Raw genomic sequence first — 72,089 nt, 5'->3', positions numbered from 1 at the left:
GAAGAAGTAGAACCTCAGAAATAGAAAAGACTAGCCCTTCCATCCCACTAGAAGGAGAAAGTTTATCTTCCATTCCTTGCTAATGAAACACAATGGTCACTTCCTCCTGCAGTCCATGAATAAGGCACAGTGAAGAAAACCAACAGAAAAGACAAATACAGGTTAATTTTCTGGTGTGTCAGTCCACTCCACTTAGTTTGTTAAGTCACAACCCTTTACGATATCTAATTAGAGATACAGCTGATCATCTGAGTCAAGAGGGAACTTAAAAAATACAGATGCTTTTTCAGCATCAATAGAGATGATCATGTGCTTTTTGTCTTTGCTTTTATTAATGTGGTGTATCACATTTATTGATTTGCATATGTCGAACCAACCTTGCATCCCTGGGATGAATCCCACTTGATCATGGTGTATAATTTTCTGTATGTGTTGCTTTATTCTGTTAGCTATTATTTTATTGAGGATTTCTGCATTTATATTCATCAAGGATATTGGCCTGTAGTTTTCTATTTTTGAAAAATCTTTGTCTGGTTTTGGTATCATGGTGATGTTTGCCCCATAGAATGAGTTTGGGAGAATGGCCTCTGTTTCAATCTTTTGGAATATTTTGTAGAGAATTGGTATCAGTTCTTCTTTGAAGATTTGGTAGAACTCTGCTGTGAACCTGTCGGGTCCTGGGCTTTTCTTTGTTGGGAGCCTTCTGATAACAGCTTCAATCTCTTTGATTGTTATTGGTCTGTTCAGATTTTCTACGTCTTCTTGGCTCAGTTTTGGTAGCTTGTGTGAGCCCAGAAATTTATCCATTTCCTCCAGATTTTCAAATTTGTTGGCATATAGATGTTTATAGTGGTCTCTAATGATTCCTTGTGTTTCTGAGGTGTAAGTTGTAATAACACCTTTTTCATTTCTAATTTTTGTTATTTGGGTCTTTTCTTAGTTAGTCTTGCTAAAGTTTTGTCAATTTATTTATCTTTTCAAAAAACCAACTTTTTGTTTCATTGAGCTTTTGTATTGTTTTTCTTGTTTCTATTTCATTTAGTTCTGCTCTGATCTTAATTATGTCCTTCCATCTACTAATTTTAGGTTTGGATTGTTCTTGTTTTTCTAGATCTTTAAGGTGAAGTGTTAGTTTATTTATTTAACATCTTCCCATTCTTCTGAAGTAAGCATTTAATGCAATAAATTTCCCCCTTAATACTGCTTTTACAGTATCCCGCAGGTTTTGGTATGATGTGTCATATTTTCATCAGATTCAAGAAATATTTAGATTTCCTGTTTAATTAGGTCTTGGACCCACATGTCATTAAGTAGAATGTTGTTTAATTTCCATGTGTTTGTATAGTTTTCAGAGTTTTGTTTATTATTGATTTCTAATTTTAATCCATTGTGATCAGAAAAAATACATGGAATAATTCCAATGTTTTTGAATTTGTTAAGACTTGCTTTGTGACCTGACATGTGGAAAGGATAAAGTCAAGCTGTCCCTTTTGCAGATGATATGATCCTATATATTGAACAGCCTAAAGCTTCTATAAAAAAAACTCCTAGAGTTGATAAATGATTTCAGCAAAGGTGCAGGATACAAAATCAACACACAAAAATCAGTAGCATTTCTATATTCCAACAGTGAAAATACAGAAAAAGAAATAAAGAAAGCTAGCCCATTTACAATAGCCACCAAAAAAATAAAATACTTAGAAGTAAAGCTGACCAAGGATGTGAAAAATCTCTATGAAGAGAACTACAAACCACTGTTGAGAGAAATTAAAGAAGACACAAGAAGATGGAAATATATCCCATTCTCTTTGATTGGAAGAATTAACATTGTGAAAATGTCCATATTACACAAAGTGATCTACAGATTCAATGCAATACCCATCCAAATTCCGATGACATTTTTCTCTGAGATGGAAAAAGCTATCCAGACATTTATATGGAACACCAAAAGAACACACATAGCAAAAGGAATCCTGAGCAAAAAGAATAAAACTGGAGGCATAACACTACATGACTTTAAACTATATTACAAAGCTATAATAAACAAAACAGCATGGTACTGGCATAAAAATAGACACACAGATCAATGGAATATAATAGAGAACCCAGAAATCAATCTATATGTGTACAGCTATCTGATCTTTGACAAAGGCAGCAAATCTACATACTGGGGAAGAGACTACCTTTTCAACAAGTGGTGCTGGGAAAACTGGATACTCATATGTAGGAGAATGTAACTAGACCTGTACCTTTCACCATACACCAAAATCAACTCAAAATGGATTAAAGAATTAAATATACATCATGAAACAATAAAACTCCTTAAAGAAAACATAGGTGAAACACTCCAGGAAGTAGGACTGGGTATAGACTTCATGAATAGGACCCAAAAAGCACAGGCAACTAAAGGTAAAATAAACAAATGGGATTATATCAAACTAAAAAGCTTCTGCACAGCAAAAGAAACAACCAACGGGGTGGGAGAAAATATTTGCAAAATATACATTTGACAAAGGATTAATTTCCAGAATATACAAGGAACTCAAACAACTTTACAACAAAAAAACAAATAACCCAACTAAAAAATGGGCCAAGGAGCTGAAAAGGCATTTCTCAAAGGAAGATATACAAATGGCCAACAGACACATGCAAAAATGCTCAAAATCACTCAGCGTCTGGGAAATGCAAATCAAAATCACACTGAGATACCATCTCACTCCAGCTAGGATGGCTCACATCCAAAAGACTGAGAATGATAAGTGCTGGAGAGGTTGTGGAGAAAAAGGAACTCTCATACACTGTTGGTGGGACTGCAAAATGGTGCAGCCTCTATGGAAAATGGTATGGAGGTTCCTCAAACAATTACAGATAGATCTACTATATGACACAGCTATTCCACTGCTGGCAATATACCCAGAGGAATGGAAATCATCATGCCAAAGGGATACCTGTACTCCAATGTTTATTGCAGCTCTACTTACAATAGCCAAGAGCTGGAACCAGCCCAAATGTCCATCATCTGATGAGTGGATAAGGAAACTCTGGTACATCTACACAATGGAATACTACTCTGCTATAAAAAAGAATGAAATACTACCGTTTGCAACAACATGGATGGACTTAGAGAAAATTATGTTAAGTGAAATAAGTCAGGCACAGAAAAAGAAATACCACATGTTCATTTATTTGTGGGAGCTAAAAATTAATAAAAAAATAAACACACAAACAAATAAAAGGTGGGAGAGGGGAAGAAGACAGTATAACCACAAAAATTCCTTGAACTATTTAAATCAAGTGAACAGATATGATTGGTGGGGGAGGAACGGGTAAAGGGGCATGAAAATCAAGTACAATGTATTTTGAGAAGTAAATTAAAAATAAACAAACAAACAATCAAACAAACAAACAAATAAATAAATAAATAAAATACAGGTGGATCTCTGGTGAAGCAAATTTGTGTTTTTTAAAGTTCTCTGTGTGTGTATGTGTGTGTTTGTATTAGTCCATTTCTGTTTCTTATGAATACCTGAAACTGGGTAATTTATAAGAAAACAAAATTCATTTGCTTACAGTTTTGGAGGCTGGGAAGTCCAAAGTCCAGAGAAAACATATCAGGTGAGGGCCTTCTTTGTTAGTGACTTTAGTGATGCAGTATCACATTGCAAAATGGTAGAAGCAGAAAGAGCTCACTTCCTTACTGGCTCTCTTTTTAAAGCCCTCAGAACCATGCCCAGGACCACCACTAAACCATCAATGAATTAATCCATTTACTAGGGTATGGTCCTCATCCTCATAATTTAAGCACCTCTTCAAGGCCCCATCTTTCAACTACCATAATAAGATTTCCCACCCTCTTATCACTGTCAGTGGGGATTAAGCCTCAATGAGTTTGGGAGGAAATCCAATCCGCAGCAATGTGTTTCCATGGATCAGCTGGCTTGGAATCACTGGAGAAGAAAGAAAGCACAAACTTTGGAGCTAAACAGCCTCTTCAGCTCTGCCAGTTGCTTTTCCTATGTAGTTAGGCAAATAACTCAAATTCTCTGTGCTTTCTTTCTGAAAACTGTATAATGTGTTAAAAAATGAATCTTTCTTCTATCAAAATGATAAAAATTATAAAATGATTAATTCTTGAGGTATTTTTAAGCACTGTAATAGAAGTTTGCATTGTTACAAATGAGCTGTTCATAGAGCAATTTGGCAGTTATCTTAAAATATTTTAAATGTATGTATATATCCTTTGACACTGATATGCCAATACTAAGTATTTACTAAACAGAAATATCTTCAAAAGCACGCAAAGATGTACATATAAAGATGACTATTTCTTCATTGTTTGAAAAAATTGTAAACAATTTAAATTCCCATTCGTAGTGGATAGGTTGAGTGATTTGCATTATATGTATACATTAAATCACTATTCATATTCTTATGAAAAATTTGAATTTTATGTACAATGATGCAGCCAACAACACATTGTTAAGTGAAAGCTTTATACACACACACACACACACACATTACATAGAAATGATTTGATATGAATAAAATATGAAAGAATTTACATTAATACAACAGACCATTAAAGATGGCTACCACTGGATAGTGGTTTGTGAAGATGGAATTTTCATTTTTTGTTTTATACATTCCTTTACCCTTTGAATTTTTTGTGATGGCAGGTGCTACTTCTGTAGATTTTTTTTGAATGATGTATGACTTTTTACATTGGACATTTGTTACCTCTGTAAACTGAAATAATAAAGATGAACAATTTCTGATTATATAATCCAATCCTACTACTGTTTTATAATCAACACTTTGATATTGTTTTACTCTCAACCCTTGCTCATTGTGCATACTTTATTATATCAAAGGCCTCTCTTCTCTGCTTCTTCATGAATTATTGTCTCCCTTCCAACTGATTCTCTCTGCCAGATGATCTATTCTACCTAGGCTCCACAGAGCAAAGTGCTATTTACTAATTTCATGAGGCAGTTGGAAAAGAGAAAGATATCGAAATTAGGTATGACCTTTCAGAGAACTATCATTTAAACCCATTTCCTGGGCTCTCTCCAGCACACTAAACTGTGTCCTTTTGGAAGTGCTCCTTCCTCTATTAGTGGCTCTTAACCAAGGGCAATTTTCTCTCAATTCTAGGGGGCATTTGGCAATGTCTGGAAACATTTTTGGTTGTTACGCCTGGAGGTGGGAGGTGACTGCCAGCTATTGGGTAGAAGTCAGGCATGCTGATAAACATTCTATGCACAGGACAGCCCTCTCCACAGGGAGAAATTACCCAAAATGTCAGTAGTGCTGAGGATGAAAAACTCTCTCCACATCAGGGTGAAAGGGATATTCCTTTTAAGTGGTGGGGAAACTACACTCACCTTATAAAGTCAGCTTGCATCATTCATAACTATCTTGATTATTTATATCAAACCTTTTAGAAACAGATGTTTAACAGAAGCAATTAAGGAGAATTGAAGAATCTGGGTCCTCTCATTTATATTTTGGCACCATTATCAAACCAGGGAAAAAAGTCAGACACCATGAATTTTGTTGGTGTGAATTTCAAATTGAACTATAAATGTTAAATGTTCTCCCCAATATGTTATGTCTGCTACCACAAGTTCTAGCAGTCTGGGCTGTGACCAGAATGATCTTTCTTTCTATTTTTCTTTCTCTTTATTTTTCTGTCTTTCTTTCTCCCTTGCTGTCTTTTGTTTTGTCTTTTTTTCCAAATCATTCCAAAAAAAGTGTGTGTGGGGGGGGAGAACTTGAATTTGACTAAAACAAGAATACATAAAATAAAATAGTAATAGCATGAACAGAAAAAAGTGCAAAATAACAGCAGAAAAAATGGAGTAGGAGGTTAACACAAGCTAGTGAGAAGTGAAAACATAACACAATTGTGTAGGCTTTACGGGCACAAATCATTACTCTAGTTGTGCCCTGATTTAGTTCTAAGCTTCCTGGTATTCAAAATATAAAGGGAATCATTTACAGTTTGATGAGGAGAAAACATGCTGTTTTTCTAGTTCTAACACTTTTAGAAAAAGCATATGGATCTTTTCTAAGGGGCTTAAATATGATCTCTTACAGTAAATACAATAACGTGTCCCATAAGATGGCTTTTCCTAGTAACCCTCAATAAAAACTAAGATGAAAAACACCAAAACAAAACTCAGTGAAACTCTTTCTGAAGCTGGCCAAAATAATATGGCTGAATTACAAAGAGTTTTCTGATGGTCAAGTTTGATTGAAACAAAGTTTTAGAATACATTTATAGGTCACATAAAGAAGAGACCATATAGTGAATACTTCAGGTGTGGAAATAACATTAAACTCTTCCACACAGTAAATAGCTAAATTGGGGGATGGGGTAAGGGGACAGGAAATTCTTATAATTCTGTGTGCACAGGCAGAGAAACGGCAGATAAGTTTAACATGAACAGATGCATCATGTGTATTCCAAAGCACACCTATAAAATAAGGACTCTGGACCATAGGGACAATACAAAGAAGACCTGGGGTCTTTTACCAGAGAGGCCCGAGTATTTGCCTTGGAATACTAGCACCATGTGATAAGCTCTGATAATGGTTCTGGTGTCAAATAAGTTTGGAAAATATTGCCTACCAATTCTATCTTTGGGAGATTACAATGTACACTAACACATGAGAGACCTGTAGTAAAGAAATCTGATTAAGTTTTCTTTGCCCAGTGTTCCTCAAACTTATTTCATCATCAAATCCACATGTTAACCTCTTGTGTGACTAATATTCTATAAAACACACTGAAAAACATTTTGTAGATTGTTTCTGAAAACATTGACTCAATGTGCTATTGAGATTAAAATCACGAAGAAAATGTCATTGTGAAGAATGTCATGGGCAACAAACAGTAGACATTAACCCAAAGCTCTTGCACACCCACAGCCAGAATAGAATTCTGGTATATCTACTTCAAACAAGTGTAAAATGGAAATATGGCTTCCTCAAAACTCCAAAAGACCAGTGAAAATTTATGTTGAATGTCTGGCATATGAAAGATACTCAGAAGTGGAAGTTCCTTTCTTTACTAGAAAACCTGTCTGGTAACTTGATTTTTGAAATGAATTTTTAAACGCTGTAGTTTAGGAATTCAACAGGGGAGTCTATTATCCAAGTGTTCTAATACTTTTATTTTAAACTGAGATATTCTCATAATTTTTTTATTTTTTATTTTTTTAAATTTTATTTTATTATTATTTTTTTTGTCTTTTTTTTTGTGACCGGCCGCACCGTGCTCAGCCAGTGAGCGCACCGGCCATCCTTATATAGGATCCGAACCCACTGCGGGAGCGCTGCTGCGCTCCCAGCGCCGCACTCTCCCGAGTGTGCCACGGGGTCGGCCCTCATAATTTTTTAAATGTTCAATTTGTAGTTAAGGACTTTTTCCTTTGATACATAATGCAAATTTAAGAATAAATTTTTTAAGTGGCCTTTGTGCAGAGGCATATATTAATTTTCCAGAAAAAAAGGGAATTCTTAACAGTCATCTTGAATATTACAGATGGTACAAATGTTCAGTGGGAGACATTAAATTTCATATCTCACTTGAATCAAGGAAAGAAACCTCCTGCAAGATTGGTCGGTCCAATGGCCAAACCATTCTTAAATCTGGGTAGATTAATTTACTATAAAAATGAGGGGCACTTTAGTTAGAATGAGCATTAATTATCTCACATTCTAGCACATTTTCTTCAACTGTAGGAAAAATAATTTCTCAATAACAATTCCTCAATAGATTTGACAATAGTAATCCCACCTTATTATCTGGAATTGATCCATAGTTTAACATCTGAATGTCGAGGGAAATTGTAAATGCCTGCTGCATGTTGTTAAACCAATGGCTCAACACCTACTGTATCCTACCACAGCCCACCCTGAAATATTTAAAAAGTTTGACCTTGAGTCCAATCTTTGATGCCACCAGTACAAGCTGTGTGGGGTTGAACAATCTCGGATTCTTCCTTTTCTGTAAAAACTCACCTTATAGTGTAGTAGTCAGAATTAATTCTGATAGTGGATGTGAAACTGCTGCACAAATAAAGTACTGAACAAATGTATGCTGCACTGTGTTCAGGAAGAGTTTTTCAGATAGTTTTGGGTATTTTCTTACACCTTACTGGGTGATAATATCATGATATAGGTAAAAACATTTTTTTTTCATACGCAAGTACCTTAGACGAATAGCTATAAAAAGTATGCCCCAAATAGCTTGGTTAATTTTAAAGACAGAACAAACACTTAAAGATGTATAACTGACACTACTTGTGTAATGTCTAACCCACTGTAGTAAAGCCTTTTTTCTTCTAAGAATGAGGTCAATTGGCAAGGTCATTTTGCAAAGACCAGAGACATTTATCAGGACCCTTCTTCAGAAACACATGCAGGGCAGTAAGCAATGCATTTCCTGGCTTCTGACATGAGCTAAACATCTGGACAAGGCAAGGCTGTGTTTAAACTGTGAGTTGGCTGTGTTCTTCCACATTTCTTTGCAATGTCAAGCAAGGCTGGAGCCCATCAGGCACACTGTCAGCCTCAGAAAGTGGAGGTTCTTTTGCAGGTTCCGAGGCACCTAAGGGTGGAGAAGGGGAATGGGAAGTATTGCCAGACCTTCCTGGTCCTCTCTTGCAATTGGTCATGGCCTGCTTCAACCCAGTCATGCAACGTTAAATTACCTACTAACTGAATAGGGATGAGTTTGTGCAGTTGCTAACACTTCTTGCTGCACATGAATAAGTACATTAGGTAATGTAGAGACTTGGTTACAAAAAATATTAATGAACAGGCTACTTGATAATGAATAGGCTAGCTGGTGATGACCAGGCTACAGACAATCTCCCTTTGGCTCTCATGGTAAGTCATGGTTTCTAATAATAGTGACATTTTTTCCCCTTTTTTGTCTGTTTACACTTTATTCTTATTTCTCAATAGCTTCAAAATTCAAATGAAAAAGAGGAGTGCTGCTTATATTTTTACTGGGCTCTTTCAGTTGTGGACCAAAATTTGTTTCTTCTTGTTCCATAGGTAGAATGGTAGACATATGGTTGCAGCTAGGTGTGACCATGAGACCAAGTTCATGGGTATAGATGTGAGCAGAAGTGCTGTGTGCAACTTTTTTTTTTTTTTTTTTTTTTTTTAAGATGACTGGTAAGGGGATCTCAACCCTTGGCTTGGTGTTGTCAGCACTACGCTCAGCCAGTGAGCTAACTGGCCATCCCTATATAGGATCCGAACCCGTGGTGTTATCAGCACCACACTCTCCCGAGTGAGCCACGGGCCGGCCCTACAATTTCTGACTTACTCTCTCAAAGCTCCTTGGCCTGGACATGTTCCTTCCTTTCCTTCCTCCTGGATAGAAAAGGCAGTGTTTAGAGCATACTGAGGATGAAAAAGTTGCCTCACTAGCTGCGTTGGCTTTGTGGAACAGAGCAGAGCCCACTTACGTGAGGCCAATAAACGTTTAATTCTGATAAAACATATTTTTTGGTCTCTTCATTACACCAGCCTGGACTTACCCTAACACACATTGCCTTTAAGAATAATAACAGCAAGCTCTTTAGCCCTTACTGTCATGTGCCAGTCACTGTGGTGAGCACTTTGCATGCATTATCTCATTTTCTTTTCATAAAGATCCTATAAGGTAAGGTCATTATGTTGTCTTTTTTTTTTTTTGGCAGAGAAGGGAACTAAGACAGAGAAAGGTTAATCACACATCTAGCAAGGGAGCAGAGGTGGAATTCAAACCCAGTGTATGCTGCCCTGGATCTTAAATATGGCGTGTTGCCTTTTGTAAAGACTTGAAGCAGAGTGTTTGATTCAGGGTTTCAGAGGTATGAGGTATTTCCATGGGGAGTCAGAAGAATGTAATTTGGGGATCGAGAATTTTATCACGTCTGCCATGCTATTCTTCTCAAATAACAGTTGCCTCTGCAGTAAATAACTGGCAGGCAGTCAATAACTGGCAGGCAGTCAAGAGAGAAAGGATAGTTGAAAGATCAAGCAAAGCCAGTCGTGATAAGTGTTGGAGACAATTCTCTGTGGATCTCTTGCATTTCTGCACATCTTGCAAACAGAGGCACTGACTGCTTTTGTTCTGAACAATCTTTTCAGAGTGCTTAGTGAACCACCTTAGAAGATATAATGGCTCTCTTCAGAGCAAAGGATCAAGTGTGTGTTCTACCCATTATAAAAGACTTGGGTTCTGTAAGCTCAGGGTTCCTCTCCTGTAATTGCATGTGTGCGCAGATGTCACCTGGCTCTGTGTTGCCTTGTGGGGAACCTACGCAAATATTGATACTCTGGCTACTGCTATTGTTCTAAATAATAAATTGCCCTTTGCCTCTGATCCAGGTGTCATTTTTTTTTTTTTTTTTTTTTTTTTGCCAGCATTCATGGGACTGTGGCTGGCTAATTTATAAGCTTCAAAGTAGAGTAAAATCTCAGACCCATCATAGTTCTTAACAATAAGGTAAAATTTTCTATTCTAAGTTCAATGAATCCTGCTATTCAAAGACTGTCTGGTTTTTCTACATGTTGGCTCATTCCATAAAGAGGATGAAAAATGTCTTCAAAGACAATGAAAATTAATAGACTTGAAAACAGGTATTCATTTAGTCAGAATTTAAGCTAATTTAATTCTAAAATACAAATTTTAGTCACAGTTACAAATCTTTATGCCAAAGTCCCCAAATTATATTTTAATACCATAAACTATCAAGAAATATGTAGTTTTAAAATGTTTAAAAAAAAAAATAACTTCCTCTTAGTAAAAAAAAAAAAGTTAAGTGACCATAAAAAAGAAAAATTTCATTAATCAACGTTAAAAAATAAAGCCGTGTCAGTATTTCGTTTTCTGTAAGTGAAGAATAAAATCAACTTCTTGTGCCGGGAAAGGAATATTAGACCCCAATTAAGGATACATGAGATAATTTTATCACTATGAGGCTTGCATAAAATACTCTAGGTTTTTTTTTTTTTTTTTTTTTCAAATATAAAGTCAGGGGCATGAAATATATCATCTCAAAGATCACATCTAACATGAAAATTAATGGAATTGTAGACTCTCAGAAGTGCAAAGAAATTTAGTAGTGATAAAGTATAAAACATCAGAATTTTGAATTATTTCTTAGCATAAATTCTAAGTGATTATTTCTAGAGAAAATATAGATCATTACATTTCAAAGCAGCCTATTTCACCTCCTGATGTCTCTCAATAAAGGACTTCTTTATATTAGTATAAAACTTAACTTTTATCATTGATCCTGGCCTAATCTGGGGGCCATAAACAAGAATAATCTTTATTTTTCATGCTAGAATACTGGTTATTTGAAGGTAGTAATCGTATCACAGATGATTCTTCCCTTTTCCAATATAATAATCCCTGGTTCTTAAAATTTTTCCCTATATGAGCTTCAGTTCCTTTGCAATTTTGGTTAGTCTTTTTAAAATGTGAGCTTTTTTATGCATGACTGTATACTTCAGACATCACAAATAGTGTTCTGTCTATCCCATTCCCTGAAAATCTTGCTGGAGGTGGAGGAACTAGCATCAGAAACTGATGCTCAGGGGCTGTGGATTCTGTCCAAGATGGTGGTGTTGGTGGAATTGTAGGTGGGGGTGAGGAAGGCAGGACTGGCTGTGCCTAGGGTGAAGTTTTAAGTCTACCCTTAGCACAGGAAAGCTGTTAGGGCCGACCTAAATTCTATCCAAGCAAGTGTTGGTATTTTAAAGGTCACCTACTAGGAGAGAAGGACAATTCACTTTATGGAGGTAATTTTGCTTCTCAGGTGGGAGTCAGAGAATCAGTCAAAGTCACTCAAAGCACAGAATAGCCTGGGACAGATCTCTGTGGTCTAATAGTCACATTTTATAAGATTATGCTAGTGATTTTCAAGGGTGATAGGACTAGGGAGAGGGCCAAGAGTAATCAGAAATCAGAAAAGTAATTAGGAGAGTACAATATTACAGAAACCAAGGTAAAAGTATCAAGGAAAAAGATTTCTTAACAGACGTTTTTTATGTATAGTAACTGACAGCAATTTACAGCAATAAAAAAAAGGAAAGAAAAAAGTATTAGTTTTATTTATTTTTCTTTTAGAAGAGGATTATGCTTGTATGCTGAGGAAACCAATGCATTCCATGGCTGAAGATGCAAGAAAAAGATAAGGTTAAGGAAAATCAGAGAGGATACTTGATAGAAAGAAATGTAAAAAGCAAAAGTAGAAAACTGAAGATTATGTCACACTGTCTATTTTCAGTCAAGTTAATGTTTTTGTAGAGAGTGCGAATATGAGGATATATTGGTAGAGAAGGAGGTAGAGAATCTATTTATCTCTCTTGCTCAAGAAGCTCAGAGATAGGCAGACCAGAGTAGGCAGACCAGGGTTTGTTTGGTGGTTCCAAGTCTTGAGGAATCCTAGCTCATCCTATTTTTGCTTCAACATCCAAGTCGATGGCTTCTACCTTGACATCATGTTTCAAGATAGCTGCCAGATCTCTATCCATCACATCCACATGTGCTGGCTAGAAAGAGGACAGGCAGAAAGGCACAAGTCTTACTGGCCTAGTGGCTATCAGTATTGTTTGGTATTCCTCTACAGGAAAGATTTGCCCCTTCTCTCCCATTTATTTATTAAACCATTTATATTAGGATGGACTCATGAATATTTTACTCTTTAGATTGTAATCTATTGCATCGTTATTTACTTCATGGCTGAAATTATTCCAGGTTTGGTCATGGGGAACTAAGTGCTCTACATAAATTATTGAATTCTCCAACAATCCAGTGACACAGATATTATTTTCCTTATTTTGTGGAAAATAGGCTCAGAAAGAGTAAGAAACCTTCCAAATGATTCCTGTCATATGTGGTGAAGCCAGGATTTATACCTAGTAGTCTGAATCGAGAATCTCTGCACTTAGCTTTTCTATGCTGCTTTTCAAGGGAAAGGATGCTCCACAAATGTCAGTCAGAGGTAAGGCATCTAATCACCTCTTCTTAGAGGTGAAATAAAACAGTTTTGAGGAGATTCATCATAAAGGTAATAGCTGTAAAACAGATGAGCTTCCAGAAGGACACTATGTAAAGAAAGAACCACAAATGGTCAGAACTAAGACTGTTGCCAGGGAGGAGAAGGGAAGAGTGGCTAACAAAGAGGAGGAATGACAGGAGGGTATGGGACAACTGATGTCATGGAAACCCAAGAGACAAGTTTAATGAAGGTATAATAGACTTGGTTGCAGGGCCATAGAATATCAGCCCGTGGTAAGAAGGGAGTTAAGTGAACTGTAACAATGCAGTATAATAGAAGGGTGGAAAACAAAACCACATTTCAGTAGATCAAAACTATTTCAGAGAAGGAGGTAAAGTAATTTAATAAGGAAAAGGAATGCAGGATCAAGTAATTCCCCGCCCCCCCCAGGATGGAGGGAGACCTGTGCCCAGGAAAGCCTATAGAGGAGAGAGTCTCTGGAGCAGGAAGTGTAGAAGGTACATGAATGAATGAGAGAAAAGACAGACGTTAACATCAAAGTCTGGGGAACCTCTCCTCCTCAATACTGGAGGTAAGCCTAAGAGACCAAGGATAGTGGTATTACCGGGGTGAAGGTACAGACACACTTAGGATGATGTTCTGTTTTATTAGTAAAACTGGAAGCAAGGTCATCTGCAGACAGTGAGGGATGAATCAGAAAGGTATCACCAATTCCCAAGAGCAGCCAACATCCCTGGGTTCCTGTTTGGCGGGCTTGGTAAAATAGGGGCAAGCTGGAGCATCTCACCGTGACAGGAGCCATCTGCCTAAGCACAAGCAGAAATCATCAACAGATTATCTGGAGTTTTACTTGATTTTTTTCAGATCGAATAGTTAAAATTGAGTATTTTACATGATTCTTAGACAAAAGACTCAGATTGTTAGCCTTTCTAAAATGTTCAGAGTTAAGTATGATGCTAGTTTATCACCTAGTTGTTCAGAAAAATCCTTAACAACTGTAATGAACAAATATAAATACCAATGTAAAAATAATTGTTACTAGAATAAAAACTTTATTTTTCTCAGGAATTTTTATTCAATCAATTTTAATTGCAGAGTTCTTGGTAAATGCTCAACAGTTATGAATTTAAGGCCAAGGGTTTCTGTGTCATTTATATTTATTAAAGAGAGAGCCTAGGTTTTGGCAATAATTCTTCTAATCAACAAATTATAGCTAATGAAGGTTATTTCAAATTTCTTCATAAATATTCTTAAGACATTATTAAAATAGGGTTTGATCCCTGTACCAGCCAGCTGCCAAAAAAAAAAAAAAGAAAAGAAAAAGAAAAAAAAATACGGTTTTGGATTTTAATGTGAAATACAACAATACTACATTTATAACACTGATAATACAGGTTTAAAAAAACAGTTAATTACAGAAGTATTTTAATTTATGAAGATAATGAAAGCATATTTTTAATATTTAGGTAAAGGCCAAAACATCTAGAGGCAGAAGTGTATAAAAAGTTTATAAATTGTTGACTTAACATATCCTTAACTATTGTATATTGCCTTTATGTAACATAGTATAATAATATATACTACACTACATACTTATAGTATAATAATATTATACTGTAAGTGATTATTTCCTTTATATGGACCAGAAAGAAGAACTTACAAAAACATATTATTCATACTTGGTGATTATTTTATTACCATATATATTATTATTGTATACAATTTTGTTTGATAATAAGTAAGGACATTATAAGTCACACTTTAAACAAAAATGTATATATGGCATATGTAAGTAGTAACATTCTGAAGAAGGAGAAAAGCCATGAAAACATTTACCTAAAATTTAGTAATACTGAAAAACACTAATTTGTTCATAGCAATGATTGAAAGTTTCATAATACACTGGAACACTGGTAAATCTTCAGGTACTGTAAAAACCAAGTGGTATAGGAAAAGTTCAAATTAGACACATCATCTAATAATAAATCCTTCAGTATAGCAGTACACTAAGCATTCTTTGTTTGGCACTTAACAATACAGACAGAAGTGTATTTGTTTAATGTGATTTTATTATTCTTAGATAAATTTTAGTTATATAGATAAAAATATACAATATTGCTTTAAAAACTTTTAATTTTATAAGTGTATAATTGATTGTCATCATATTCACAATTTAAAAAGCATATTTTCTCCATTAAACAATTCATCCAATAACATGTGGAAGAGAATAACAAAAACGGTTTATATAAAGACTTTTAATAAAAGGTTTAAATGTAAAAATAGAATATCAATTTAGACCAATGGCCTAGATCCTCAGTGATACCTCATGCTGGAAACAAATTATGAAATGTTTGAGACAAATTTTTTCAACACTTAAATTGATTCTACAGATTCAAAATTTTGACTGCTGCATAGAACTAAGAGATATTTTGTCTGAAGCGACTTTTATATACATTAATTTACCAAAAAAAAGAAAAAAGAAACGAAGTGTTGTATTTTAATACTACATCTCAGTTTGAGATTCCATTAGATTTTAAAAATAATATATGCAAAACATATGCCCTTTAGATGTCATATTTAAATAAAAGAATGGCAGATAATGGCATTTTTTTCTTTTAAATCATCTGAGGACAGTAAAGTTGGTAAGGTGATTAATTTGCCTCATTGGTAATAAGTCATTATATCATAAAAACAAGCTAATGTTTGAAGGTAAACTGTGTAGCTGTCTTTTTCTTGATACCAACTTAAATGCAGTTCAATTCATTATATGATTTCCTAAAACGACACACTGATCAAATATGTAAAACCCAAGCAAATTATTGATGTGCATATACAAAAGTATAAGGTAGGGACTATTTTTAAATGAAAGATTGAAAATATTTTACAAATAATTTTGTTCATTTATATCTATACAATCCACCATTCATTTCACTCTACAATGCTTTTCACGAAACATTGCTATCTTCAATCTTAACACTCCCAAATATGAGAAAAACAAATAATTTCCACTGTTCTAAGAAGTGAAATTTATAAAGTCCACATAACATATCATAAAGGATTATAGATCTAAAAGTTTTCAAAGACAATTTATACACATTGAAATGGGTGCTTTGCTTAATTTAATTAAAAAGCTAGAAAAGTTGCTTCTTTTCAATGCAGTTTAATGAACATAGTTGCATTTAACAGCAGATTTTCCACACTGCGACATTAAACAATCATGGTGGAGATTGCAATAAACGTAAACAGTGGTGTAACTTTTTCTTCTGAAAACACTGTTAAATGTAAGTGCTACTGTCTTAATATTTACATAAGAATTAAGGAGTAATTTGGAAAGACATTTTGCTTTTAAGTTTTTCAACATAAGGCACACAGCAACATTTAAAGTCTAGAAGCAAAAAGATTATGTAATAAATAATTATCTTTTCAATCATTATTTGCCCTTTACCTGAAAAAAGTAAGTGAGTAGTGCAGTTAAAACATGCCTGAATAAAAATGATTGAATTTAGGAAATATTTGTGCGCAGAATGTCATTAATTTAAAAAAGAAAAAGAATATTTTATACAAAATATACATCCTACAGTGTTATAGAGGAAAATGTGAGGCACTTAGATTAACAGTGAAGGAGGAAAGCACTGAGATAATTTTTTTAGAAAAGCACCAAACCGTTTATTTTAACATCCAAGATAAAAGCAGAGTCTAAACTATATAGAAATAGTCTAGTTTCATAACTTTGTATTTGATGGATTAATAAGAATCCAGAAGTTCAAAACTCAAGTATTTCATAATTCCAACAGAGAACATTTTCTAATTTAAAAGACTCTTATTAAAGTTCTTCTAAATAAGTTTTGCATATTTTGTGTGCTCAAAATAATGTGAAATGTAGCTGTTATCTCGCTACTCTGTGGCAGTACACTTTCTATTTTAATGACTTTAGTATAAGCAATTTATGTAATTTTGATATTTTTGAAATTCCTTTTAAAAAAACAGAAGTTAAAATTTGGTTTGGAATAACAGTGCAAAAAACATGCATCACTGCCTCCGTGTGAATTTGCTGAGATCCAACACTGACAGTTTTATTTTCTGTAATCCTTCACAAACTAATCTAATCCAAAAACCAAGGTGAAAATTGGATTTGGAATTACAGGAATCTACTGGATGTGAAATCAGGGAAAGTTCTGGTTTCTGACGGATGATGAAGTGGCTGAAGATGTGTGGTAGTCTGAGTTTTATTTATGTTATTTAATTCAGCTGGATATGTTTCATTTAAAACTCCTCCATCCTGGAACTGAAAACAAAAATAGCAATGCAACTATTAGGAAAGATCTTTCAAATATCTTAAACCATTAAATATTAATATGTATTTTAAAATTTTAGTCCTGCCTGTTGTTAAACTTCAAATTCCTTTACTGTTGCTTAATTTTAAATCTTCCATTCAGTGAAGATATACACTGAGTACATATTATTTATTAATTACATTTATAACCTTTTGGTTTTTCCATTAATTTGACAAGAAATTTTGAAGATGGTATATGAGTGATACAACTGCCTCGCTTTGGATTGCCTTTGGATCCGACAGAAATTGATAGGGCAAAGAGTACCACTTATGAATCACAGTTAAGTGTTCTCTGCTGTAAGCAGATTTGCTTTGACAAGACTTCATCTCAGTCAAGTTCTGGATGTCAATGAATTGTTTATATTCAGAATTACTACACTGGACTACAGATGACCAAGGACTTTTACAAAAAAGGCCAGTTCTGATTTTCTAAAGATTTCTTGATATTCCTAAAATACTACATCATGGGTTTGATTTCCTTAACAAATTTCTTATTCAATATACTTTTAATTAATGAATACCACTAAAAGCACTGTCTTAATTACAGAACTCAGTCACCAAAAGAAAAATGTTCTTTCTTGCCTTCTATGGAGATACATAGTTCTGTAGAGTTCTATAGATTACAGAGCCTTTATATTTTAGTATATTGTTAATAAAAGTTGTGGAAACTTTTAAACAAATTAAAATCATACCTTTGTGTCAAATAAAATCTAACTTTCTAAAGTCTGTGTAACATTAGATTTCAGTAATGAAAACACTGATTACTTCGAAGGTCCTCCATAACAAATACTACATATATAGTAAAAATTATATAGTCTATATCTTCAATAAATGGCAACTTAGTCAAGTCTTCAAATAAAAGGTAGTATTTTTATACTACCTTTATTATACTATTATATTATATTATTTTTTATACTACCAGATAATGGTGGGTTTTAAATGAATTCTTCTCAATACTCATAACACAATGGCATATCTGTTCTTCTCTGTAAATATATTGTATAGAGGAGTGTTGCCCCATAGAAATATAATGTGAGCCATGTATGTAACTTTAATTTTTCTAGTAGTTACATTAAAAAGTAAAAAAAAAAAAAAAAAGTGAAATTAAGTTTAATAAGATATTATATTGAACCTAATATAGCCAAAAATTTAACATTTCAACATGAAATCAGCAAAAAAAAAAAAAAAAAAAAAAAAAAAAAAGAGAAATTTTACATTTTTCCAAGCAAAGTCTTCAAAATCTGGTATGTATTTCACACTTACGTCACATCTCATTTAGGACCACCTACATTTCAAGTGCTTAATAGCCACATGTAATTAGAGGCTACCTTGGGGGAATATGGGAGAACTATTATTTTATTTTTCACGAGAAACCATACAAAGTAGTGGGGGGAAAACACTGTAAAAAAACTCGTGGTACTTATGTGACCTCTCTATTCAAAATGTAATTTTACAGAATTAATTTCTGTAAAATTTACTTTACTTCAGAGTAAAATATGCTTACATCACAGCAATGTTGTGAGACAGCGAGTGAATATTAAATTTTAATATAATTGAAGGGTGTCAGGAATGAGAATAAGAAAAACCTTCACCATCATTTTCTTAAAAAGCTCATATACAATCAGATAAACCAGATTTATGAAAAAAGCCAGAAACAACAATTAGGGATAAAGATTCGAGTTACATTTTTAAATTACCATACTCTAATACATAGTACACAGAGGTTAATGAACTTAATTTTAGTCAAGATATTCTTCAAAACTAAATTTAGATGTATTTTAAAATAAAGTAGCTATTTTCTAATGAAAAAGCATGAGTGCAAACAATATATTGCTGGGTGGCCACAGACAACAGCTACTACCATCATGTTAACGTTAAAAAAAAATCATTTTCAGATTTAAAGTGTGCTTGCTGCTAGAAGGATTCTGATGACACATTTAAATAATAAAAATACAATATCAACCTTGATTCCTGTGACAGAAAGCCAGCTGAGTACCCTTTCTTAAAAATGCAAGAAAACAAAACATTCCACACATCAAAAGATAATATGAGTATAGGGCACATGACATGGCGGGATAGACAGAGAACACTGAGAAGCTCAGGACTGAATTCCAAGGATAATCTAGGAGAAAGACATTCTAAGAAAGCACACTTATATTTGATTTTAACCAAATTTCAAACATATATAAAAAATTGAGCTTTGAAGAAATTTTAAAAATTAAAATATATATCAAAGTTTGAATTTTTAAATAGCCGTATGATTTTTAAAGAATCAAGAAAGATAAATCAAATTCTCTATTCTAAACATGATAACTTTGAACTAACTTGACCTGGTAATTTAGGTCATCTTACAGTAGAGGACATATTCATATTGCTTTAGCCCTTGACTTTTTTCTCTTTCATGATTTGGGTAAGTATGACATACTTTTGATAGCAACATATCGGAAAAAGTACAGGCTTACTAAAGAAAAATATATAGTCACAAATACAATTAGAAATGCTGCCTCCATGAATACTACAGATAATAAATTAAAATCAGTCACTGACATAAAAAATTCATAACTCATGTCTATTTATTTATAAGGTAAGAAGAATCATTGAAAGGGTGTACTCATTTCAATAAAACCCTTACCTTGTTTAAAAATGCCTGTGGGCCTGGAATGGCTGGATCATACTGCATCTGATCCACATGCGTGTGCTGAGGTTCTGGCTGGCAATGATACATTGACACGGCCCCAGCATAACATGTCTGAGGAGTTACCATGGCTGACTGTGGATTTATTCCATGCTTTTGGTTTTCAGGAACTTGTAAACAAGTGACAAAATCTTCTAAATTAGAAGTAGTAGTAGGGTATGGGGATGGTTCAAAATTCCCTATAGGAAAGTCCAACTGAGTACACTTGGAATGCTGTGATAACACAGACTGATTACAGGGAATAAAGTTCTGTGTGTAAGGCATAGTATCAATCTCAGATCTGTATGGAATCTCTTGGCTGGTCCCATGTAAGTCTGAAAAGATATTATACTGTTGTAGATCTTGCTGAGGACAGCCAAAAGGAATGGATTGGTTAGAGTTCCAGTTGGCAAACATGCCATTGACTTGCATAAGCTTCATTTTCTGACACAGTTGTTGCTGTGGCTCCACTAAAACTTGGTTTCGGTGGTGCTGCAGCTGCTGCTGCTGGTCCAACTGTAGGTGTTCCTGTACCATACAGCTTGAGTTCAGAGCCATGGGCTGTTGCTGCTGGTAACCTGAACACATGAAGGCAGACTTATTTAAAGAATCTTGGACATATGTCAGGATTTCGTCTGCTATATCAATGTCTCTAAAGTCGACCTCACCAGAAAACTCATTTCTGAAAAATTTCTCATTCTGCATGTATTTAATATCTTCAAAATCAAGGCCTAGATTTTTCATAATGCTGTATAAGTCACTATTTTTATTATCTGGAAAGAACCCTGTGTGACCTCCAGAGAGTGTTGGGTTCATTTCCTGAGACTGATCAATTTGCTCATGTTTCAAGATATTATCACTTCCCATTGGTGCAATATTGTCTTGCCAATTACTGCATTCATTCATAGATTCCTTAAAAAAATTCCTTCCCAAAGGGACAGTACTTGAAGCAGGATAGAGATATATAGACTCATCTTGTTGCATTAGGGCACCTAGAAGGGAACTGGGATTGAGAGAGTCCTTATTTAGAGTTGATTTGGTATCAGGGTCTTTTCCACTAGTGCTATTTTTAGTCCTTATTGGTAAGGGATCCATTATGGAAGGAAAAGGGCTGGTTATCTCATACAACACAGCTTCTCCAGTGGTAAACATAAAAGGCAACTTCGTATTTCGTTTTCGTAAATGCTCTGCTCCTTCTTCATCTCTAAAATAGCAAACAAGAAAGTCTGCATGTATTAGAAAGAGTTCTAACATAAACACTTAAAATATATGTCTTGATTTATCAAAAACAATTTAAAATAAAATAATTAAAAAAGAGAACAACAGCAAGGAAAAATATACTTTAATTGAGTTTGACAGCAGGAAACATGGACTTATTTTATTTTGACTTAGATTATTCTCATGACTGGTGCTATAAAATTGTGTTTTAAACAAACATATTTAAATGATTTAGTTCCTTCCCCAAAACTTAAGATAATAGTTACTTCCACACTCAGGTTACATGCCCACTTGACATCCTGTAGGAAAAAAAAAATGTCTGTGTGGAATAAACATTTGAATATAAGAACAAAATCTGAGATTTTAGAGATCTGAGTAGAAGAAGCATATCTAAATAAAACATAAAACTCAGAAGATATAAAGGAAAAGACTGGTATAATAAGCAACATAAAAATGAAAACTTTCAGTATTTTTACAAAAGAATTCATAAGTCAAGTTAAGGCACGGAGAAGGTATTTGTTAATATATATAATATATTTATAATTTAATATGAATATAAAATTTTATATCCATAATAGATAAAGAATTCCAATGAGTCTGAGAGAGAGGCAAACAACTCAATAAAAAAACAGGCAAATGATATGGAGTGGCAATTCATAGAAGAAAAATGTCCTAGAAAGATATAAAGAGATGCTCTGCCTCATTAGTAATAAGACAATAAAAACTAACCTCTCTTAGAACAAGCATATAAAATATCAACAAATGTATACAAATATGAACAACACAATTAACAAACAGGATCACTGATATATAAAGAACACCATACTCCTAAACAGAACATGTATTCCTTACAAGAATACAGGGAATATTTTACCAACATTGACCATACATTACATCACAAAGTAAGCAACCAAAAATTTCAAAGGACTGATATCCTTTCAGAGGCTATCCATTCAGAAACTGCTATCTGACTACAATGGAAATAAGCTAAAAGTCAATTACAAAAAGACAACTTGAAAAATCCCCTAACATGGAAAATTACAGGAACACTACCTTTCTAAACAATTCATAAATAAAAATGAAAATTAGCAAGTATTTTCAATTGAATGATAAAAAGAAGACATATCGAAACATAAGGGTTGTAGTTAAAATTTTGCTTAAAAGGAAGTTGATACATATGTTTAAATATATATTAAAAAAGAAAAACTTTATAAGAAAAAAATTAAGTAGAAGGAAGGAAATAATAATGAACAGACATAAATGAAATGGAAAATAAATGTGCAATAGAACAAAATCAACAAACCAAAAGTTAGATCTGGAAGAGACTAATAAAATCTATGGCCTTCTAGCAATATTGATCAAGGGAGACGGTACAAATTTGGGTGAGTACATACATACCCATGTACTTATATGGGTACATACATACAAGAGTATTTCGAAAAGTTCATGAAGGATTCACATTATTCTTTAATTCCATTTTTCCACGAACCTTTTGAAATAACTACATATATACATACATTCACCATTTTTATGGGTTGGAATACTCAGTAGTATGAAGATGATAATTCTTCCCAAATGACCTACAGTTTTCATGCAATCCCACTCAAAATCCCAACAGATTTTCTGGTGGAAATTCACATCTGATTTCTAAAACGTATAAGGAAATACAAAGGGTAGAAAACAGCCAAAGCAATCTTGAAGGGAAACAACAAAAAAAGCTAACCAAACAAACTGAAGACGTATATTCAGATATCACAATTTATAATAAAGATAGAGTTCTAAGACAATTCAATGTTGGTGCAAAATAGACAGCTAGACCAATGGAACTTGAAGAGCTAGGTCCAGAAACAGAACCACAGACAAAATCCCCTAATCGAAATGCAGTGCAGTGAGGAAAAGACGACCGTTTCAATAAATATTATTTGTTAATTGGATATACATAATAAGCGGAAAAAATCAATCTTGATCCTTACCTAAAGCCACATACAAAAATCAATTATTCAGAGTGTGAAAAAGCATTTGCAATACGAACATTTGAGAAAGGACTAATTTCTAAAGTATATGAGGTTACTTCAAAAAGTTACTGAAAAATGAAATTAAAAGATAATACAAATCTTTCCAGGAACTTTTTGAAGACCCCCTCATATAAGATACTCTTACAAATCACTGCTGTGCTTAGAGAACATATTCTAAACAAAGCATTGTTATATTTTTCTTCTATTTTACAGATGACACTAGCTTTTCATCTTTCCTTCATATGCCCAGGATAAAACCCTGGAGTTTTATTTGATTATTGATTATTCTTTCTCTGGGTCTACATCTTCTCAGCACCACGCTCACCCAGTGAGCTAACTGGCCATCCCTATATGGGATCCGAACCCTTGGCCTTAGGTGTTATCAGCACCACACTCTCCCAAGTGAGCCACGGGCCGGCCCTGGGTCTACATCTTCTCAATGTCTCTCATCTGTTTTCTCTTCTTTCTATACATATTATCTTAACTTTTCAATTTTTATTCCCAGACTAAATTCTCTTAGAATTATTTTTATGTTTTCATGTAAGAGGACTTATAAACCAAATTGTTATTTTAAAAAAAAATGAAAACAAAACATTTTAAGTGTTTGTGCTTACGTTAGAGGTCTCTGCGTTGCAATGATATAATCTGGTCTTCCATTTTTATAAACTAAGCGTGCATTAGACTGGATCCATGCCCATCGATTGTTTTTTGTCAGAAGCCTGAAAACTATCATGCCACTTTCTCCAGTCTTCATCACTAAAATAAAAAAAATTAAATTATCAAACTCCTGAAACAAAGCCTTTTTGACGTATTTCTGGATGTATTTATCACCAAAGATAATATCTAGACAACTTTTAAACACAGAATATTAAAAGGCATGGAAATAGTTCTTCAGAGTTGTTTTTATCCTTTTGGACTAAATTTATTATTTAAAATGTTAAAGGAAAGATTAAGTACCAGTCAGACAATTTTAGTGAAAAGTACAGAGAGTATAGATTGGAAAAAAAAAAAAAAAGAGTGAAAATTGTTTTCATTTTAAAGAATTTTCATTTAAGCATTTTTCCTACTAAAAATTGTTTTCATTTAAACGTTTTCCTACTGTTTACTAGTTTAAAATTTTAAAGTTTAAATCTCTATTTATATTGATTCATGAATTTAAAACAATGCCCATAAAAAAGTCCTGAGCGACCAAGATGTGGAATAGACAGTCCCCAGAGCCACTTTCTCCCACAATCGACCAATTTACAACTATTGAAAAAGCAAAAACAGCCAAGCTGGGTCTGCTAGAGCTCAGGGGAAAAGGAGAAGAGACTATGGAGTTCCTGAAGGTGGGAGAAGCTGCGATGAGAGAAAGAAGGGGCTGCAATGAGAGAAAGAAGGGACCGCTCTGATCGTGTTGAGTTCCAGCCACATCAAGGCTGGCCTTGGTGAGCACACAGAGCAAGAGATGACAAAAGCTGCAGCTGTGCCCTTTGTGTGAAGTTGCCTGGAGATTGCAGGGTAGAGGAGGGCCTTGGTGGCCCCCAGCCAGCAAAATCACTCACAGTGTTCCTGTGGACCCACATAGGAGCGAGGAGCTACAGACAACTGAAAAAAGGAGCCACTTAAAGGCTGGTGAGTCATCACAAGGGACTGGCACATGGGAAGTGTTTGGAGCACGGACAGTGGTGGAGACAGGCCCACTGGGAGAACACTGGGGCACAGCATGGACAGCTGATCTGCCCCCCAATCAGCACAGGCCACTCGAGTGTAGATTGGTCGGGAGTACAGATCAGCAGGTGGTGCAGTTTGCTAAGACTCAGGCCCAGACCAGAGTTTCCACACAACCCAGGTGTACTGGACCTCACAAGACCTGGAAGTGATTAAAAGGTCAAAAATTAAAAACTGAGCTGCACAAAAAGCCTTCCCCAGAGAATCAGCAGCAAAGCAGCAATTTAGCTCAACCACAGGGCTCAAGTGCTGGTACCCATAGGAAGTTTCCCCATTTTAGAAGTAACCAAATGACAACAAATTAGTTCCAGTGCAGAGTTTAAGAGGTGAGGGTAGCTAATAATCCAACACAGAAGTGAAAGAAAACACAAAACACCCATAGATCAGAGACAAAGGTCTGATATTAACCAGTAAAGGTCTAACGCCAACAAAGAATATCTATAAAACCTAAAAAAGCCACAAGCCCCCTGGGCTCCCAAGGTGGGGTGAGGAGGACCCGAGGGCTGCAGCCACGCCCCCCCAATGGATGTCCACATCCAGCCCAGTGACGACCTAGCTGCCACCAGAAACCTTCTGGGCTCTCGATCCAGGTTTTAGGGGCCCAGGGCCTCAGACATGACCCCCCTGATGTCCACATCCAGCTCAGTGATGACCAAGCCTCCACAGAAACCCTCTGGGCTTTTGAGCCAGGGTGGATGGGTCTGAGGGCCTCATCCACGCCCCCTGATGTCTGCATCCAGCCCAGTGATGACTGAGCCACCACCAGAAATCCCCCAGGATCCCAAACCGGGAAGCAGGCTGAGGACTTCAGCCATGCTCCCTTGCCCTCCGCAACCAGGCCAGCGAAGGAGCTGGCCATGAGCTAGCCCTGCCCCCCATCTCCACCTCCATTTCCCTACCCCCTCCTCTCTGCCTCTCCCTCTACTCTGAAACACCTTTGAATGTAAAAAATAATAATAACAAATTTTTTAAAAAAGCCCTGAGCAAAACTTAATGGGCTCAAATGGTCATTTTTTGTAGAAAGTAAACTGCTATTTTCCTGTGTGGCAGCTGTAGAGGAGTTAATGGATAAAGAGTGTAATTCTGGTTAATCACAATGGTATGATACTAAATTGAAGTTTATCCAAATAGTTTCCTTAAACAGATTATCTTATGTAATAATTTGAAACATGTACTAGAGTATATGCTGTTCTTTCTGACATATTCATAAGGAACTACCACTTACTCCGGATATGGTACTCAGCACAATAAAACATATCAGCAGCATGAAGAAACTGATATCCTGATCCCCTTGTGCACAGCTCTGCTTCAGTATATCCTAAAACAATTCTTCCTCTGTTTTAAAAAAATGTAAAAAAAGAATGAATTAAAATTTAACATAAGTGAAGTAACCAAGATAAGTGCATTGGCTATATACTATTTTCTGCAATATGTTTTACTTGACATTCAGAATTTCACATCAGTAAGTAGAAAAATTTACCACATCTATGTAAATTGCTCTCTTTTGCTTATGGCTGCAAATTTTCTTCTCTTGAATAAAACCATGAAAATTAGTATAACTAAAAATATAGCAGATCATACAGGTAAAACAAAATCTTTAATAAAAATCTAGAAGGCTTATACTCCAGTTTTGGGCAACAGGGTTTTTCAAATTACCTCTGTGCATTCCCACATTAGAAAGGAAAAAGCATTGATACGTTTTGATATGATATAAATGCTTAATATCTGACAATACTTCATAATTTTCTAAAAGTTACTAAACTTCTATTTCTAAAAGACAAATAACATTTTTATAATTTAAAAATGTAAAACAAACCAACAATAAATGTCATCAGAAGAATAAACCTTACTAATATAAGTACATCATCTTTTGTGGCAAGTATTGTAAAGAATTACAAAACAATAAGATGATGTGTGAGCCTAATAAAATTATTTTACTTTAAAAGGGTACATTGAAAAAATATGAAATAATAGTAGCTAATACAGTAATAAGTATTACGATCTACATATATGTTTTACATGCTAACAGAGACAAACAAAATATACATTTGATGAAATCAAAGTAAAAAAGTTTCACTTACTTGGCATCACAATTAGTAGGTGTAAAATCTAGTTTGTGTTTGGTTCTAAAGATGAAATTTTTGGTTCGGATTTCAAGTATGGATGGTGGTTGAAGTGGGGTAGCTATTACAAACAAAGCCAACTGAGGCATAAGTATTGATCCATCTTTCCCTTTCTTGTTCTGTCCATGAAGATACTTTAACTTCCCTTGGAAATTCATTGCCTTAAAAAAAAAAAAGTTCATTAAAATTAATAGTTTAAAATAGTTCCTTTTTAAAAGGCTCCATCATGGCTGTTTTCAGGGTTCTTCATAATTCCATAAAAATTTCTGAGGCTGAAAACTGCTACCTTCTTTCACTCCTCTTTCTACATGAAGCCCATTAACACTATCCCAAAAGGTAGTATGAGGAATATCCTAAAGGGATTGAGCTTCTTGCTTCTCATGGTCATAACAGGAATACCTGTATCATTTTCTGAGCTTCTCCAGGCACTCAGTATGTATTTCCTGAATGAATAAATAGTGATAAATCATCAAGTAAACCTTAAGTTTCAAACATACATCAGCTATATTCCATAGCTCACGGTAATCTTTCCTACAGAGATAGGACAAAATAAAATTTTATTAAAACACTAAAATGAATCATTGTGAAATCATATAAATGCACAGCTCTATTAAAGATAAAGAGTAATTTTAGAAGACAGAGGAAACAAAGACAATTTAACCATGAACATGATCAATTTAGTTGTTTAAAACAATATCATCCAGGCTAAGGAATGATTCCGACAACAGTCTGATAGCACAAGGAAGTAAAGACCCTATTACACATACAAATTCCACCTCAGAAATACATACTAATTTGATCTTGAGCATCAGTACCAGGAAAACTCTCTCAAAGCACAATTCTAACTCTGGGTCAGCAAAATTATCTTCAGAAATAAACCCACAAACAAAAATCATTGCTTGGGAATGTTTAAGATATGATTATGTTTCAAATTCCTGATAATTCACAAAAAGAATATGTAATATGCTTTGTATTCTCTTCTCTTGTACTTGGTGGAGTGAGATGTGTTAAAAATACAATTGAGAGAACAGACCATCTCCACTCTGAGTATGCTGCTTAAGCTGCTTCCTACAGTTATCCCACATAGATGGTCAGACTACGCAACCTGAAACAGCATCTCATATCAGATGATGATACTACAATCATGAACATACAATCATTTTTCTATATAGTAGTTATTCCAGACTGTTGGAAAAAGCCATAATTTTCCTGTCAAGCAGGCATTAAATCTCAGTATGGTAAGCAACCTCCCATAAAAGAAGGGCTAGATAATTCTCTTATACCTAGAAAAGTACTAAAAATAGTCAAAATACAAGGTTTCATGTTATTTCACTAAATCTTTGTTACTATGTCCCAAAGGATAGGGTTTTCTGAGTTATGGAAGATATTCAGAATCTGAAATGGTGATTTTAAAAAGTTACTTTCTTTTATCAAATTATCTGGTGGTAGATTTTTAAAACCAGATTCAAATATAACCATATGAAATTGGCTTAATTTTTCTTTTTATTTTCTACAACTTAATAGTGTAAAGTATACTAAATTTGGCCTGAGGATGGCTCCGTACCTTGAATCCTTACTGAACAAACTTCAACCTGATTTAGTACATAACTAACTGAAGGCCTAATTTAGGAGTACACTTCCATAACAAATAGCTGAGTCTCAGCCAATTACAGCAGCTGAACTTTAGTCAATCACAGGAAACCAACCAATCAGACCATGTCCAAATAAGGTAAATGCCAAGCTATAACTAATCAAGCTGTTTCTGTATCTCACTTCTGATTTCTGTCTGTAAATGCTGCCTGCCTCTGTTGCAAAGTGGAGTTCTCTAAATCTCTTCTGGTTCTGAGGGCTGCCTGTTTTGGGAATCTTTCTTTCCCCAATTAAACTCTACTAAATTTAATTTGTCTAAAGTTTTTATTTTAACAAGAGTAAAAGCCAGTATCATAAGATTTTGCATCTTACTAGAAAACCAGATGAATTATCCAGTAGACATCTTAGTCTGCATGTGAAGCATCTCTCCATAATAGAAGTGTTTTCTGGAGGAAGCTGGTCTGGGTTATAATAGACTCCTGGCTGTGAGAGGCCATGAGGATCTGTAGAAATAAAAGCAACACAAATCTTACTTTCCATTTTTCTGTTAAATTAAGTGTCTGAATTGCTAAAATTTCTGTTAATTTCTAAACCAGAGCCTGTATTCTGAATACAGAAGAAAAATCATTTTGAGAAGAATTAGTGAAAAGAAACTAAAACTTGTTGAATATCACTTTTACCATATATAACTTTACTTAGATTTTGTCTTTATTTTTATTGAGCTATCACTGTCAACAATTCCCATATTTTCTAATACTTTTTTTGTTTTCCTAATACTTTCACAGATTTCTGAAGACACTATTTGCATTGAGAAAAGCTTTCTTATACTTGCATATGCTAGTTTACTTTTTTATTTGGTTCATTTTAAACAAAACAACTTAGAAGCACTCTGGTATTAAGCTTGTACTTCATTTCACCTTTCACCATGGTACCAGAGTTATTTTTATAAAATATATTACTGAGTATGGCAACATTCTCTTGCTTGAAATTCATCAATGGCTCTCCTCTGCCAAAATATTCCTTAGGTTGTCAGCTCTTTGTGACCTAGCTCTGGCTTACAGCTACAGACTTACATCTCACCACTCCCTCCATACCTTCGCCATGGAGTTCCATGCCCCTGCAGGTTCCCAGCCTCCTTTCACAGAATCATATTCAAAAACCAGCAACACTATCTTCTAGTAAACATTCTTACCATCGATTCTTTGTCCAGAGTCTGTACACTGTGGAGGGTTTAATGTCCAGTGTAGCTGACGCTGAAATTCAGCTCGATCTTCAGTATGAATAAGTTCATACACACTCTGATGTATGACATCAGACTTAAGACAAAAGATATAAGGAAGTAAAACAAAAGTACTGATTAAAAAAAAATACGGTTACTAAAGTAATTTCAAACCTATCTAGATTGGTGGGTGCTTGTTAGTGGTGAAGGATGCAAAGGGAATGATTGCCAATGCTCCTCAGTCATCTCAGATAGGAAAAGCCAGAAAGAGAAACTAGCACTATAACTGATAAGCCAAAGTTTACTTGCCATCATTTCCAACATGAATGCTCTTGCTCAGTCAAATAAGTCACCTCTCCATTCCTTAAATGCAAAAATATTAAGATCTGCTTTTGTTCCTTATCCATTTATAGATGTTTTAAATCCTACCTTTCCCATAAATCTCTCCCTGAACAGCCAGTCCTCTCTGAGTTTTCTAAGCTTACTAGTATTCATTATGTATTTCCTTCACTATTCTCTAATTTTCTTTGTATTACATTTTCACTTCAAAAGTTGACTCCATGAGAGTAAGGGATTATCCCTTTACCATATCAGAATCCTGCCCCTCCTCTTGTCTCTCAGCATTTACTACAATGCTAAGTCCTTAGTGTTAAACCAGTTCTTCTAACCTTTCTTTAGTGCAACTCATGGTAAGAAACACATTTTCCATTCATCATGTTTGTGTGCACATGCACACATGTACATATGCACACAGAAAAAAGTTTCACAAAACACTTGCCTTTATTATTTGTTATATTGTATATTATTTTATTTTATTCCATTCTAAGCAACTAAAAAGAAAGTTTGATGGTGTTCCACTATATCAACGGCATACCCACTAATAAGTCACAACTTGCAATTTTAAAAACAGTACCTTAATCTACCATCCATGTTAGATATAAATGTTCTCTTAAAGAATAGCCAGGCTATGTGTATATTCGAGAAAAAAAAATAGATTGGAAAATGGCTAATCTCTTTGATTTTCTTAACTGATAAAAATCACAATATCAAATCGTGATTAAGATATTTATGAAATTCATTGTTTCTAACAGGCTTTTCAATGGACCTTAATATATTTTGTTTAAAATGCAAGAAAAGTGGAACTTAGGCTTTGTGGCAGTGACCAAATTCCATTACTTTAGTCATACACACTTACGTCTTTTAGCATTAAATCACCTCTATGCCACCCATTACACAACTGCCAGAATTATCATCTGACATACAAGTTGATGCATACACACTCCCGTTAATAAAAATCTTCAGTGGCTTCCATTGTGTTTATATATAAAACAGTGTTATACAGACAGTGTTATTCCGACCAATAACCTTGTGAGCTTGTTAGAAATGTAAATTCACGGGCCCCACTATTACCTACTGATCAGAATACCTGGGAATGGGGCCCAGAGATTTTATAAGTTTTTATCAAGCTCTCCAGGTGATTCTTACGCACATTACAGTTTGAGAACCAGATATATAAGAACACCAAGCATTCAAGTGTACTTCCAATCTGCTCTCAAATCACATTGAATATTCTTGTCCCTCAAATATGCCAAATACTTTACAACTCCATTTATTCACCATTCATTCATTCAATAACATTAAACAATCCAGACATGTTTGCTTCCTTCAACGACTTCCAGTCCACTGCTTATAGTACTTCTACCGTCCTCTGATATTCCATTGTCCACCCATCTGAATCCTACGTATTCTTTATTTCAGCTTAAGCACCATTTTATTTAGGATATCTTCCATAATCCACATAAATCAGAATTAAAGGTACAAACCATAATAGTATTGTACTTATACCTTTACATAGCCCCTCATTCATTTCATGGTTGTCACATGTCCTCTGCTATCTGTAAGTTATTTAACAGCAAATATTTTATCTGTTCCTCTTAACCCTATCTGCCTTAAAGTTTCTTATGAAACTCTTAATAAGTGAAGGAAGAAACACAATAATCATGAATCACATAAACACTTAAAGAAATTACAGTGCGGCAAATTATTAATATTAGAAAAAATGTTAGCAGCAAACATATAATTTCTCCTTTACAGTATATACATTTGGATACTTTACATATAAAAATGGTCAACTGTGTGCCAAAAGTGTAAAATAGATAGTTCATTTTCTAAGAAAAATTTATTTTAGATGATATAAGAAAAATATATGTACCTGCTGAAACCCTAGGTAATCTTGAATAGTAGGAGAAGCATAAAAGACCAAAGCATCTGTAGTGACAACCAATACAAAGCCATTCAGAGCCTACAAGGAAAAAATGTTATAAAATTAGTAATGTGACTTAATATTGTTACTCATAAATAATGACTATCAGATAAAGGCTATTACTTTCACCTCTGTAAAATCTTCTTTTCAAAATAGCCAAATATGCTTCGCAAACATAGACACACTACACACACACACAGAATAAGATGAATCTATTCATACCTTTTTATTTTTTTAAGGAAAAAACAGCAAATTTGATGCCCAACCACAATAACTTTACTAGAATATTGTTTTCAATATTTAGTAGAATAGTCTTCTTCATGTTTCAGATTTTCTTTTAAACGTGGTGTACCTGTTTTCCTTTTTTTTTTTTTAAACGTAAACTATATAGACATCATTCACTATAATCTGTCACACTGCTTTAAGAGGAAAATAGTGGGCAAAGATGTTGATTAGATCCTTAAAGAGAGAAATGTAGATAAGAGAAAATTTTTTGTGTGTAAAGACATTTCAAGCACAATTTGAAATTTGGATACTCAAAGTATTATAAAACATTTAAAAACTTTTATAGGAAAACATAATGTACATAAAATACATACAATTTATATATAATTCAAATATAATACACATGTATAATATACAGCAAATTTAGTTAATTAAAATTTAATATAAATACTACTATATTTATGTTTAAATCTATCATTATATATGTGTTATTTCTATTTGCTCATAGTACATCTGTACTGTTTCTTTTTCTCTCTGCTTTGCCTGCTTTTGGCCAATTATTTTTTATTATCCCATACTCTTTTCTTCTTTAGGTTGGAAATTATACTCTAGTTTTCTACTCTTTTAGTGGTTATAAAAGTCCAATATTAATAAATACCTTTATTCTCCTCCTGGATAACAAAAGCATCTTAGATCACTTTAAGTGTTTATTGCCATCATGTATTTTAATTCTATAAGCCCTCACTACTTCCTGCTTGAGTTCAATTTAGTACTTGATCTATTCTTTGCTATGTCACGGCTAAATCCTTCTGACACCCTCTTTCTCCATCTAAAGGGAAACATGTTACGATTTAGTATAAGAACCATACAGTACGGAGTCAGACAGATTTGGACTGAACTCCTGTCTCTTACTCCTGTGTGGCTTTGGTTATTTATCCCTTCAAGCTTTAGTGCTATCATTTTAAAAGCTGACACTTTCTTGGGTGGATATGATAACTATATCTCTTCTTAGTGCCTAGCACAGAGCTGGTGCTCAATGAATGTAAGGTGCAATACTATAAGGTGTGGAAATGAGCAAATAAAGATTTACATGAACATGCTTTGAGAACTATAAACAGCTATAAAAATAAGAGTAACTAGTTTATTCAACACTTAATAGACTATTATATACCAAAGAGGATATAGGCTAAGTACTAAGACTCAAGAGTTAACAACATTTTGCCTCTGTGCTTATGATGCTCACACAAGCTAGTGGACACCCGCATTATCAGATGAGGTAAATGAAAAACTGTGACTCTCTCTTTTTACTCCAATTACTTCGAACTTCAAGATCCTTGGTTCATATATTTCTGAGAACTCAATTACAAAGATACCAACACCTATTACATCCATTCCTTTTTTTAAATGCTCTTTTGTATTCAAATGGTTTAATTCTCTCAACAACCCAATGAAGTGGGTGCTGTACTACAGTTTCACAACTGAAGAAACTGAGGTAAAGAACTATATGGTAACTTGACCAAAGTCATACAGCCCTACCCACTTAACTGTCATGATATGCTGCCTTTACCTGTATTGATCGCAAATTGCTGCATGGATCTAATTCTTTAACCACATTGGGCTCTCAGGTCCTTGACTGCAGAAACGATATATAATACCTAACAATTTTCCCAGGATAAAGAATGGTGATTCCACCCATGGGAACTTGAATATTTAATGATTAATATATCCAAACTGAATATTCTTTTTTGGGGTTTTTTTTTGTGTGTGACTGGTAAGGGGATCGTAACCCTTGGGTGTCGCCTGCACCGCGCTCAGCCAGTGAGCACACCGGCCATCCCTACATAGGATGGATCTGAACCTGTGGCTGCGGCGCTCCCAGTGCTGCACTCTCCTGAGTGAGCCACGGGGTCGGCCCCAAACTGAATATTCTTAAATTTTGTTGATAGTAACAGTATATATCCATCATGGTATTGTTTCATCCTGAAAATATCTTCTTTCTAGAGAAGACTATCCATTGATCACATCCATATTATTTTAGGGAGCATCATACTTATTCAAACAGTGAAACAAATTTAGTACATCCCAAAAAATTCATTGGTGCATGCAGTAAGACATGAGGGTAATTTAAGGTACAATTTCAAATCCCTTTGGACAAATATTAATTGTCAGAAATAAAAATAAAAACCTAAAAAGAATAGATGCATACCAATTTTTCATATATCTTGAATTATCTTAAATACCATGGGAACAAGGTTATTACGTAGGTTGAATTATTTTAATAAATTAACAGATGGAATTAATATGCTAATTACATATTAATACAAGAGATTATCATTCTTTTAATCTTAGTCACAAAGATTTGCCCTACCTATCTAAAAATCATGCTGAAGTTCACGTACTATTTAAAATAATAGAAATAAAGTGCAATTGATACTGTTATAATTTCAACTGCTGTTACTGAAAAATAAAGGTGCATTATTCTAATAAGCACAGCGTTAAACAGCACCATATAGAACTTGTTTTAAATGTATGAAATGAACATGTGAAGTAAATAATAGATAATGAAAATATATAAAAAGTTATTTGTATTGTTTCATTTTTATTCCTTACAAAATAGTAATAAACTTAAACTAACCTAGAAAGTAAAATATTTTAAATTTTTTTAATAAAACATTTTGTAACATTTTCTTTAAGAGCCTTTGATAAATAAAGAAAAAGATTTCTCATCAAAAGTTTCAGGCCACCAAAAAAAAAAAAAAAAAAAAAAAAAAACGTTTCAGGCCACATAGTATACTGCAGCTTTGGTAACATCCTGTACATTTTAGTAGAAATTGGCTGATTACTGCAGTTTGAAAATGCAAAGTCAGATGCCATTATGATAACTGTATATAATGAAATATGCCATTTTCACATTTTATAATATTTTCAGTCACCTTCATAAAAAGATAACAGATAAGCACAATACTAAGAAACGCATCATACAAGGGCACGTCAAAAAGTTCATGGAATTATATTGTCTTTCAATATCATTTCCCCATGAACTTTTTGAGTACTGTCATATTGTATGTGATGCTTCCTATTAGAATAATCTACATACAGCATCCAACATAATTTATAAGTGGTGAGAGTTTATTTTTAACTATGTAAAGATGTCCAATTTCCAGAAAACTTTATATATCTAACTCTAGCTTTGCACTAGTGTTATTCTTATTCTGTGTCCTTGACATAGGATATGTATACAGTTTGTCTAAATATTTTAGAAAAATAATATTGGCCCACAATTTAAACCAATTTGCTAAGTGTCATGTAAATCAGTCCATATTTGTCTATTCTCACTTGAAATAAAGTGAGAATAGACTTATTACATAACCCAACTGATTACATAACTCAAGATGTGTGTTTAATCACCTAAAGCAGCAATTATTAGAACATTTTCCTATGACCAGAATAGGAGTTTTATGTTTCAGCTAACATATACATAAAGATCCTCAGCTGGGGTTGGAGAGGACACATGCCTGAATATATTTGTTTAACATAATGGAGGCACAGTTAATTTTTGCTATCAGAAATTTGAACATTATTACAGAATTGTAATAAAAAATGTTATAAATTATTTGGCTACACTCCAGCATTCAATGAATGAACTAATGGAGTTACTAAAACTTATGATTATTTTCTGTCACAGTGGCGAACTAAGTTCTTCCACTCAGTTCACTGGATGAACCTAAAAATGATCACATAGTGTTGACAGCACATATTATAGCATATATTTTTATTTTATCTTTTTCCGACAAAATAAATATCTGAGAATTTTAAGTGAGAATCAAGCATATCATCAAGTCTAAGAAAAAGAAAGCTCTCCAAGTTCTAAAGCATAAAAATAGGGCTTATGGTCATTGAAAAAATCTATAGCATATTAATAAGTCACAAACAGCTGCTAAAATAAAATGTAAGTCATGAGATAACATATTTAAAAATATTAAAATTCAAGGTAAAAACAATCTCAAGCTATTAAATAAATATAGTTAACCATTTTAATAGAGCTACATTCTTGAAAAACTGTATATAAATCCAGTATCTTAAATAAAAACGTTTAAAATGATCTAGGATTTCTGGCTATTTGAAGAAATACAACAGGGAGGGTGATGACTAGACCTCTAATTAATTAACCCATTTCACGTATTTCCATTTTTTCATGTACTAGCATTACACCACCACTGCAGTTCAGATGAAAGTGGCATGAAACACTGTGTGAATCTTAAAAAAAACTACAAATAATTAATTAAGTAAACTACAAATGATTAAGTAATTTTCCATTTACAATTGTAATAGTCCCTTATTATAAGGAACTATATTTACTAAAATTTACCTGTAATAAGAATTCTCCTTCTTGCAAGTTCAGGCTTTCAGCGAATTTTGTTCTACAATTATCCTGGCTTCCATTTCTGTCAGCAGGGGAGGATTTTAATGCAACTAAGGAAAAAAGGGAAAAAACAATGACATAGTAGGTAGATTTTAAAATAAGCAATATTAAAGGGCTATGACAGAAAACCTCTGAACACTAAAGAAAGAGACAATTTGAAATATTGGCCTCTACTGGTACTATAATGACTAGGTAAATAATCCTCTTGCCAATGAGTGGTTTCTTATTCTATGCTAATAACAAAATTGAAAGATCTAATCAAGTTGTTAGCTGATAAATTGTTAAAAATACTTTTTGATAAGTTCACTATCTAATTTTTGCCACCTTAGAAATTTCAAAGAATTGCATGTTGCTGCTATAAACACTCCCCTCCATTCTTATCTACTTATGAGACTAAGGTTCCTTAGAATGTAACCTGTAAAAATGACTTTAACATCTATATACATCTATCTAAACATCTAGAAACTAGTGGCAGTGAAAAGAAAAAAAAAAATCAACAGGTATGTTTTATTGAGAAATGTATTTCCAAAAGTTTAGAATCCTCTTGTAAAGCTTTTGGGTAAAAACTGTTAATTTTTTTATTAGGTTCATGTTAAATTTAGAAATCAACTGATGAAGAATTAACATCACTATGATGCTGAATCATTCTCTCCGAGAACATATGTTTTTTCATTTGTTCAAGTCTATCTTTCTGTCCTGCTAGAATGTTTTAAGGTTGTCCACCAAAAGATCTGCAACCTATTTTTATGTTTATTCCTAGGTAATACACCTTGTAAAGTGGCTTCTTCTTCATTAGTTCCTAAATGCTTGTGGATTATATATATAAAGTCTGATGGCATGATGGGATGCTTACTATTGGAGGTATAATGCTCTCTCTTCTCTGTTTTTATCTTACCGTTTGTATGTGTGTGTGTGTGTGTGTGTGTGTCTGTGTGTGGGTGTGTAATAGCAGCTACCATTTAATTATTTAAGCACTTTGCCAAGCACTTTCAAATACTGTCTCATTTAAAAGCATGTGGATATTGGTGTCTGAGAGAACTGGGTTCAAATCTTAGTTCTGCCATTTACTAAATGTGAGCTCTCTGACAGTTCTCCTAATACGCGAGGTGGTAAGCAAAAAAATAAATAAATAAAAGCCCATATGGCAGGGTTGTTGTGAAGAGTAAGAAGAATATATGTTGAAGTTCCTGACACATAGCAGATCAATAGTTCAATAAATGGCACCTTTAATTATTAGCATTATTTCCCAGAACTTATAGATTACTTTGTTATAAAGTATAATCTTTTAGATACTTTCCATTTTTATTTTTGCACTTTTTTTTATCTCTTTTTATTCTGTAATATTTAAATAGGAGAAATCATTAAATAAAACTGACTCTGAAAATTCTTTTAAGATTTCATTAGATTTTTATGTGCCCAAATTATTGGTTCAGTAAAAACTGGAGGTCTACAAATAACCTGATATTCTGTGTTTCAGCAAAGCATCACATAGAAAACATTTTTGTGTTTGCAGTATATTTTCTGGTAAATTATCAGTGCACGTACCACAGATAAGATTCTGACCTTATGCCAAGTTCTTGCCATTGCAGAAGTTAAAACATATCTTTGAAAGAACAGGCAAAAGTGTGGCTTCTGAATATAACAATTATAAAATGCCAAAAAACAGATTTCCTTAGAACGAAAACAAATTTGAGGTAAACTGGTGTAAAATTTTGTCAAGACCAAAGGAAATGCTTAATCTTTTCTCAATGAAAGGTAGAAGAGAGAATGGCCCTTTCTCCCTTTCTGTAAGTTATGTTGTTGCTGCTTTCTTCCTAATTTGCTTGAATGCACCATAACCTCACAATGTCAGAGTTAACCATACTGTTTCTTTTGCAAAAGCTCCAATATGAGGCACAATTTAAGAGTTATACCAAATATCAATAAGACTTGCTGTTAAAAGAAAAGAACAAAAACAAACCCCTTACATTATGAAATAAGCAAAATAAGCCTAAAAATGGACATATAATAAGTCAAATTTAAAATGTCTAAATTATCATTAGGAATCTCTTAAAATTAATATTTAATTAATACAATTGATATTAATTCCAATTGGAGTCAACGGTAGGAGAAAAACACAGATAAACATCAAGAAATAACTATGATCACTGAGAAGCTGAGTAAGAAATGAAAGAGACATTTATTTATCTCAGAGTAATTTATGATTTGTTCCTCATCTTGTATTGGAGGTATTAGGCAATGCAATTAGAAATTAGACAGACCCTGCCTTCAAATAGGGCATAAAAGCTATGGAAACAGAGAACTAGAAAAAAAATGTCAAAAATATTAAATGCCAGAATGAGATTTAATTAAAGTATACAGGAACTTGAAGGAGAGGAAAAAAATAAAAAGAACAATTCTTTCTAAACAACAACGTTTGTAACTCAATGTTTATAATGTTGTAAGGACAATATTTAAAATGAATACTTAAGTAGGAAAAGTGACAAGTGCATTTTGGGGAATGATCACTGCAGGGTTCTACCAAAAACAAACATATATTTCTACTGCTCTCGTATTTAATCATCTGTAAAAAATTTAAGTAAATAGTGTAGAAAGATAAGTCCAGGCAGGATACACTCCCTTTCCAGTGTGATCTAAAAAACACTACTGTGCCTTTTTAGAAAACTTAAAACTTATTTTATGTCATGGTCTCTCAATGAAATTTTTCCTCTGTTTCTTGATCTCATACCTATTACCTCTCCCTTCTTAAAATGACTAGAGGCTATATTGATTAATACTACTCACTTTCATGTATACATTTCTTGCCTTGATTAGAAAGCAATAGAAGAGTAAGAAAATGACATAGGATCTGGTCACAGAGCTACTTCCTACCATCTGAGTGACCTTAAATAAATTACGTAGTGGGCTGGCCCCGTGGCTCACTCGGGAGAGTGCAGCGCTGGTAGCACCAAGGCTGAGGCCATGGGTTTGGATCCTTTATAGGGATGGCCGGTGCGCTCACTGGCTGAGCGTGGTGCAGACCACACCATGCCGAGGGTTGTGATCCCCTTACTAGTCAAAAAAATAAAAAAATATAAAAAAATATAAATTACATAGTAATCATGTGTGATATTCAGCACAGACTGTATGCCCAGAACTTTCCAAGCATTACATCTTAATTTTCATAATAGTCTTAAGAGATTGGCATTGTTCTTTCAATACGTTAGGAACTGAGACTTAGGGAGGTTAAGAAACCTTCCCAGGGTCACACAGCTTTAAGTGGTAGAGCCTAAATAAAAACCCAGATAGCTTGACCCCAGTGGATGTGAGCTATTATTAACCACCTTCCAGACTTCACCCACTATGCTAACCACCTTTGACCTTTAGTTTCCTCATCTTTAAATAAGGACAATGCTACCTATTGAGACAAATTCTTCTGAGGATTAAAATAACATGTGCAGTACCTAGGTAATCCCTGGAATCAATCACTAACAGTCAAGGACAGAGATGACGAACTCTATACTGAGTTTACATACCCTCAAACCATTATGGAAAGCTTACAGTCAAAGTGCACACCAGGGGTTAACTGAGTGTATTCTCATCTTTAAACGGGGAGCATTAATGTGTATCTAACAGAACTGCTATGATGACCATAAAACTAGGTTTGAAAGTAACTGTACTCAAGAACTGTAAATTTTCATATAAATTGCATGAATAGTCAGATTCATAGGACACTTTAAATATTACATCACTGTAATACAGGATAGTTCACAGAAACAAAATATAATATCTGTAAATAAGTCACCAGATGGTTCTGTTACTTGGGAAGCATCTGCTACATTGTAACAGACATTTCTTAACATCCTACCCATCAGTGAGATATGCACCACCTTCCAAAAATGTAAGGATCTGACTTTGAACATTCAGTGGGATATTAAGATAGATAAATATTTCAAATGTTTTCTCACTGAGAGATCTAAGCAATCACACAATACAAATAAGAATTCAATCTAATCAATTATGAAATTTAGAATATAAATATATCACAGCATTATCAAATAGTCATGTTTCAGATGATTCAAGTCTTATTCCCACACGCATTTAACCACATCCACGTTCCCTAATATGGTACTTTCCTTCCTTATATATTTAAACTCAGATTTCCATTTCTCCCCATAAGCCAAATATTTTCTCTTCACAAAGCACGCTCTGAATTGTTCAGGAGAAAATTCATGAGAAAGAAATATTGCACTGTGGAAAACTATATTTTGTATTTTGTTACTATAGTTTGTATTTAAGCAGAAATGTCTTATAAATGTCTTTCCAGGGAAAAGCCTATGCCCTTTTAATTCCTAATCATTGCTATACATTCAGTTTATTTTATAATAGTATTAACCATATTCTTTATTATTTTGGCAGGGAAAGTTAAATTCCATTCTCACATTGAATAAGCATAAAAGAGGGCAAAGCTACGATTTATAAAATTCAACCAATCACATAAACTTTTATGTATTAGAAAGGGTTAAATAATGCAATATTTCTTAAATATAAGGAAAACATCCCCAGTTTAGTTTATTATGATATGAGTGAGAATTTACAAGTGACTTTCAAATAATATATTAAGTACACCTAAAGAGAGTTTCTTCTACATACTTTGGGGTAAAAGATATACCTTTTACTTTAATATATTACATTTTCCTTTGTAAATGAAGTGTTCACCTTTTTAGGGAAGGAAGGAAAGAAGGAAGGAACTGAAATTAAAGAAAACTATGTTATATTCTAAATTCCTAGGAAACAAAGATCAGGTCTACATAGTTCAGTACCTTCTGAAACTGACAGATTATTTTTTTTTCCACCTGAAAATTTCTAATCACTAAGCAGAATAAAATTAATTTTGGTTTTTAAAAAATGCAAATGATAGTTTATACATTATGATTATAGGTTGAGAAACTGGTGGCTACTGTCGTTTTACCAAATCAAGAAAACATCATTTGCAAGATGAAAAGTCCTTAAAAGTTATTTCTTTCTTTTTTTTTTTTGTCTTTTTCGTGACCGGCACTCAGCCAGTGAGCACACCAGCCATTCCTATATAGGATCCGAACCTGAGGCGGGAGCATCGCTGTGCTCCCAGCGCCGCACTCTCCTGAGTGCGCCACGGGCTCGGCCCCTTAAAAGTTATTTCTATTTCAACTCTCAAGTGAAAACAGACTCCCAAAGGCGTTATTTAACATTATTCCAGTTACTCCTTTAGTTATATGCAATTCCTCTAAAACTATATGTTAAATCTCCACATTAATGGAACCAACAACAGCAGTTAATTTACCTTTTCAGTGGGGAATGAATTACACTTAGCTGTTCACATATACAAGCATGGAATTCGAATGGCATTTTGAGTAGCAGAATGTAACTAATTAGAGCAGAGATTCTTAAACCTTCACAGACATTAGAATCACCTGGAAGGCTTATTAAAACACATCACTGGGCCCCATGCTCTAGAATTTCTGACTCAGTAGGTCTAAGATGGGGCCTCACAGTTTGCATGGTTAACAAGTTCCCAGGTAATGCTGAGGACCAGGTGCCACTCTGAGAACCAGTGACTTAGAATATCAGAATTTAGGAAATAACTTACAAATGTTCTGGATCTAACTCCCTCATATTTTCTAAAGTTATCATTTCTATGATTAAAGAGCATACTTATTAAAATCAATGTCTTTATGAAATAATAACTCGAATAACAATTTTACAAAGACAAAAACTGAAGCATATAATTTAAGAGTGAAACACAGGGCAATAACACAAAATTCTATACAAGGGCACTTCGAAAAGTTCACAGAAAGATTTGCATTATGTTTTAATTCTATTCTTCCACAAACTTTTTAAAGTACCCTTGTATCTGAATCCATCAAGTAGCACACTATGTCCACAGTTTACATCCTCACTAAAGCAAGCTATGTCACTTTTTCCTGAACAAATTGTCAAAATTTGAGTATATGCTGACAATACGGGGAAGTAAATTATTACATATTATACCAAAAGACTGAAAAAAAATTAGCAAATTTTCATTTCTAAATCAAAATATGAAATTCATTCAACAAAGAGATTCTCAGGTGATAATTAATACCAGGTCCCTTTAAAGGCCCCTATGGCATATTCAAAAACAACAACAAAAACGTTCTCCATTAAAACAAGTAAAATATCAGTATTCTGCAAGAAATAATTATACATATAACAATAACAATTTTAATTATAAAATTTACTTCACAGATCTCTTATTTTCAGGGTTAATCCACTACAAATCTAAAACATCAGGGCAGGCAAGCATTATTACTGTCCATGCTGAGAAGATGAAGACTCTGTGGAACTGTGAGGTTAAAGGTCTTATCTAAAGCCATAAGATTAGTTAACTGAACTAGCAATCAGTCTCCTGCCTGCCAGTGCTTTCATTACGAGACACAATCTGCCTTGCCCAGGCTGAGATAAAGAGATGAAGCGCTGTTTCTATAACGCAGAAACTAGACACTTGTACTACACATGATCAAGAATTCAACAGACAACAAAATATTCTGCAAAACTGACAATAAAAGGTAACCCCACATGATGTGGGAAAGTTTCCAGCTGGAAAAAACAGTAAGAATTCAGTACAGACAATTTCAGGTTCATTAAGTTGATGGATCCAATTTGACCGCTTGTCTCCCTCTTAACCTCCCAATGCTGACACCTGAATGGCTTTATGGCTTCTATGGACAATCAAGGACTAGGAATTAGCTTCTCTAGTATTACTATTTTTCAGTATGGGCTTTAATTTCACTTATTTTACATTTTTGTGCACAATTTTCTCTTTGGCCCTCTAATTTAAGACCTTAATACCTGATGACGGCATCTTAAGTGAACTTATTATTACCTTACTGTAGTTTTGTACTTCACAGATGTGCTTTCCTCCACTTCTGCCTGTCCTTAAAACATCTTATCTTTGCTATTTTTCCTCTTACTCTACAACCTCTCCCCCAGAATATTTTATTTACTTTCATGGCTTAAAATGTTATTCCAACTATATTATAATGACTCCCAAATGTAAACCTCCAGCTATGAGTAAATAAATGACTTTGAGCTACTGATTAAAATTCATTGATCAAAAAGTCAAAAGGGTGTAAGAGCAGGATTTAAAAATAAAACATAAAGATTATTACTAAATAAAAATGATTAGTGGCAATGTAACTGTGTTTCTTTGCTGACTTTAAAGTACTTACTTAATATTACATGTGAATATAGTTTCTACAACATTGTAACATGAAGGTGTATGTTCATTAACCTAATCGCAAAGCCTCGCAAAATATCAAAAGAATTAACTTTAGACATTTAAACGTCTATATTTGAAAATTAAGAAAAAAAGTAAAAATTGCTGAAAGTTGGCCGACTTTAATATTACCCCAATACCCTAACGGTAGTCTTCCTTTAGAAGAAAAAAAAAACAAAAAAAACCACTAAAGGCATAAGTTTATGACTAGATCTGTTCATGGCCAAGAAACCAAAGATTCTAGAGCCATGTAACACTAGGTAACAATTAAAGAGAAACACATTAAATCAGTAAATTTAAAAGAGACAGAAAAGAAGCAAAATATACAATAAATGATGCAATGAGTTTAGGTTCAGTTTGAATCTGTGGGAGATATTTGTCACTGTGTTTTTTTAAAATACTTGTCAAAGCAAAGAAAAAGTGAGAGATAAAAGAGCCCTATATAAAATTATATCACAAAAGATTTCATTTATATATATAACCTAATGAATCTTATACAGTCAACTGGATATCTGAGAAAAAGAGAAATTAATGATCCAAAGAGGTCAAATTGCTAAATGCAGAGCTAGGATTTGAACACTCACTAAGAATGCCCCACTATTCTTTTTATGCATTCATGTTTAAATCTGTAGGCATTTTATTATATAGAGTCCATAAACTAAAATGTAAAAGAATCTCTAGATTTATATAGTTTTAGCTATAAAAATTATCACGAATGTTATGAGTTTCATGTTTTAGAATGTGAATTTCAGAAAAAAAATATACATAGTGAAATCACAATCTAAGATGGATAATGCCACGGGTAGATAAAACTCTGCAAATACTTCACTGTTAGGCAAACAAACCTACTTTGTATATTCCTAGAATTAAGAAATCACATTTGCTGTGGTACTGTGATAATTAAAACACCAACTCCTAAAACATTTTATTGTTTAATTCATTTTTACTGCTTGTTTGACCTTGTTCTTGGCATATATATGCATATATACTTGTTTTTCAAGAATAATTTTCTCCTTTAAGAGATACCAAAACCGGACTGAAATTCAGAGAAATGTACAAGCTGAAGAATAAACATAATAGCTCTCTTTTGAAAACCTAATGAACTGGGAATGAACTGTTAAAGCATCTGCAAAAATAAGACTGAGAAAAGAGCAGTTGTAATTTTTAATTTAAAATAAAGTCAACAAAGATCCATGATAAACAACGAGGTCAAATAAATGTTAGATCATCAAACAATGTAAGTTAACTGTCATCCTCTCTTTCCACAGCATTTTCAGAATTAGTGAATTTAAAACATTCTAACATGTATATAATTCTACTTTACAAAATGGTGATTATTTTAAGCATGTATAATGATTCAAGAATCAGATTATCCTTTATACTATCTAGTACTTAAAATAACCAGAAAACTATTTCCTATGACAGTTGCAAATGGAGAACTTTAGAATTAGAAACTCAGATCTCCAGACTCAGTTCTGTCAGATTTAACCGTAACCAAGACATTTTCTTGTTTCTAAGTCTTCTTTACATCTCAATTATAAAGATGTCATAAGAAATAGCTCATGACTCAGATATAATGGAGGAAATAAAAGATTTCATAATTAATGATTATATTTTAAATGGTGTAATATATACTATGAATATTTTATTAAGTTAATATATACTACATGACATATAACCCCTACTATTGTCTCACAGAAAGGAAACATTTTTTTCTGCCTTTTTTGCCTCATTAGATATTTGTGTCTAAACAGAAAACACGAATTAGTCATTCCCAAATTTTTAATTTTGGGGGTTACTTACTGGCAAAAAGCAGAATATTGAACATGATACTTACAGGATCATGAGCATTTCAAAAGGTAAAAAGGAAATCTAATTCAAAATCTAATTCTATTAAAATATATGCTGAAATCACTCTTACAAGAATAAAACATTACCACACTGATTGGTCAATAAGCCCAATGTCCACTGTTTGACAATTTTAATAGATACAATGTATGAGGAAACAATCCTTTCTCTTAATATCAACCAATTTCAAAAGTTAGGTTGTAACCATCCAAATCCTTGTTTGTGTTAATTTACTACTATCGATCATATATAATCATTAAGTTATTTAAACTTTTTAAATACATCTTGGAGATAATGTGATATTCAAGAAACTGCTTCGAACTTTACCATCACTGTAACATGACTACCAAGTCCTGTTCAAGTACTTTAAATATATTTCAAAATATTTTGATTAATTAGAAATGGATAAATTAATTAATGTTGTACTTAAAACTTAAGTATTGCTTTTCAGACAGTAATAGCAGTATAGTCATGGCTCCAATGTTTAAGAAGATCCCTCCAAGTTGGATTATTTAAACTTGCAATAAATAGATATATTTTCTTGGAAAAATATCTATTGTTACAGTTAAACTTGAGCTTCCTTTCTAACATGATTGTATGATTATTCGTTTATATTGTTCTTTCCGCAGGAATTTACACACCCCCTGTTTGCATCCTGTTATTCACTTTGAGCTTCCCTTCACTTCACTATACTGTTTCCCTAATAGTGGGAGAGTGGATCTAACTACACACAAAAATCGTAATCACTGTCAGCATGCTCCAAGTGTCCTCATTTACATTTATCCAGTTCATAAAGATTACCCTCAAAAGTTTATTCTGTGTGCTGTGAAATGTTGCATTGCCTTCTTGAACGACTAGTGACCTGGAGAAGACTCTGGGATCTTTTTTTTTTTTAACCAATTATTTCCCCCACCTTCCACATAACTCTATGTTCCTGTGATGAACAACCTAAGAAATTGCTTAGTGTTTATGCACCACTAACCCCTCCCCCATATATATATCTGCCTAGAGGGTGGTATTTATATTAGTACTTCAATGGCACACTGGTTACTCTAAGCAGTTTCAGTTTGTTTTGTTTCACTACTTCTACATGGGGGGACAACCTATACATTTTTTTTTCTCTTTTTCAAACATTTTAACATGTACAGTTTGATTCCCCATAATAGAGGAGCAGGAAATGGAAAGGTCAAATGACTGAAGTCAATAAATCTTTACCAGAGTCAAGGAATAATGCCTCACTTGGCTTCTAGACTCTCTAAGGGCACAGACCATATCTTAAATGTCATGGAATCCCCTATGACGTGGTCAAACAGTAAACATAGCATGTGAATCAATGCTAAGGATCAGAAAACCATTTTACAGAGCTGAGAGTGGGCTCAAGGTTACAATCTAAGGCAGTGGCTCCCAAACTTCAACATGCACTTAGCCCTGCCACCAATGTTTGATTCCACAGGTCTATCATGGGGCTCTAGAAATAGCATTTTTAACAAGTCTCCAGATGAAGCTGATCGGGGACTATAGTTTTGAGAAACACAGATTTAGGGAAAAGTCCTCAGGGCTTTGCTATACAACAGTTCCCAGAAAAGAGAAGTAATTGATACATGGTCAGGAAAAACAATATAAGGAATCCGGAAGCCTGGGTTCTAGTTTCAGCTCTACCACAAGATGACTATACAGCTGATGAATAAACACACTCACAGACACACAGCAGAATACTTCATAACTCATCTCCAAGATGAAGGGTTTGATATAGACAAAACTGAAAACTCAGACATTTTATATAGATCAGAGAACATTTAAGTGTCTACTACGAAACTTTTAAAGATATAATCTTTCCTAAAATCACTATCCTCAATATCATTGTACATTGCCCAGGCCATAATTGTTAAACTAGACAACTTTTGTCCAAAAGAAAAAACACAAAAGCAAGCAAAGAAAAAGATACTCAGACTAAACACATCAAACTATGTAAACATAAACCTAAAGGGAAATTAACAGTTTTGCAACATCCTAAACACAAATTACAAATACAAGTATCTGTGAATGTGTTATCTAGGTACTTCCCTAGTGATCCAGACCAGCAGGATTAGAATCTCAGCATTGTCTGAGAGCTTGTTAGAAACGCAAAATCTCTGGTCACACCTAAACCTACTGAATAAGAATCTGCTACTTAACAAGATCCCTATGTAATTTGTAAGCACATTAGAGTTTGAGAAGCATTGATATAGGCCACTGAGATTTTATCATTAATTCCTTTACTACAGTTTGTAAAATAACATGACATTTTTAAAAGACCATTTTCTTGAAAAATCTATTTCTGACAGATAAACAGATAAAAGAGAAAGTAAGGAATTATTTTACATAAGAAAACACATTGAAACATTATTTTCAAACAAAAATTTCCATTTAAAACAGATGATGAAATATTGTATGATTAAAAGGTAACAAATATCACTTAACCACCTAGCTCAAAACCCAACTTTAACAGCTGAGTAAACTAAGATACAGGAATGTTACTTGGCTTGGTTAGAGTCAAATAGTTTGTCAGTGGTACAATGGAGAATAAAATCCAATCTATTAACTCCTATACTGAAGTGCTCATTCCAGTGAAAAAAACATTTTTAATTATATTTTCCTGCAGTAAACATATATAGGTAATTTAAAGGATTAGAAGTACACATAATTTTGAAAGGATAAAATAACATGTCCATAAAAACAGAAAATCCAGCAATAACATATCACAGTGTTAATATGTATTTTATTCTTTATCTTAAAAAGAAAAAAAAAGAGAGAGAGACTTTAAAAAATTGAATTGGAAGGAGAAGCATAACTGGATTGAACATACTTTATTTAAGTATAACTTTTAAATACCTGATTTTCAAAGAATGATACCATGCATCACGTAAGTGGTTGCATCTGTTTGATGAATGAACTGGAAAATTGATCTTAGGTCTTATTATAAATTTGGCTTTGCCAGTTAAATTTTACCATACAACAATAAACAAAACTTTTTTCACATATGGCTATTTTTTTATAGTTATTAACACAGAACCAGCCATAATTAATCTAAGTATTTTATGTTATTGTAGAAAAATTAAATCCTCTATCTTACCATCAAAGAAGCTCTTGGCTCTGAGGTAACTGACACTGAGCCTAAGAACTGAAAGTTTGTCCAGTTTATTAATAACATCTTGTGGAAAAGGCAGCAGGCTAGCCAGACGGTCCAATTCTGTATTAAGTCGGTCTCTATGTCGTTTAGAAGGATTTGACTTGATTCCTTCAGCTGGGACTGGCTTTACGCTGAAAAACAAACAAAATACCATAAAAATCCTTTAAAAAATATAAAGCAGAATTTCTATTGCATTGTATCTCCTCAAATATTTCTCCAATATAACAAAATTTTAAAATCTACTTCAAGCTTACATAAATCTTTCCAAAATCTTCCTTTCATATCTTAATTAAGAAAAACAAGGGAGGGGGTAAAATTCTCCATAATATTTTATTACAAAGCTTATGAGTTCATCATAGGAAAATTCTAAATACATCTTATGAAAATGCTTACTTATACTTCATACATTTGTACTATAATGATTCCCAATTAACAAATTTACTAGTATATATTTTTTTTTCCTTCAAACACAGCCATTTTAAGGGCAAGAAAAATAAAATAAATCTATAATAAATTATGTAAAAATCATGCTTTCTTTGCTATCTTCCACAAAAAGTATCTCAGAACCATTTATGTTGTAGATAAACAGGAACAAAGCTAAATAAAAAGTTTATCTTCATCATCCCCAGCATCCTATATTTACACACTTTGATCCCATTACTGATGACTTCCCAAAGCCCTTCTGGCACCTGAGGATGGTCTTCCAGCCATCTATTTTTGTGGTCCTCAAATTTTAAAAGAATAAATTTGACTTTAGTTATTTATGTTTGTTGACTGACAAATATTAGATGCTAATTGTGATCATTTGCAACTTTTGCTTTTATGACTAGGCAGTACTTCTACTTAATTAACAGCTTTCATAGTTTGTGTCTCAATTAGAAAGTATGATGAAACCCCAACAATTTAGCATGACTTTCATCTGAGAGAAAAAATACTTATGGGTAAGAGAGGATCATGAGTTCAGAAATGAGAAACTGGACAACTGTGCACATGAATTTCTTAGCAAGGATTTCATAGCAGAAATTAATAACTTAAAGAGTATTTACATCATCTGATGACCATGCTGAACTATAAATAAAGAAGATAGCGGAACACAAAACAAAGTAATTTTTAGACTATGCCTCTACGCCTTTTCATTAGCCAGAAAAATAATTAGCCAGAGTATTCGTACAGCAAAGACATTCTTGACAATTCAAATGGAATTATATTGTCTTACGATGTAGAGGCATGGGTATAGTGTATTAATTTGATTTAATCAAAACATTTCTATATAATTTATGTCTTCAAAATATATGTGAAGAAATAATACTTTATACAGAAAGATGATGAAAAGTAAATGTGGAATTTTAACATGCTTTTTACACTGTCCCTAGAAAGTAATTTTTTCAGTTCTTGTCTATTTCTATTTTTGTTATAGTTTATTTCTACAAAAAAAGGTAATTAAGTTGGCAAATGATATATTTATGTATATATACATAAAAAAGTTGATACTTTCTCCAGACTGTTTGTATAATTGCATATATAAAATAAATTCATGACTATTTCTCTAGCTATTTCTCCTTAATTATATTTCATTTATAATCAAATTTGTGTCACACCTAATTACCACATTTCTCCAATTAACTAACTGAATTTCAACTTTTACCCGTAATGCTTGTCTACCTCGTTGTATACTTCTCTACTGGCTAATTAATGACTTTTTAACAAGTATTTATTCATACCTATCACATCCTGGACAGCCCAGGAAAACACTCTTCTATGAAATATTCAAAAAGTGATACGGGAGCCAAGCAGAAGGAGTGACTGCTCGAAAAAACATTTTACACAGAGGGTGGTATCTACGATGAACCTTGAAAGATGAACTGATTTCACAAGGAGGCGTACCTGGGAAATGGTGAACTGTGAGAAGTTCCCTGTCTGAAGTGAAAAGAGCAAAGCAAAAGAGAGAAGGAGGAAGGTTGTTGGAGTCACATTCTTTCAAGAAACATTGAAAACCTACCAATGTACCAAGTGCAGAACACTTAGCACTGAACAAAACATACAAAAACTCCTGCTCTCATCCAGCTTGTATTCCATTTGGAGGATAAATAAATAAATGAATAAACATAACTTTTGGGTCTGATGAGTGTTAAAAAAAATAAAGCAAGGTGAGGAACTAAGGAGTGATGGAATGCTGGTTTTGATAGCCACAGAAGGAGTCGCTGACGTGATGTTTCTGCAAAGACATGAATAGAACAAAGAAGTGAGCCATGTGGGTGTCTGATGAAAAATGTTCAAGATAGAGGAAACATGAAGTTTCCTCAAGGTAATGGTAGAAAATTGGACTTTGTTATTTGGGAGTCATCTTAAGCATTGAGCAGGGATTTACACGATCAGTTCTGTGTTCTACCAAGCTCACTTTGTTGACAGAGAATATGGAAAGCAGGGCAGGGCTCATGGAAGTTAGGATTCTGCCACCAGAAACTTCTTTCTAAAATGTAAACTTTGTCACTCCTCTGATTAACACCTTTTGGTAGCTTTGGACTGTCCTTATTCCTTAGCCTAACACACAAAACCCTTTATGATCTTTCTAGCCTCTATTTGCTCCTCTGGCCTCATTTCCTCCGGCCAAAGTCTTCCTATGTCCCTTATACTCCAGAGCTAAGAAATTATGTACAGTTACCAAGAGGTATTTTGGTGTATTCATAAAAGCTCCTTGTTCTGTCCTACCCCCTGTTCTAGCAGATCACTTTTATAAAGTCTTCCCTGACCCACCTCACAATGGATTAGCTACTCTGTCCTTACAACATCTGTATCTTATATATACATCTTATACAACCAATCCATTAAGTAATATTCTATACAAATAACTTCACATAAATTGAAAATATGTATTTAATCCAGTACTGCAATTTTGGTAGCTTTCCAGTAATGATTATAAAATGCTGGAGAGAAGAGAGTAACCCAAACATTGAAGCAAAACAAGCTGATACGATGCAGGTGAAAATAACAGTAACTTGAAGGAATTCCTTCTTGTGGTATCGCTGCCTACTTATGCGGGCTCTTCACAGTACTTGACCCTGGACTAGATTCTGAGACTGTTTCTTTACACAATGCAAAACAGTCCCATCTTTAATTTATTATATGTACCTTACGAAATAGCGTGAGATCGAGTTTCCATAAGTCAAATGTTAAGCAACCTAATTGCATATACTTGTCTGTTACTGTGATTGCTACATAATCTTAATCATTTTGAGATCCTCAGTGCCCAGCACAGTATCTGACACAAACTGAGCTCTCAGTCAATATTTGCTGACCAGAAGTGTCCAGAAAAGAAGTGCTCAGAGTGTGACCAAAGACAGTGACAGTAAGGATGGAAATAAAGAACTGGTCTGAAGAGAGATTTAAGCCAGACTCAAATATTCGCTGAACGACACTGACTTGGTATAGGAAGTAAGACAGAGGAAAACATTGAAAGAGGAGAGGTTGCAAATGACTCTGGGATTTGTAGCTTAGAAGAACAGATACATTTCCTAAGGGGAGGTACACCAAACAAGGAGAAAAGTGGCTTGAGGACAGACTTCAGTGATACCAACATTTAGGCATAAGGCTGAGGAAGAGGCACCGGCAAAGATGAGGAAAGAAGAATGACAACAGACAGGTAAAGAACCATGGTAGAATATTTTGGAGATTACAGAAGAAAGTAAAACGCACAGAGAAATTAAGTTAGGTCAGGGCTCAGAAGTACGCACTGGACTCAGCTATTCAAAGCTACTGTGTGTTTTCACTGGATTTGAATCTTTTAACGTGTCAGATTGTTAAAGCTAAAGTAATACATTCGACACTCTTTTTCACTGATTTTGTGAGAAAAGTTCAGAATTATTTTGTGAAAATATTTCATACATATTTGTACATATTGAGGATGCACAGAATAATTAAAAATAGAGAATAATCCTATATCAATCACATTTGACTTGGGTTATGCTAGTGCTTTTACTTTTGTATTGTATTTAAATCTAAAATCTATACCAAAATACACCACCAACCATTATTTAAGTAAAAGCTATGTCTGAAATATAAACATCCCTGTAAGACTGGATTTGGGAGTTCTGGAGTTCAGACATCTCCTGAAATAGAAAGACTATACATGTCGATCAGGCAAAGGAGCAACTTATTGCTTTTTTAAACCTTAACCTCAAAAATCCTGTCCCAACCTGTAAACCAAAATTGTTGTGAAATCAAAGTTCTATCTAACTGCATGCCACATTTCTGTTTTGGAAGCCCTGTATGCTACAGCTACTGGTGGTAACAGGCCCAATAGCCTGTCCAATGCAAGTTTGAATGCTATCTTTAAAGCTTTTTTAACATCCCCATCTAAATTGTGTGTTATGCTCATCATTTGGGCCGAGTTTAATACAAAATTGAAAAAATTAACAACCCAGTTTACTCATAGATTATTGTAACTGTAAATTTTTTATATAATACTTATCATAAAACCTCAAAATAAAATGCAAATATATAGTTTCAGTAATCCTATGAGACTAAAGTGACATTTTCTAACAAGAGATTACCACTCACAGTACTGAGTTTGCTTTGTCAGCTTTTTCCTCTGGGTGATTTAATCTACTCCCACTGCTTCAGTCTACTTACCAATAACATATCCATCTTTATTTCCAGTTCCTGTACTTGAATGTCCTCTCATTCATATTTTCTGAAACTTGGGCACTCCCTTCTAGGCATCTACTATGCTACTCTCCATCCAACAGCTAGGAAATCTGAAGTATTCCTTAATAAAATCCCTCCATGCAATTAACTACACCCAACAATGCCCAACTCCTAACCTCATTCATTCTTCATTTCCTTCCCCCAGCTTCAGTGCATACTTATCTCTGAATACAAATTAATATGAATTTCAAATGTTTACAGTCATAAACTATGTGCTTAATGTAATATTACAGAGGTGATGTTCAGGACAAAGTCAAATTTCATTGTTAGGCTGAATACAGCTGAATACTTTACTTCCCTATATAAGGCAAAAAACATCTATGAAAATTCTGAGAATTCTTGCTGGAAGCCACGTTTAATGAGTCAGAATTCTGCCACTCTCCTGCTGCTGTTCTATAATTGTGATAAGTTCTTCACTTTCCCTGTGTTTGCTACACCTAAGAAGAGACAATAGGTTTAAGTAGCATCGTTTCTAGCACAAGACATTAACAACGAAAACCAGGAAAATAACGTATGTCCTAGGAATCACTCTTATTTCCATAGTCCTAAAAAAAATTAATAATATTCTCTTTTCCCTCTTCTATGCATGTACACTTTTTTTTTTTTATTTCTCCTTGAACCCACATAAAATATATATGCTACACCATAATCACTAAAACACTACCAGAAAAATGTTAAGTGGTGGTCAATTGTCAAATTAGTAAATCTCAAATACTATGTGCATGGCACTAGGAAGCTCTGGCAGCTACAAAGACAAATAAAAGATAATCCTGTCTTTAAAGAGCTTACTTTTCCTACCAGGAGGAAATATATTCTACAACAAGGCAAAATCAAGCATAATGCACTGCTCAATAACATAGATGCTGTAAAAGTGATGCTCAAGAGTTCATGGAGATGTAGCACATCTATATTGGATCTTAAATAAAAGCAACACTTCTGGTTTCATGACTGTAGAATATACAGCTTTCTACAACTACTCTTCTCTTCTAGAAAATCACACCAAAATAAAGGAAACAAGAGAGAGAAACACAAACTCTGCCTCCAATAAACCTACAAGACAGATTTAACCCAGATGCAAATAAACATGAAGATGAAAAATTGGGAGAAATCAATAAATCACAAAACAGAAAGAAAAATGTAATCATAGTATATATTACTTATCTTGGCAGTAAACAATATTTACGTAGTCAAAAATAATGAAAGTGGATTAAATCCAAAATTGTAATGAAATTACATTAGGAAGATAGAGAAAGGTGACAAAGGTTAAGGAGAGACAAGAATGCTAAAATTCTTAACTACCATAATGAGATGACAAAAGATAATGCCTAACATGCTAAACTTAAGATAGTACAACATGCAGATTATTGACTTTTTAAATGTGCATGTACTCTTTACTAGAAATACATTTCACACAATATTTCAACCAAAAAATTGCAAAAAACTGAAAAATATAGTACAAAGTAAATCAATCTGTAAAGGACAGCTCAAGTAGATAATCTGTAAATAAACACATACACTCGTACCACTACACACAACTACAATTCCAACATATAAGTTCAGTTTACCTACCCCACCTTTTTCGCCTATGAAATTGACAATAATATCTTTAAGCAAAAAGGAAGGATACAGGTACATCCACAGACTGTCAATGGGAATGTATCAGCAAATTTTTTTGGAGAGTAATTTGACACTATCTCTCCGAGTGTAATATTTGGCTTAAACTTTAAAGTATACATAATTTTCTACTCCAAAATTCCATGTATAGGAATTTTTCCTAAGGAAATAACTAATAATTTACATGTCTCAAGGGTGCTCTATGAAGTACTAGTTAAAATAGTACTATTTATAATAATAGTACTTAGAGGTTGGAAATAACAGAAATCCCCCCCCCCAAAAAAAGAAAGTAGTTAAATAAATGAATGCGGCCATTAAAAACAGTGTTTTGAAGTGGAGGAAGTAGGTAGCAAATCAATAAGAGAAGAAAAAGACTTGAAGAGGAAAGGACAGGAATACAATAAGCAAGTGCAAATCTTGTATGGGAAATGGCAAATAATTTATTTCAGCCACAACACTATTTGAGGAGAAACCGTGGACAATAGGAAATCCCTAGGATATGGGTGTTCCAGATGCCTCACTGAACTTGTTCACCTGCACAGTATTGTAAAATCGGTAAGAACATAAGCTTTGGAGCCAAAAGATCTAGGATCCAATACCCAAACTCAGTCCCTACCTAAAAAACCTAAACAATATTACCTTTCCTTAATATTATAAAAATGGAATAAAATGATGTATGTAAAGCACTGTGCACAATGCTTCTATCAGAGTGCTAATAAACAGCAGTTTTTGTTATATTAAACTACCATGCAAAAAAAATCAATTTTGAACGAACTGTGCAAGTAGAAAGACACTGTTTTTAAAGATTTGCATGGTATTTATTTCTAAGTAAATGTCTTAATTAAGTACATGAATAAGCGTGTACTATGTGGGTTTCTTCACCAGTGAAGTAGGACAGTTCAGCAGTATCCGTAATTGTGAACATAATCATATACTGCCTCTTACTGTTTCACAGAAGAATTGATTGTTCTGTGAAGATGTAACCTAAAATTATTTATTTTATTTTTTTTATACTTTATTTTATTTTATTTTGTCAATATACAATGTGGTTGATTATTGTGGCCAATTACCTAAAATTATTTAAAGAATAGAATTTATGTTTCCATTTCATGCATATCTTTAGCAGTCTTCATAGTTTAAAAAAAATGCTTTTGTTCTGCTAATTTTAGCTGTGAGAGTGGCAGTGTAGGTGTTGACTGTCCTGCTTTATTGGTCAAGAAACATGCCCAGATCTATGAACAATGAGGAAACTAGACCTCATCTTTTAGTTTAGATCCAGTGCTCTCAATTTATACCTCACTATTTCCTCTTTTTGCCATTAATGTTACGTATAACTAAACATTTTCACTTAGTTCATTTTCTAGTTCCAACGAACAAGAGTGGCAATAGAACCACTACATATAAACTATCTAAATAAAGCTATTTGAGAGAAAAATGATGATGGAGAAATAATTACATAAATGAAAAGACCTATACTTTTATTTTTGATGCTATTTTAAAAAATGTATCACACTACATTTATATGAAACATTTAATGAGTATTATATAATGTAAGTAATAAAATTAAGTAAGTCAGTATTATATAAATGAGGTTCATAATATTTAAGTAGAATAAACAGCGAGTTAGCAAGAATAGCAAGGAAGACAATACTTTTATATTAACATTATTAGTATGTTAATAAAAGAAAAACTTCCATCAGTATGAATTTTAACAAAGAATCAGCTAAGGCTCAGAAGTTACTTCCAGTTTTTACACTTCAGAATGCCTGGTTACATCACCACTACTGCTGGTATCATTTTTAAATGTCATTTACTCAACACTTGTTATTTGCCAACATTCAGTATTAACTTTCTAGAAATATGGTAAATTGAAATACCATTAAAACTTTTTCTGTATTAATTAAACTTCAGAAATACAAGAATGTATCTGAAGCTGATATCACTAGAGAAAAACAGATTCAATTTGATTCTATAAAGGGGTTATCAGCTATCTTCACTAAACAAAATAACTAAACAAACAGAAATGCTTTCATCTCCAGAGAGATTAAAACAAGAACAGGATTCAAATAAAAATATTTGTTCTTTTTTTGAGCAGGGTTACTAAATATGAGACAACATTCTAAGTAAAGTAGTAGTAGATTTTATTCCTAAGGTTATCTTTGAAATTTTCTTCTTGAAGGTGGGAACATGAATTGGATACAAGGTTGCTTCAGATCCTTTAATTTCCTAACTTTCATTACTCCAAAGAAAAAGGAAACTCTACTATGTACAAGATACTTTAGTGGGATTAAATTGAACACATTTAAAGTGTATGAGTATTATCTAATAAAAATAATTTTCAGTGTGAGACCTGCCACTAGGGGGCGTCTATTTTGATTAATACACTCAATTGAAGATTGACCAAAAGAGCTTCAGGTTAAAATGTCACCTACTTTATTCCAAAATTTTATGAAATTGTATATTTAAATCGCTGTCTTTTAAAAACAATTCTATAAAATGCTACAGAATATTATCTCTATAAGTGAAATAAAATGACCATCACTTAGGGGGTCAAGGTTAAATAGATCTGAAAAGCATTTTCAGCTCAAACAAAATATATTTTTCCCAATGTTGGCATGTTTCTAGGCCCCAATAGGCATAAAATGGTAGCTTTAATTAAAAAACTCATATTAAATTTAATATTAGGTTTAATGGCCTCCTTTCTAAAATGAACTTTGACTAACTGCATTATTAAGTTAACCGTTTTTCATTCAGGTAAAAATACCTTATATAAACACTTTTACTTGATAATGTAAATGCTAGCACTTTTGCCTTATAGAGTAAGATGGTTACATTTAAGTCATTTGTATGATTAGAAGCAAAGCATGGTGCTCAATAAAGATCTGATAGACATCTATGACAACTAAGATAAAATGTGGATGAATGAGGAAAATACTTTATATTACAAGAAATCATTAAAAACAAGTATATTAAAGTCTAAGGAAGTGTATTAAAATATTTCAAAAATATAACAGGCACATCTTACAAAAACAAATGGAAAATGTAATATGTTAAAAGGGAAGACCTTTCATAAAATAGTAAGTAGAAACCAAAATGTTAAACTTTACAATGAATACAAAAGGCATTTAATTTTGTTTACAAAGCCTTCTAGGTCCTTTCATAACAAACTAACAACTCATTATCTTAAAAACCCATCAGTGAGATCTTTAAGTTTTCTGACCACACATATAAAACCGATGATACCCTGTTAAGCTAAGTGTATTACAATACTGTATTAATAAACACATAGAACAGGCATTTGGAATACCTTCTCATTTTAACCAGCAAGAAAATCAAATTTAGACAAAGGGTTTTAATATAAGATACCATCCTATAAAATGAAAAGTATTGTAAATCAATGTCTCAGAACTACCGAGACAGAAAATTGCTGACTCGACAATATTCCTGTCAAACACGCTGTACCATAAAACTTCCAAATTTTAATCAGATACTATTTATAGATGAATATCCTCTGTTAATGCCAATTCAGAAGTCTAGATCTGAAAAACAACGATAATTGAAATTCTTAAAGAAAATTAAAACTCCAGAATAATGAAACTTTCAAACCAACAACTAATTTTAAACATAAATCGCAAGCTGTTATTTTTCTGGTTCGCATTAATCACGGTTAAGTTTTAAGCAAAATGCACATGTGATATGCTCTGAGTAGACGTCTAGGCGTTCTTAAAATTGTTTATGAAAATTTGAAAAATATAGATAGATGATATAATTAAGAGATAATAATTAGAAATAAACACATGAATACACCCAATTTACAAAAGGAAATCTGTCTCAAGCACAGATTTCTTTTTCTTAAAAAAATTACTTTAAAGTATTTGCCATCTCACACAAATATCCCACCAAAACAAACAACACCCCTCCCAAATCTAAGTTTGTAATCTATTAGAATTAACAAAACTTTGAAGTAGGGGGAAAAAGGGAATTAGAGGTAGATGCTAAGAATGAAAACTTCTCTCTCAATAAATCCAGTTGTAACCACCCCAAAAGTGATAAGGTTCCCCCAAAAGGTGGCTAAGAATACAGAGCCTCTACCGCATCCTGTCCACTGCACCCACTCCTACCTGCTAACATCTCTACCCACTTTACCAATAGGGTCACGTCGAGAGTTACGAAATTACTGCCCAATAAGTAAATAAGGCGCAACAAAAAGTCAGTTGCTAAGGACCAAAAAATACCTTTAGAGACACTTAGCCCCTTCCTTCCAGACGGCACGTGTTTCCCTCTTTAAAAATCTCGCCCTACCAAGCTCTCTACCAAGAATGACAATTAAGACTGTCCTCTAACCTAACCCATGCGGATAATAAAAGTGGAAGGGGATTTCAAGACAGGCTTATGCTAACTAATCCACTAGCACCACAAAGCACTTCAGAGCTGTCAACAAATTAGGACCAAAGAGTGAACAGAGTTGCAAAACGTGAGAGGGTGCGGGTGCGCTGGTGACGGCGGACAATTTTTAAAATGCAATAACTGAAAATGGGAAAATCCAAGTCCTCGGTCTCTCGACCGGCCTCCAAATCTCGATTCCATAGGCTGTGTCGGGAACTGACCTAATACCCTGGATCGCGGGGATTTGGGGGGCGGGGTGGGGACGCCTCCCGCACCCGCGCGCCCAGGACGCGCTCCGGACACTCACGTTTTCTGCACCGGCTTCCGCCGCTTGCGACTGGCGTAGGTGATGCTGGCGCTGCTGCTATTCATGGTGCCCAGCCGGCGGCGGCGGCTCCTCCCCGGTCGCGGGCGGCCCGGTCCCCGGGACCCAGTGGCGACCGGGACGACGGCGGCAACGGGCGCCGGGTTCCACGAAGCCGCGCCCACTCCACCTGCGTCGTCCTCTGGCGATGGCTAGGGCGCCGCGCCCCCCGCGCCTCGGGTCCCGCAGCCCGCGCCGGTCCAGGTGAGCCGCCTGGGCCTGGCGCCGGGAGGACGAGGGGCGGAGACCCGCGAGCGAGGCGGTGCAGGTGCCGTCTACACCGGAGGAGGCGGCGCGGCGCTGCCCGCAGGTGAGGCGGCCCGGGCAGAGGAGGAGCCTGGTCCGTCTGTTTAGAATCCTGGCCTGGGTCGTTCACGGTGGCGCCGTGCCCCGTGACCGTCGCAGCGGCCCCTGGGGTGAGGGAGGCGCCGCCGCGCTGCTCCCGGGGTTTCCCTGATCCCGGGTGCTTCCCGCCCGCGGAGTTCAGGCGCCAGCAGCCAGTCCCGGCTGCCACCGGCTTCCGTTCGGCTATACGGCTGCCCTGGTCTGAGCCGGCTGTCCCGGGGAAGATCTCTGGACCGAGCGTCGAGTGGACTCCCCCAACGCTGACTCCCGCGGCACCGGCTGAATAGCAGAAGCGCCCCCGACCCCTCACTGGCTCCGCCCAGGCCCGCCCTGATCCCGCGTAGTCCCGCCCCCTCTTACTTGGCCCCGCCTCCATCTCGTCTCTCTTGAGGACCCCACCCTCATCTGGCACGTGATGACGCAGGACGTGACGACGCCCTCCGGGAGCCATCTTCGTGAGGTCCCCGGGAAGGTTCTTACGTATATCTATTTCCCGACGAGGAAGCGATGTGGCAACAGGTTACGCGTGGGCATAGTCTTTGTAGCTGGACTGTATCAGCCTATGATAAATAGTGAGCCTAACTTCTCTTATTGAGAAATAGTGAGTCAGCTAACTTTTGGGTAAGAATTACTGTGAGCTGGGAGACACCCAATGGGACTGTAAATTTTACCGGAGGGGAAGGCTTCAGAGGGCCACGTTTGAGTTGAAACTTGAAGGCAGGAGGTTTACCTTGGCCGTTTTCTGTTTGTTTATTTTTAAATTTGTCTCTACACAAGACAATACAATGTCTTTTCCCAGGTCAAATTTCAGTAAGATTAGAAGAAAGGAAGTAAGGAAGGAGAGAGTTTAGGGTATAAGGTATTTGGGGATAATAAATAGTTTAGTATAATCGGAAAGAGGAGCTGGAATAAGTAGTTTGGTAGGGTTAGAGAGAAAAAACGGAGGTGAAATTCAGGAATTCTAGAAACAAATCATAAAACCTTGATGAAGAGTCTACATTTTATTCCATAGGCGATGGAAGTCCTTTAAAGATATTTAGCAGGAAAGTGACATTCTGGTGTCTTGGGAAAGTTACTCTGGGAGGAAAGTGCAAACTGGATTACAGGAGAGCAAGACTGGATGCAACGAGAGTAGGTAGGAAGTTGAAGAAATAGTCCAGATGAAAGTCCGGGGAAATGGCACTGGGGATGAGAGAAGAGAGGAAATATAGATGATGATAGAAAAGGATAAGGAAATAGTGGGTGAGAGAGAGCAATCAAGAATGGCTCCAAGATTTCTGACTCTTTCTGTACTGTTATCCTAGATGGTGAATACAGACAGGAGTATGATTTGCTTGTGGGGGGCAGAGGGCACCCAGATTAAGATGAAGATGCTTAAATGACGTCCCACACTATATCTGTTCCTGCATTTTAACTGCCTTCAGACCATTTCAATCAGGTGAGGTTGTCACCTAAAATGTACTGCATCAAAAAAATTGAACTCATCATTTCCTTTAGCTGAAACCTTTCCCTGTCATTGGCTATACCATTCTCCAGATTCATTCTGAGGATCACTCTAGGAATTATCTTAAACTCCTTGATCACTATGTATAAATCTGGCAGCAAATAATATTGAACTTTATTCTTTGCAATATCCCTGATTCATCTTCCTCTACCTATTCTCCAATAATGAGAGAGATAGTGCCCAGCTCAAATGCCTTATCATTCAGGATTCCTTAGCTGATTACAATATCATTATCCCTTCCATATATTCATTCAAGAGATACCGTGGGAATACCTCCTATGTGCCAGGAATTGTGTTAGTACTTGGGAGACAATGGCAATCAAAAACAGAAATATGCTATGTCCTTGGGGAGATTAGTACATAAGTAATGTCATAAATATTGTAATGGAGAAGTATGTGATTCTGTATGACCTTCTAGTAGGTAAATTTAACATAGTTATTGAGGCAAAAAAAGGTTTTCCCAAGAAAATTATGATTGAGTTGAGGTCTGAAGGATGAATAGGTTTACCTGGGAGAAGAGGAAGAGGAGCACATTCTGTATAGGCAATGTCTCTTTGGTGGGAAGAACACTGGCAAGTAGGAGGGATCAATATGGGTAGAGTGGAGAGGGGATAATCAAATTTGTGTTTCAACAAAATGATCATATCTGCAGGGTGTAGAACAGATTAAAAAGGGAGAAGCAAAGTGAAGTGGATGGAGGTAGGTCTCCTTAGGAAACCATTGCAGTGGCCTAGCCAAGAGATGACAATTGTTAATACTACAGTGAAGGTGATGGTGGAGATCAAGAAAACGTAATAGATTTGATAGGTTTGGGGAGATGTTGGAAGAGTGGATATTTGGCAGCGAGGGAAAAGGATGTGTCAAGAATGTGGCAATTGTTTTTCCAAACTGCATATCTGGATGGGTGATAATGGCATACAGTGGTGGAGGTATGAATTATTAATTTAGCTGCATACCTCTTATGTTTGAGGTAGTTTTGAGACTTCTGAGAGAAGATGTTGAGTAGGCCAACTCGAAGAGGAGACATAAATTCAGAAGTTATTCACAGTTAAAGTCAAAGAGGATAGCATGGATATATACACAAAAAGAATGATGGTCTGAGCCCTAAAGCACTGAAGAGCTCCATATTAGAACTCCATATCTAATGGCTGGATAGAAGGTGATGGTCCTGCAAAACACACTGGAAAAAGTGCTCCTAGAATGGTAACAGGAAAATAAAAGGACTATTGTATCATGGAACACAATGTGCAGATATGTTGGGAGTAGTTAACAATGTTGAATGCTGTTGAGAGGTTCACCTAAGGTGAGAACCGAAAATGTCATTTTTGGCTTCTCAACATGGTCATTCATGCCTTTAGTGAATGCTGTGTTGTTGGGGTGCTGGGCCTGCAAGTCACATTGAAGTAGGTGCAGTATTGAGTTGGAGATGAAGAAATGGCATCTGCCTGCAGACAATTTCTTTAAAAAGTTTGGCTGTTAATGGGACAGACATCATATGTTAGGTATGAGGAGTAAAGGACTAAATGAGGGTTTTTTGGTGTGATATTTTATTTATTCATTTTTTTGGCAGCTGGCTGGTACAGGGATAAAATCCTGGACCTTGTTATTATCAGCACCGTACTCTAACCAACTGAGCTAACTGGCCATCCTGGTTTGATTTTTTAATGGATGGTACTTCAGCAGTTGAGAGAGAGAAAGAGGGAGAGAGAGATTGACAAGTGTGAGAAAGAAAAGAAGCAGAAAAGAAGTAATAGATATTAAAGATTTTAAAGCAGGCGGGAATGAGTGCCAAGGCATAAATAGGAGATTAAGACTATAGCAGATTAGGTAATAGCAAAAGCAGGTCTTCTAGTGTTTGCTATTCAAAGTGGTCCTCAGCTTCTCATGCATGTTATAAAAAATGCAGAATCTCTGGATGTCCTTACTAAATCATAATTTAACGAGATTTCACAGGTGATTAAAATGTACATAAAATTTGAGGAGCAGTGCTCTACAGTAGCTGGAGGAAAGGAAGACAGTGGATGAGATGTAGGCTGGTAAATTTTGGATTAGAATGATGAAGTGATGTGATAGGGAGTGTATTTTAGCAAGAAGGAACAGGTGCATTTTGTGGTTGTTGGTGTTTGTTTTATTTTAATTTTAGAAAAGCATAAAGTAAAAGTGATCTGGGAAGTGGCAACAGGGAAGTAGGTGGATATCACCCCACTATCCTGGATATGTGATAAGAGAAAATAATTAGACAGCATTTGGGAGAGCTTATAGGAAACGGATAGCCTCTGGATGCACCAGCTTCTGACTTAAGGCAAAAGATGGAGCAAATTCCCAAAGAAGACAGTGTACCCAGGGGAAGTTTGCTGTTCATGGATTAGCAATTCTAGGGAGCACACAAACAACTCTATTTTACCTTCTTTTCATTTCTTTATCTCTCTATTCTTACCTATATCCGTTCTGTTTAAAATGTATAAGTGTAAAAGAATAATTTCCTTTTAGCATATGAACTTTAAGGTTGAGAAATGCATATCAAAACATAATTTATTGATTCTGGAGTTTATAAGCTCCTCTTCAGAGAAGTGATGTACTAAATGTGCTAAATCCAGTGAACAAATCTTAACTTAGCGATTTTTAAAAAATGTCTACTTTTTTTAATGTTAGCTATTAGGCACAATCATTCTCTTTCTTATTTTGTCCTATTTTCATACTCTTATTTTCTGTTTGACTTTAATTTTCATTATACTTAAATCATATCATGCTATATTATGTTACATAGTCATAGTTTAGTAATGGATCATTGTATAGCCAAGATTAAAATAGAATATCAATAAAATTTTCAGAATTTATTTTATTTTAAAAGTGACACCATGAACTTCCCTTAACATTTTAGCTTGGTGTGTCAATAAAACCAGTCTTTGTAATGTAATGCCATTAAAAAAAAAAAAAAGGATGAGCTGACACTTTCTAGAAAATATTACTTTCTATTTTTTATATCACCACAGTAGAACATGGTTCTTAAAGTGTTGGTTGTGGCCATTTGTTAAGATTTAAAATTTTTCCGGCCGAGCCCGTGGCGCACTCGGGAGAGTGCGGCGCTGGGAGCGCAGCGACACTCCCACCGCGGGTTCGGATCCTATATAGGAATGGCCGGTGCACTCACTGGCTGAGTGCTGGTCACGAAAAAGACAAAAAAAAAAAAAAAGATTTAAAATTTTTCTATGAGCAGTTTTTATGTAGTAACGTGATTTTTTTTCTTATAACAATGAATTTGCCTATTAGAGTTCATGAACATTTGATGGCCTTGTGCAAACAATGCCATCCTTTTAATTAATTTAGGTGAGCTTACTTTCTGAGATTTTTAGAAGCAGCTGTATGTTTATTGGCTCCTCCTTCCTGTTAAGTAGTATGAGAAAAAGAATAAGTTTTAGAAATGCTGCTATAAGTGGCAGCTATTCTAAAATAAAGGAAAATAACCAAAATAAATGCTAAACCTGTTCTGTTACAGTACATGCATTTACTCATTTCACTGAGCAGAGTGTTTTAGCTCCTGTAGTACACCAGACACTGTGGGATACAGTGATATCAGAAACGTTCCTCCTCTCTTAGAGTTTACACTTTAATGGGGGAGACAAGAATTAATCAAACAGTTACACAAATGAATATATAATTGCAACTGTGATAAATGCAGTGAAATGAGTACTCTGAGAATGTGTAATAGGTAGATTTAACTTGGTAAGGGGAGGTTACCCAGAAGAAGCTTGAGCTGAGTTGTGAGGCACAGGTAGGCATTTTATAGGTTAAGTGGGGGAAGAAAGGGCGTTCCGTTCAGATAGAACATTTATCACAGTTTTTATTTCCTCTTCAGTCCTATCACTCCTTACCCCAGGCCCTCAGAATTATCTTCAAAAAGTTCAGATAGAAATAGAATTAAAAGATAATACAAATCCTTCCATGAACTTTTTGAAGTACCCTTGTATTTCATTCATACTCTGCTTTTACATCTCAGATCACACACTATAGCTCTATCAAGTATTTTAGGGAGTGTAGCCCATGCTTCCCAAACTGTGTAGTGAGGCACCCTAGGAACACCACGACAGACTCACAGGGGCACCATCATGGCATATTTAAAATATTCAAGGCCAGCACAGTGATATCGTTGGACACCATGGAAACCACTACCGTGAGGTAGTTCAGAACTTCATCTTAAATGGTACTCCATTCCTTTTGATAACATATCTTTGTGAGGCTGAGTTTTTGTAAGTTGGTAAAACACAAGGACCATGGGAAAATTACTGTGGAACAGGAAATGAGGGTAGTGGTTTCCAATCCGATTCTAAGGTTTGAGAAAGTGCTCAACAGATGTGCATATCTCATTAAGAATGAAATTTAAAAATTTTAAATCTATGTGTATTATTTTTTTTAAATATCTACTGTTGGGTATTTTTTTTAGCCTGCAATGCAATGAAAAATTTACTGAGACACTAAGAATTCTGTCAACTGAGAAAGTTTGGAAACCTTTAGCATAGCTAAACTCTTCCTTTAACAGGTGAGAAACCTCAGGCCCAGAGATATCAAGTGGTCTGCTCATCATAATCTAGAGTCTGGGTCTTGTAACTTTTATGCAAGTCTAAAATGTATAATTATCTCACTTTGAAATGTATTATTTCTCAAAAATAATCAGTTTACACATTCCTTGTTTTGACTTGAACGCTGAAGAACAGACATAAATGTCTAAGGGCTATTTCTAAATATGTAAGACCTTTTTTACTTGGTTGAATATTATACAACAGTGTCCTAGTCAGAAGCCATAAACAAGTAATTAGCAAGTGTTGAAGAATTTTGGAAACGTGTTTTAGGTGAATGCTAATCTTAACCCTGACAAGGAAACTACAGTAACATATAGTAATAATTTGTCAGTCGTTAAAAGTATTTTTATTTACTTATGGATAATATTTTGTTATAAAAAACATGAAGATTTTTTAACTCATGAAAAAACATGAAAGAACATTGTCTATTAAAATCTTAACATACATTAAATTTAGATTTTGATTTTTGCTTTCTGGACCTTTTATTCTCATAAATGAGATATTTAATTATGGGGAAGATTATGAAAAAGTTTTATGTTTCACATGCTAAGATTCATATATGATTTATTAAACATTTTATTAAAATATATGTGTAAATATTATTTTCATTTAAAGCCATTTTCTTAAGGGGTAAATATGTTTAGGACCTACATAACAGTACATATTTTCTGCATTTTAAATCATTATATAGAAGAAACTGGGATGAAGATCAAATACATTTATTTAAAAAAGAGAAAAATATATTAACTTGATAAGCCAAAGAAAATGTAAGTTATTGTGAAGTTCTGACCAAAATCTATCATTTAGATTTGCTAAACTTTAAAAGACTAGAACATTCTTATGAATATTAAACCATGGAAATAATGTGTTCTTTCTTGAAAATGTTTAATTTGTAGAGAGTGGTTCTTGGCCTTTGTTGCATATTGTAATCATCTAGGAGCTTTAAAAAAATACTGATGCCTAGGCTTACCTTCAGAAATTTAGATTTAATTTGTCTAGGTTGTGGCCTGGGAACTGGGATTTTTTAGGATGGTAGTAGTAGTTATGTAGGAAGAGAGCCTTATACTCAGGAAATGCATGGTGCAACATTTAGTTTGTGGCGTATTTGCATTCATAACACACAACTGTGAAGGATATACAGGTATTTGTTGTATTTTTCTTTCACATTTTCCATATGTTGAAAAAATTTACAATTAAAAGAAAAAAATAAGAGCAAAAATAAGTATCCATTTACTCCTAAGTTTAAACATTTAGAGACAATATAATTATTTTAAGGCTGGTAACTGTTTCAGTGGGAGGTCAGGACTGATATATGAGGTACCAGCTTTTAGGTAAGATAAAACCTTAGGACATGCTCTAACTCTTGATATTACAGGTAACAGATGGAAGATAAAGACTCAAATGAAGTTTTTGCACTTCCCAAGTTTGAGAACAAAATTAGAGTCCCAAATCTTCATTTTGCAGGAGCAACGGGCTAAAGAATGTATGTGTAGTTAGTTGTGCATTTCAAGCATTTAGCTTGGTTATGCTAACTAAAAATTATTCATTTTGCTGTATTCACCAGTCAGTTGTATACATACATTATACAAAAACACTAATAGTTCTGATACCTGACAAATACTTTTCCACTTGTTCCTATACATTTGACATTTCTCCTTTATCCACTCTCTTGTATGTAATTACTTACCTTTTTAAGACTATAATGCATCAGTAGTCAGATTTATATTTGTAAGGCTTACATGCTAAAATAATAGCTTTTTAAAAAGCTTTTGGAAAAAATGTTAACTTGTTCTGCAAGTTAAATTTTTTCACATTAATGCTATGTAGAACAGGTGCTATAGGTAAATTCGTAGGACCCTCCTCAGTCAAACCTTATACCAAGCATCAGAAAAATCTGCCTTTACCTGATTGGTAAGTTGAAAATGATAAAGGAGATCTGGTTACATAATTAATCAAGGGGATGTAGCTGAGGGTGGAGTGTCCTGTAAAACAGCATGTTCCCCACCCTTCCCCAAAAGCAGGCTGTAAGAATTTCCCTTGTAAAACTTTAAACTTTAGTTGAGTGGCTTTCCTGCCTGAACATAGATGGAGTTCCCATCTGCCTTTACAGAGGCTAGGGATCCTGATGAGACTGGATTAGAAGGATTCACTTTATTCCCAGTTTTTGGACAAATCTCTTACATTCTTTCAGGACCTACGTTAGGTTAAATCCATTCTGATTATCCAAGTCTATAAATAATCACACAAAACAAATGTGTTTTTAGAAAAAAATGTTTAACATAATTATTTTGGAGTACATTGGTATTTTTAAAAAAATAGCAAGTAGATTATTTTATAATGTAAACAATCCCTATCTAAACTCTTCAGAAACCAGAGTTTTGAAATGCTTAATTTTAAGATATTTGTATTGTATTTTTCCATATTATTTACATATTTAAACACATTTTGTGAGTGGTTGTATTTATGCCAAATTTTTGAATGAGTCTTTGAAGTAAATCACCATCACCACCAACAAAAAAGGCAGCATATAACCATACTGGTAAAAACACCAGTCAATCCTGCTAGAATGCTTTGACTATATATAGAAAGTATATGAAAGATATAAAATGCATACTTTGACTCTTTTTAGTTACTCTTGAACTGCTCAGACAAATGTTAATTTCAGAAAGAACTGAATTAACAAAATGATGAGAAAAATGGAGGTCAATATGGAATAATTCAATCCCCCAAACCAATTTGTTTTAATATAGTATTTGACTATTTTTTTCTCAAATATCTATAAATATGCCCCACATAAAATATTAATAATGGAAATAGCCTCACATACAGCAGATAATACTTAAAAAGTAAGTTTGTTCATACTGAATGTATTAGCCAATTATAAAGTAGGTTGTGGTTTGGGGGCACGCAAGCTCTCAGTCCCTCTAAAAGAAATGTTATCATTTTTTTCAGTAATAACAAGAAATAGTATTTAATAGGTGTAATTTAATAGCTTTTTCCTCATATTTTATAATTCTCTCAAAGAGATGAGAAGAATCAGTACTCATAGTGAAATATACTTTTTAAAACTGAGCACTTTATGTCATTATATCTTAAGGGTCAAGCCTCTAAATGGCAATTGGTGTAAATTTTATTGGGAAATGATACAGCTTAGTAAATGACTAGAATAGTAATGGCTTATTTGGTAATAAAAAATAACATTGACTTGTTTAAGCTGGTAATTTCTAAGTTCTGTAATACTATGTCCACTTTGTCATGCTTAGAAAAAAAATAGTTGGTAAATATGTATCATACTGGAATTAATATTTGATTTTCCACACACCTTTTTAATATATAGCCAAAAAATAAGAAAACAAATAAGAATAAAAGGAATGTCAAATGTTATAATTTTGCAATCGGCTCTTATTAGAATCATCTACACCTTATTATTTTACCTAAGGAATAAGTCTTTTGACATTGAAATATAACAGATGTCTTAAAGCAAGTTTTTAAAAAAAGATTCCATGCACAGGTAGGTGTGTGTGTGTGTGTGTGTGTGTGTAATCATCATCATCATAAAATCTTCTTTAACTTCTATGGATTTACAGCTTATGGTCTTTGATCATTTCTTATAGGATACTACATATTTGGGATAACTGAGCTGGTGACATATTTTTAAAGTTATGCTATCCATCCCATTTACTAAATAATAGAGTAGTAGACTTTACCATGAAAGATTCTTCAAAGAAAAAACAAATAATGGTATGCTTTTAAAATTTTTAATTTATTTTTTCTAATATGGATAAATTTACAAGTTAAATTGATCTTATGATTTTAGTTGCCCATGTAGAAAGCAAAGGAAAACCCCCTCTCATGTGATCTCTCTCTCTAATATACCTCCCACATTTATATTTGTGTATATTACATATATATATGATGTCTTTCAGGAATGAAAATGTTATATATAATTCCTCTCAGGAAAGAAAACGATAGTTCTTTATAATGAATAGAAATGTTCAGAATTTTCTCAGCATCAATTATTTTTTCTAGTAAGCCCCAAAACTTCTCTCTAGACCAATCACAGCTTTCGCTATTTTGTATGCAGAATACAAGAGCTCCTTTTGACTTAAAAATGCATACAACTATAATAAACTTGACATTTTGTATCTCTAATTAATATGTTGAGAAAAATAACCTGTGATATTGATATAACCTAATAAGCTCAAAACTCAGGTAACTTCATCTTCTTCCTTGAATCCTTAACAACCATGTATTCTTTTATATATGCTCCTAATACAAAACTACTAGATCCACTTTCTCCAGCAACTTTTGGCCAAATGAATCGGTTACAACTAACTGTAGTGATGTTATCTACCCTTATTTTTATTCATTTATATGAATTTTTAATGGCTTCTTTGATTTTTAACATGCTATTGTTACTTAAGTACAAACAAAGTATATATAACAGTTAACATTTTTATTTTAAGGTACAAATTAGGAATTTTTAAATTTAGATCATTGAATCTGCATACAAAAAATAATTCCCCAAATTACATTAAAATGCATTTGAGATGAAAGTTGTGTCTCAGTTGAATGTGAAGATGTTTACTGATGAATTTAAAATTTTCCATTTTATCCAAATATTTTATTTGCATAGTTCTTATTTTTCTTTTAATATTGAAGTACAAATCTAGGAGGATTTGCTTCAGAGATCTTCCATTCTATTCTTTATTTTTTTTTAATGTATGATTACAGTTCAAGAGGATTTGACATCCCATATCTTTCCTTTTTTAATGTTTTTCTATATATGCTCAGCAAAAACTACAAATTAAAATAAAGATAAGGTACAAATATTGCCATATTGGTAGGTTTTGCCCAGCAAAAAGCAAGCTAGTAATGCAGTCTCTAATAACATCCTTTCCCCCATTTTAATAAGGAGGTTTGTGTTGTTCTGACATTAAATGGATTAAGCGGCAAGCCTGCTGAGAAAAATACTCAAAGGCATTAAACCCTAGCAATGTTGGTTTAACTGTAAGTACTGTAAAATAAGATTAAGTCTGAGTTTGGAAGAAGAACTAAGTTTGACATAAGACTAAAAGGTAACAATATTCACAGATGCCTGAATTAATGCTTCAGTGAAAAATATAATTAGCACAAGATTTGAAAATATGTCTCCTTTGGCAAATGTCTTCAGAGGGTAATCAGTGCCGTAGACTGATGTAGTGGAAAGAGCACTGGGCAAGTGGCCAAAATCTTTAAATTCAAGTTTGTTGCTCTAGCACTCGCAAGTTCTTTGACCTTGGATAAGAAATTTCTAGTTTTTGTGTCTCAGTATGGTAAATATGGCCAATTGGCAACCATTCTCAACTCTTTATAGTGTGTATTTCTGTAGCACAGAGGCTGGAAGGCTGAAAAATGCATTTCCCAGATTTCTATGCCATTAAAGTTTCAAATGCAAATTAAGTTCAGCCAATTAGATGCACTTGTTGAGATTTG

At 34.2% G+C, this 72,089-nt stretch overlaps 1 protein-coding gene across 1 annotated transcript; it reads right to left on the bottom strand.

Moving 5' to 3' along the window:
- Positions 1-16,481: 16,481 nt before the first annotated feature.
- On the bottom strand, positions 16,482-60,835 carry AHR (aryl hydrocarbon receptor). Its single transcript, XM_063099957.1, has 11 exons — positions 60,132-60,835; positions 49,064-49,251; positions 36,777-36,880; positions 32,132-32,221; positions 29,893-30,016; positions 29,073-29,203; positions 27,069-27,271; positions 26,213-26,322; positions 23,892-24,033; positions 20,003-21,248; positions 16,482-17,322 (listed from the first exon to the last, which is right to left on the bottom strand). Exons 1-11 carry the CDS (start codon positions 60,194-60,196, stop codon positions 17,176-17,178), a joined length of 2,550 nt encoding a protein of 849 aa, XP_062956027.1. The 5' UTR covers positions 60,197-60,835; the 3' UTR covers positions 16,482-17,175.
- Positions 60,836-72,089: the final 11,254 nt, after the last annotated feature.

The sequence above is a fragment of the Cynocephalus volans genome, chromosome 6 (genome assembly GCF_027409185.1).
Source record: "Cynocephalus volans isolate mCynVol1 chromosome 6, mCynVol1.pri, whole genome shotgun sequence".
NCBI classification, from domain to species: Eukaryota; Metazoa; Chordata; class Mammalia; order Dermoptera; family Cynocephalidae; genus Cynocephalus; species Cynocephalus volans.
This window is presented reverse-complemented; position numbering and strand designations above follow the sequence as displayed.

Bases quoted from the DNA above. Each gene is read 5' to 3' on its own strand.
- AHR (XM_063099957.1), bottom strand. From the start codon at position 60,196: ATGAATAGCAGCAGCGCCAGCATCACCTACGCCAGTCGCAAGCGGCGG. The intron at 30,017-32,131 runs GTACATATATTT...TTTTGTCTTAAG, and splicing joins ATTACCTAGGGTTTCAGCAG to TCTGATGTCATACATCAGAG. The intron at 27,272-29,072 runs GTAAGATGCAAA...TTTTTTTTTAAG, and splicing joins ATAATTCATCTGGTTTTCTA to GCAATGAATTTCCAAGGGAA.